General features: G+C 35.2%; 4 protein-coding genes and 2 long non-coding RNA genes across 9 annotated transcripts; 2 read left to right on the forward strand and 4 right to left on the reverse strand.

Moving 5' to 3' along the window:
- Positions 1-2,326: 2,326 nt before the first annotated feature.
- LOC131647824 (defensin Lc-def-like) lies at positions 2,327-3,547 on the reverse strand. 2 transcript variants are annotated; one of them, XM_058917650.1, is made up of 2 exons: positions 3,389-3,547; positions 2,327-2,690 (listed from the first exon to the last, which is right to left on the reverse strand). In XM_058917650.1, the coding sequence occupies exons 1-2, from the start codon at positions 3,444-3,446 to the stop codon at positions 2,524-2,526; spliced, it is 225 nt and encodes a 74-aa protein (XP_058773633.1). In that variant the 5' UTR covers positions 3,447-3,547; the 3' UTR covers positions 2,327-2,523. The 2 variants fall into 2 exon arrangements, with proteins under 2 accessions (XP_058773633.1, XP_058773632.1); XM_058917649.1 differs by having other exon boundaries at positions 3,317-3,455.
- Positions 3,548-4,807: 1,260 nt separating this feature from the next.
- LOC131647825 (uncharacterized) lies at positions 4,808-7,271 on the forward strand. 3 transcript variants are annotated; one of them, XR_009297978.1, is made up of 5 exons: positions 4,808-5,199; positions 5,381-5,482; positions 5,695-5,784; positions 5,870-6,005; positions 6,313-7,271. It is a non-coding gene; the product is annotated as an uncharacterized LOC131647825 (long non-coding RNA). The 3 variants fall into 3 exon arrangements; XR_009297976.1 differs by having other exon boundaries at positions 5,870-7,271; XR_009297977.1 differs by having other exon boundaries at positions 5,384-5,482; positions 5,870-7,271.
- Positions 7,272-25,846: 18,575 nt separating this feature from the next.
- Positions 25,847-28,784, reverse strand: LOC131653454 (uncharacterized). Its single transcript, XR_009299085.1, has 3 exons — positions 27,396-28,784; positions 27,077-27,144; positions 25,847-26,113 (listed from the first exon to the last, which is right to left on the reverse strand). It is a non-coding gene; the product is annotated as an uncharacterized LOC131653454 (long non-coding RNA).
- Positions 28,785-38,682: 9,898 nt separating this feature from the next.
- On the forward strand, positions 38,683-39,536 carry LOC131647826 (uncharacterized). Its single transcript, XM_058917651.1, has 2 exons — positions 38,683-39,058; positions 39,154-39,536. Exons 1-2 carry the CDS (start codon positions 38,915-38,917, stop codon positions 39,367-39,369), a joined length of 360 nt encoding a protein of 119 aa, XP_058773634.1. The 5' UTR covers positions 38,683-38,914; the 3' UTR covers positions 39,370-39,536.
- A 1,688-nt stretch (positions 39,537-41,224) lies between these two features.
- Positions 41,225-43,799, reverse strand: LOC131651009 (uncharacterized). The gene is made up of 5 exons (XM_058920698.1): positions 43,795-43,799; positions 42,473-43,679; positions 42,113-42,385; positions 41,715-42,013; positions 41,225-41,621 (listed from the first exon to the last, which is right to left on the reverse strand). Exons 1-5 carry the CDS (start codon positions 43,797-43,799, stop codon positions 41,225-41,227), a joined length of 2,181 nt encoding a protein of 726 aa, XP_058776681.1.
- Positions 43,800-48,286: 4,487 nt separating this feature from the next.
- On the reverse strand, positions 48,287-48,932 carry LOC131647827 (defensin Lc-def). The gene is made up of 2 exons (XM_058917652.1): positions 48,772-48,932; positions 48,287-48,689 (listed from the first exon to the last, which is right to left on the reverse strand). Exons 1-2 carry the CDS (start codon positions 48,827-48,829, stop codon positions 48,523-48,525), a joined length of 225 nt encoding a protein of 74 aa, XP_058773635.1. The 5' UTR covers positions 48,830-48,932; the 3' UTR covers positions 48,287-48,522.
- Positions 48,933-72,089: the final 23,157 nt, after the last annotated feature.

The raw sequence follows: 72,089 nt of genomic DNA on the forward strand, positions 1-72,089 counted from the left end.
TTTTTCTTAATATTTTTTTATTGCAGTTGGATCATTTGATTTCATTAAATATATATTTTTAATTGAAAATAAATAAGAATATATTTTATACAAATTTTTAAAAATTAATAACATTCAACTAAATATTGCTATCATCTTAAAAATAGATTTGTTTTCATTGAATATAAAATTTTAATTAAATATAACTAAGAATATTTGTTTATATTAATTAAACATAATTAAGAATATTTGTTTATATTAATTAAATATGACTAATAATATTTGTTTATATTAATTAAATATAACTAAGAATAATTTATAACAATTTTAAAATTAATGATATTCAAATAAATATTGTAATCATCTTAAAAATAATTTTTTTAATTATAATATATTATATCAATGATAATAATAATAATAATAATAATAATAATAATAACAACAACAATAATAATAATAAGTAGAATTTCTAAGGTTGTTAGTCAAGCAGCCTTTATTCCTGATCAGCAAATTCAAAATAATATCCTGTTGGCTTTTGAGTTGATAAAAGGTTATAGTAGAAATAGTGGCCCTTCAAGATGTATGGTTCAGCTTGACATGCAGAAAGCTTATGACATGGTCTCTTGAGAAGCTTTAAGGAGTATAATGCAAGAAATCGGTTTACCTTCTAGATTTACTCATTGGATTATGAAGCTTGTTACCATTGTTTCTTACAAATTCAATGTTAATGGCAGTATTACCAAAGTTATGCAGGCTAAGCGAGGTATTAGGCAAGGATACCCCATTTCTCCTTACCTCTTTGTCCTAATTATGAAATATCTTCAAAGATCCTTACACCAAATGCAACTCAATCTCGATTTTAATCATCATTCCAATGTGCCAAACTTCAGTTGACTAATTTGATGTTCGCTGATGATGTGCTTCTTTTTGCTATAGGGGACTTCACTTCCATGGATCTCATGCTTCAAGCTTTCTCAAAGTTTGCTAAATCCACAGGTATGAAAGTTAATAATTCTAAAAGTAGGATGTTCTTTGGTAATGTAGTGACAGATACAAAGCTTCTTATCCTGCAAAAATATGGCTTTTTTGAAGGTTACTTTCCGTTTAGGTATCTTGGGATACCTCTCTCTAGTAAAAAGCTTTCCATTAGCCATTATATGCTTTTAATTGATAAGATTCTTGTTGGGATCAAACATTGGTCAGCTAAATTACTGAGTTATGCAGGGAGGGTTCATTTGGTTAAGAGCATATCTTTTGCAATTGCCAATTATTAGCTCATGGTTGTTCTTCTTCTGAAAATGGTAATTAGGAAAATCAATGTTATTTGTAGAACTTATGTCAGGACATGTGTTGATATGGGTAGCAGGAAAAGTCCTGTGGCCTGGGAGAGTGTTTGAAAACCTTCTAAGCAAGGATGCCTTGGGCTTGTGGACCTAGAGACTTGGAATAAGTGTGCTATGATTAAACTTCTCTGGAATTTATGTAACAAAAGAGATAACCTATGGATTAAATGGGTGAATTCTTACTACTTAAAGGATGGAGACATTAAGGATGCCAAGATCAAAATTGATAGCACTTGGATCCTTATAAAAAATTATGGAGCAGAGGGATTACATTGATTCTCACTATAGTACCTGGGACGATATGATTACAAAAGGGGAATTTAAGATGCATGAGGTCTATTTGTCTTTGAGTCATTCTCCCATTGTTAATTGGCATAAGCTTCTGCTGAGAAATCTAGCTAGACCAAGGGCCCTGTTCATGCTTCGACTTGTTTGTTATGAGCGTCTTCCTACTAAAAATAGGCTCTTTAAATTTGGTATGATTAATAACTCTAATTGTATCTTTTGTAGACAGGAAGAGACTAATGGCCATGTTTTGTTTGACTGCGAGGAGTTGCAGTTCATTTGGATAGCAATTTTGAATTGGATCAATGTTGTTCATGTCCCAATGAGTTGGCAGCAAGAGATCGTTTGGTGTATCACTCATAGCACTAAAAAAGGTTGGAGAGCAACTCTCTTGAAACTTGCTTTAGCAGAGACAGTATACGGCATTTGGTCCTATAGAAAATTGTTTCCAAGCGGATCGTAATGTAATCATTCAAGAGATAAAAAACAAGATTGTGTATCGGGGATGAGGATGTAGATCTATTAAGCCTAATCTAATTAGTCTTATGTTAGATTAGCTTACCTTCTTGTTGCTTTGTTTTGTTGGCTAGCTGGATCCTAGGATTGCTTTGTTTTTGTTTAATAAAGTCTTTTATATTCAAAAATAATAATAATAATAAGTAGGATTTTAAATTTTTAAGCAAATCATAAATAGTAAACAAAATAGACAAAAAGAAAAGTCAAAACGAACTTATGATTACTAGTGTTTTTATTTCGTATAACAAAGTGCATAACTAACACGTTATGCACGATGTTGAGTACACATAATTCACAACGACGCAGTACAACATAGAGATGCAGTGAAGCTGGGTATACTGCATATTATTTATTTATTTATTTATACATATAATGTCGTTGTGTGTTGGAGAAGAGAGATTTAACAGTTTTTAGTGCACCAACAGCGAAAATCATCCCTGCACCTCCCACTAAGTAAGTGCTCTTTCTGCTTACAATGCTTGTTACAGTTACCATCTGGGATGCATGGTCCCTTGAATGTGTCAGACAAATTCTCACAAGTTTTTGCATCAGTCACCGCAATTTCTTCTGCATCAAGATACCAATACAACAAATATTAATTATAAAGTAGTACTGCCCCGTCTCAAAATAAATTTCGTTTGAGGTTGTCATACACAGATTAAGAAAAATAATGATTGAGTCAATAAAGATAACATTTTTACAAAATTACCCTTAATTACTATTGATTGTTATATATTGTCATGACTTGAAAAACATGTAGGTAAGGGGTAAAGTTGGTAAAAGTTAGTTAATGTTACATTGGGAAAGTAAAGAGACTATTATTTTAAGACAATTTTTTATGGCTAAAAAGACACTTATTTTGGGACAGAGAGAGTAATTATGAATATTGAACTAAGACCATCTCCAATGATAGTTTCTTCTATTGAGTTCTCCACATGTACCATTAATTTAATAATTAAATATTTAAAAATTTTGCCATGTTATAATAGAGTTGTATTGCAATGCAACAACTAAAAAATTGTAGTACCCAATCAAATCAAGTTATGAGGTAAAGTTGTGGGATCCATATCAGATTTTTATTAAAGTTAAAATTAAATGAATTCTTTTCATATAATGTGGCTTAGTGGGTCCAATAAAGAACTCAAATGTAAGTTGTATCATTGGAGATGCTCTAAGCAATAATAATTACTTACGTGCAACAAAGAGAACGAGAAAGAGGAAGGACAAGGCAGCTACTGCTTTCTTCTCCATGGCTAATTACTTACGTGCAACAAAGAGAACGAGAAAGAGGAAGGACAAGGCAGCTACTGCTTTCTTCTCCATGGCTTAAGTAGTGATAGGAATATATAAACTTAATATATATAACTCACTTTACTTAATGTGTTATAAGTGTGTTTGATATATATGTGAAGATCGTAAGACATATATATAGCCCCATGGAGCTTGACTAGTAAGAGTTTTTACAATATATATCTTGAAAATAAATTCGAAGATTGAAGAAACGGCAAGAAGCAGATACGTGGCAACATATTTTATCACCGAGTTTGAATTTTCATGGTGAAGAGTCAACAATGTGGGGCGTTTTCCAGCGAAGCTTATCAACTCAAAATAAATGACAACATGAGACACAATTACAACATAGTAGTTTTTATTTTATTTTAGACCAAAAAAAAAAAGGTTTAATATCATGCAAAATTACAACATATATATCAAGACCATGTTTGGAAGGAAATAAAGTATTCTACTCTACCTTTAGAAATTTTAGTGGTTTCAGATTGGTCGAATGATGACATATACCACTATTGTTAAAAATATAATTGATAACATTTACATAATATATTTACATAACATGCTATCTAATAATTTTATGGTGGATCAATTTAATATGATATTATTACTCACAATATTTATACATATATAAAACATATATCTCATATCCATGATTGGTAAAATATATTTATCAGTCTACACCCATAATCTATAATCTTTATAATTAAGTTTATTTGACATTAAACCTTTCATAAAAATACTTAAAATATAAATTTTTTAGGTTTAATGAAGTCTTAAATCAGATTTAATATTTTATTCAACATATTCATTATTCTAAAGATTTTATTATGTCATATACAAATAATACGATGAATAAAATATTTTATATATATTAATTGTATTATATATATATATATATATATATATATATATATATATATATATATATATATATATATATATATATATATATATATATAATCGATAATAATTAGGATTTACTCAAATAATTATACGGCCATCATAGGTTCGTTAGGAGTGAGGTTCTTGCCTTTATAAATACTTTAACTCCGATGATATTTCCATTTTAGGATTGTTTGGAAGTTTAAGAAATATGAGCTATGCTATACATAGCGACAACTAGTACAAAAATTCCTTTATAGCAGATGTTCTTAAGTCAGTTCGCCTGCCACCTGACTTAATAAGTGATGCGGTGGCAATTCTGTAATTAAATTAAACTTTGCTAGGTCGGTTAAGTTTTCAACCGACTTAATAGATATTACAAAAATATTATAAAATTCAAATACAATTTCTTAAGACACCAAACCTTTATGTTAAGTCAGACGTCACTTAACTGACTTAGGAAACCTTGTTTTGTTAATTCGGGTGTCATTTGACTGACTTAAGGAACCCTTTTGATTATGTTAGGCTTCGTCCATGTGACCTAAGAAGTCGTTTATTTTATTCAAATTAAATTGTAATATGAGGTATGGGAGAATCGAATCCATGACCCTTAATATGAAAAAATAACAATTGAAAGCATAAGTGTTTTTCACGTAAAACCCACAAACCTTTTCAACCCTTCAAACCCTCTCACTGTCGCCCTTCAATTCGTTCACCGTAGTTACCAAGTACTCAAACCCTTCAATTCCCAATACTCAAACCCTTCCAACCCCAAACTCAAACCCTTCAATTCCTTCATTGTCGCAACGATCTTTTTCTTCACCATAACAATCTTCTCTTTCACTGCAAACAATCTTCTTCTTTTCTGTTTGATTGCAAATTTGGAGGATACTCGGTCATATATGTAAGTAAACTTTAAACCCTAACTTTTTATTTTTATTTGTTGTGAAATTTCAATTTCGATTTCTGTTGTTATTGTTGTTATTTCTGTGTCTCTTATATTCTCTTTTGTCTCTCACTCTCTCTAATCTCAATCTCGCTCTCACCGGTCATCTTGCTACGCTGTCGGCTTTGGTTCTCTCTAGCAGTCCTAGCTTCTCACCTCGCTGCATCACCAGCTCTTCTCTATCGAGTCTCACCTTGCTCTGTCGCACTCAGTCACCTAATCTCTTTGATTTCAATAACAGGTTAGGTTCGATAACAGTCGAGGTTCTTCATTCTTGATTTGATTTATTCATTTTATTGTGAGGTTATTGATTTCTGAATTGTGATATATGTTGATTGACTGTGAGGGTTTGAATTTGATTTGATTTACTTTTACTGTCATGTTTGATATATTTTCTTTGCTTTGGTTCATAAGTTTAGGAGAAATTTAATAGCTTTGGTTAATACTTTATAGGTCAATCTCAATCCCATTATTTCTTATCTAATAAATCATTGTGGTATTGATTATAAAAGAGGAACGAAATGCTTTTCTTGGAGATGACAGGTATAGCGCCAACACAATTTTTTCTTCCGATATAAATATTTGTCACCTATTTAGAGCTTATATAAATTCTTTCACTTTTCCATAGTTGGAAGCGTATGCCTAAAAGAATGAATAATTGGCTTTTGGAAATTAATGGAAGTGAAGAATCTACTGTAAGATGGTATGTGAAGAGTGCAAAAAATGCGGAAGTAATTGGCCCATCAACGTTTTTCCTTTGCAAGGTTAGTACGAATCTGATCACACATATGTATTGTTCTATTAATTTTGACAATATTGATTTGGTTGATGTTTTAATCATGATAAATGCTAAGTGACATAAAATTAAACCCTATGTAATTTGTCTGTCCAAAACTGAGTGGTTCTTGTCCAATAGAAAACATAGAGGTAGCCAGCCAGCTTACAACCATACTAACACACATGGAGAATTGCTAGGATACTATGCAAGTAATAAGTAAAGATAGTTGATTTGAGCTTATTTGTGACTATGCGGCAGTTTATTTTGTCTATAATGGTATACATATTGTTCAGAAACATGTTGACAAGAGAGATTATGCTATGGCTGTCAAGTATGTTTTTGAAGTTATCTTGCTAGGAAGAATGCTACCGACGTAGCGAGATTCGGTCCAGCTCGACATGTTATCAACGTGGAGAGATTGTGTTCTCACAATATCGACCGTTCATTCAAATATCGCTGCTGACTCGATGATAAAATCGTCAAGTATTGAGGGCGGCATGATTTCCGATCTTGAAACCGGCTCCACTGCCGCCTTAGTCTCCTCAAAGCTTTGGCGTTCTTCTCAACTATGGCGAGCTTGACATCTTAATCAACATTGATTATGACGGTAAAGACGGCAAAGGAGAAGATCTCCCACTGAATAACACAGTGACAAATATACCTAGGAAAGACGAAAAGTTCTTCAGGGTGGAAACGCGATGTTGTTCCTTGTTCCTTGTTTCTTTGTTTAATATAACTTTGAACCATTTTAAGTTTTCTTGAAAGTTGCAATATTTTTTACATTGGGCAGATATGCTTGAACCATGTTATATATGTAGGTACCATTATGATAATTAGAAGAATGTTATTATAAGACACAATTTCATGAACCAAAATGTGTGAGAGTGTAGGCATGGTGTCCTATTTGGCATTCAAGAATGTAACAAGCTTGTAAATATTCAGAGGAGATATTGTGTAATTGTTCAAAGGAGATATTGTAGCTGAGTCTTAGTACCCTGTGAGATATATCTCTTTTCATGAAACATATCATATTTAGATCAGTGTTGGAAATGAGACTTTAATTAAAAAGACTTTCATCTTTTCATGTTAAACATATTGTATATAGATCATTATAGTGTAAGCATTATAAACACTGTAAGATTATGGATGTATTATTGTTTATCGATGTATGTTAAAAAAATAAAAAAATCTCAGGTTTGGTCTGCATAATAATATAGAATGCAATTAGAGAATATGTAGAGGAATATTTGGTTTGGTGAAAAAATAAAATACTTTTGTTTTAAAAATAGAATCAGACTTTTTAGGTCAGTTAGGTACATAACCGACTTAAGATATATATTTGTTAAGTCGGGTCAAAAACCGACTTAACAAGTAGTTACTTGTTACATCGCCAACTTTTAAGTCGGGTTCGGAACCGACTTAAAAAGTCATTTCTACCCGACTTAACAAGTGTTTTTTGTACTAGTAACTTTCGCGAATTTATCACGAATGTTATGTATATCTTTTTTCAATAAAAAATGCAGCGTGTGATACAACAACTTTCTATTATATCTTGTGTCTTTAACCCTTAAGCTATATCATTCTATATTATATGAATCTAATTTAACCCATTTACCCTTGACTCATGCAATATTGTAAGCCTTCTAAAGTCTAATGATAAGAGGTAGATTTAGCGGTGGTTGATGTTGAAGCTCTAGAGAAGGAGCCATATCATCGACAATCTTGACTGAGTTCACCCTGACAGGATTGATCGATTTAATTTCTTAAATATAAGTTTGCTTGAAGGTTACAACGTGCTTGTGTTGGTGGCTTTGGCAATCACCGTGCATTAAGAACTTGTTCCGAGCGCGAGTTTCAGTCTTGGATAAAAAGAGAGCATATGGCATCCAAATGAAATTGAGATGTTTGAATCCTAATGTTGCCACTGTCGCACCCCAATTTTTGACCTAGTCTTTTTTTCATATCATCATGTCGCATTCGTTTGCACATCGCTGCATATTTCATTTGCACATAAGTCAAGTTCAATTTTATGTTTTATTTTTTGTACATCCTTTATTTTTTAACTTTGATATATTAATCTCTCACCTTTTGTTTAATCTTATTTGCATTTTTATACTTTTAATTCTCTTTTAATTTATTTAATTTAAATTAATATTCTTGATTTATCAAAATTAAGATTTGAATTAAATAATTAAATAAAAATAAAAGCATGCTATTATTACTATAAATATTCAATTACAAAAATATAGAAATTTATAATGTACACTTTTTTTTATGTTACATTTTGGCATATACTACAAGTCAAACAAAAAAGGGGTATTGGTTTAGTCTTTCACGTTTTTTCTGCACATCACCATGCTCTATCACTATCCAAGCCTGCTGTCCCTGCATCAACCATGCCATTACACTCCAAAATTCTGCTCCACCTGCTTCATGACAGTCTGAAAGCTTGCACAAAAATGGTTAAACCAAAACCTGCATACAAAAGTAACAAGCAGCTTACCAAAAATGTTCAAATCTCATCAAATTTTCCCCCCAATTTTCATCCAAACCCTAATCTTCTATTCTATATAAACAGACATTCAGCAACATAAGAAAGGGGGGCGAAAAACGATTCATAGGGGGCAGCCACGATTCCTATAGCAAAAACCTATACACAAAAAGCCACCCTCAAACTTCCTTTCACACTGAACCTGCAAAAGAAGTTCACAGAAAACTTATCAGAACTTCTGCTAAAAACCTTCAACATCTTCAAATCTCAACCTCATCTTCACACTTCAACCACATATCAACCCCACCCTAACCTCTTCATCAACTCAAAATCTCACCTTCACTCAAAATCATCTTCAACCCATCACCCTTCACTAACCTTCAACTCAGAGACAACCAACAGTCCTTACAATAACAAAACCGCAACCTCACTCAACAGATACCATACATACAAACCTCTACCAACAACAACTCAGTTCAAACCTTCAACAACCTTGATACCTTAGCCAAATACACTCACGACACATCTGTCACCTCACAAACTCAAACCCCACTTATTCAACTCGGCCTCACCTTCATTCAACCTCACAGACGCAAAAGCAAAACGCACAACACACAAACCAGAAGCATTAACAAGCAGAGGAATCGCAGGAGAAAGAAGAAGATTCGAGCAGAGTAAAGTACTTACTTTTATTTACTCGTTTTATGCTCTCAACACCATGTAATCTCTCTGTAATCTTCGAATCTTAATGGATTGGGGTCGATTTTGGGTTAAATCGGGGCTAAGGGTTTGATGCTCACTGATTTCTTGATTTCATATGTTTTCTTGTGTGGTCTGCTGTTCACGATATGGCGGATGAGAGTTATCGAGAGGAAGAGAGAATTGTTTTTTTGTTCTTCCATTGTTTTTCTTCAAGAAAGAAATCGAGAGAGAGGGAGCCGTTGTTTCTTCGTTTTTTGTTAGGGTTTTTTCAATCCATTAACATCTTAAGAGGAGGCGAATCCGGGTTATGTTAACCCGACCCGGTCCGGCCCAGGCCCCTCTATTTTGTTTTATTTTTTTTATTTCATTGGTGGGCTTTTACACCCCCTTATCCTTTTAACACCTACTGACCCAATGGTTTCTTCTTTTTAGTTTTTATAAATGGTTTTTTTTTATTTAAGAAAATAAATGATTTTTTTTAAGTCTTATTTATATAGTATAAAAACTACAAAAATCATTTATTATTTATTTTATTTACTAAAATTTTATAAATAGACAAAAAATATCTTCTTTAGAATTTGTCAAAAAATATTTTAAAATGATACAAAAATAGTTTTTTAATCGAATCGAGTTTTGAGTTTTAATGGATAAGGAGGGTTCGTACGTACTTGTACGAGTTGTCCTAAAAGTATTTGGGTGATGGCCGTTAAGCTTTTATTCGAATACTTGGATTCCATTAAAGGCGCCATAAAACTCGATCTAATTCACTTTTTTTTACAAAAACACTTTCTTTTAATCAAATCAAATTTAGTCAATAATGGATAATGAAGAAGGGTTTGTACGTACTTGTACAAGTTGTTCTTTAAGCAACTAGGCGATGGCCGTTAAGCCATTGTTTAAGTGCGTTGACTCCATTAAAGACTTCTAAAAACCCGATTTAGCAAATACTCTTTCAAGTATTTTAAGCGATGGCCGTTAAGCTTTTGTTTAAATACTTGGATCCAACTAAAGATATTTCAACTTGTCTTCTCACCCAAGTGCGAATCCTTTTCATCACCTACGAGGGGGTTGTACGTACTTGTACAATTTTCTCTTTCAAGCATTTAGGCGATGGCCGTTAAGCATTTGTTTAAATGTTTGATTTCTCTTAACAATAAACTTCAATTTAATTCACACCTTTTAATTTTAAAACCCTTTTTATTAATGAGACACTTAGTCAAAATTCAAATGCAATTATACTTCCACATGTGAAGAACGAATGTTTTCCACTCGAATGCGATGATGGCCAAAATCCTGTTTTAACTGCGATTTAGTCATCCATTCTTGTAGTGATGCAAACAATCTATTATCCATGTGCGCATAGTATTGTTTGAATGCGATCGAGTACCCCTCGCTAAAATCAACCAACAAATTCGGCGTTTTATCCCGAACTACGATTGCTCTGACTTTTCCATTGCACTAGGGAATACGTAGGCACAAGATACAAATGTCTTGGCGAGCACAATAATAATTTTTTTTTGTTTCTTCCTTCTTTCCAACCTAATAAATAACGCAAGTAGATATAAGCTAACAATTAATCACAAGATTAACTAAATGGGTCCCATCGAGTACGATGGAGGTGAGGGGTGCTAATACCTTCCCCTTGCTTAACCGACTCCCGAACCTGAATTTGGTTGCGACGACCATCTTATCCTGTTTTCTTTTTCTTCGTGGGTTTTATCGATATTTTCCCTTTCCTTCTTGGAATAAATAAAGTTCGGTGGCGACTCTGTTGTACTTCGAGCGCGCGAAAACGCTCGAGTCACATTTTTTGCCGCTACAGCCACGTCATTCGTTATGTTGTCGGGATGATAATTCTCGTGACATTAAGCATTTCTCAAGAAATATTACTCTATCATCATGCTTGTAAAAGAAGATGTTCATACTTAATTTAAAAGAGAAAGCATAAGACAAAATTTGGGTTCCAAAAGTAAAATAAAGTAGGGTTGAATATAAACAAAAATAATCTATAGAACTCACATTTTTTCGCTCGGGAAACCACCTTCTTGTCGTATTTTGTCTCCATTCCTTTTTCTTGTCACAATCTTTTGACCCACCTATATTGGTTTTGATTTGTCTCATACATACTCCAGGTTGACACTTGTGTGAATGGTTTCCTTTTAAATTGTTCTTCCATAATGCTCTTGTCTTCAAGTAGTAAGGGTCATTTTCCCTTGTTGTCAACCTTCTCTTGGTAGAGCTTGAGGGACGTTGAGAAACAAGCTTTGTACGCTTTCAAATTTGCATCCAACGTGGCCACTACGTCATCTTCAAATTGATGATTCAGCTTTATATAACTGTAAATTAACTTGAAGTCAATTACCAAGAATTGCGTCATAACTGTGTTTAACATGAATTTAACATACCCCTCAAGTCTTGCTATTAACCCATTAAATCCTTGAAGGTTTCTCCCTTTGCATGGGTGAGGTTTTCATGAGTTAGACGTAGAATTTCCAAGAGCTTTGCGTATCGCATGAGCTTCCTTTATCAATCAAGACCCTTTTGACTTAGTAATTGGCCATTATGACCCTTACTAGTAACATAACACAGGAATTGAGTATCCAATTGATTAATTCTCTGTCACAAAAAGATATAAGTGGTGGACACTTCTTACATGATTTCTAATTTGGAATTTTCTCTTGTAGCATCATCTCATTTATACCTTCTTCTAAACCAAGTTTCAGAAGGGACCTCAAATTGGGTGAAGCCTCCTAAAACCATCAAGGTGATTCTTAATGAGTTCCATTTTGGTGATGTTATGTCATATTTGACTCAGTTTCTCTTGAGACATGTTATGCTTTCATTATTTATTCCAGTGTTGATGAGAATGTCCTCCCATGGTTAAAATACATCTCTTTCAATATTCATATGAATGGGAAGGTTCTCTCATTCGTTGAAAGTTCCTCTAGCGATGATATATGCCACTAGCAGATCCTTTGCCTCCTCCTCAATAGATTGATTCTTTCTTTCTTTTTTTGCCACTTGGGCCACCTAACTCTCTTCCTATTTGTGCTACCTTCTTCTCACCTTTTTTTTAATTTTCTTTTGCCTTGGTTGGATAAATTTGATATTCTCCATTTATGTATCAAGTTCTTCATGGGTACACACACTCCTCGGTATTGAAGTGGTTACTTCTGTGAAATTGACAGTACCAGAATCTATCAATAACTGGACACATATGGATTTATTTAGCAATATCTACTTGTTCCTCCTAAAACTCATCGTTGATGCATTCCTGCAGAATGCGTTCTCTTGAAGTGTTTAAAGTTGTGGATTCTCGGTTCTTGGAATGGGATAAGCCTATGTTTTTTCGACCTTATCGATTATCCTTATTTCCTTTGTTTATCTAATTCATGTTGTGCCTTAATTCTTCAACTATTATTTTACGTATATTAACCTTCTTGTAATTTACTCTATAGACACTATGCCAAATTTGGCTTTTAGCAGCACATCTACGAAAGTGCTTTTAGGCAAAAGCGCTGCTATAGATTTCGCTAAAAACAAAACTAAAAAACAAGGGAAAAGGCGCTGCTATAGGGGATCCTACGAAAGCGCTTTTTAAAAGCGCTTTCTAAGGCTACCTTAAGAAAGCGCTTTATACAAGCGCTGCTATAGGGTAAGATATGAAAGCGCTTTTAAAAGTGCTGCTATAGGGGTAGGCTACGAAAGCGTTTTTTTCCTAGAAAGCGCTGGTTTAGGGCTAGTTACGAAGGCCCTTTTAAAAACGTTGTCGTAGCTTATTTAAAATTAAAATTTATTATTAACTTATTTAAACGTAAATTTATTGAAAAATTATTAAAATTTATTATTAATATCTATAATATCTCTATATTTATTTAAAAATATTTTAAAAAAAATGCATAAAAATTAAACAAAAATTTTGTGCAATAAAATGAGATATCTTTTTTGGACACGTTAATAAAATAATATTTTGCGAATAAAAATATTTACATTACTAATGCATAAGAGTTAATCTTACATAAAACTAATAATATTGTATTTAATTTAATTAAAATTTACTTTTAATAACTATTTTTTAAAAATAATTCTGTTAAAATAATTTTTAAGAAAACATTAATGATGTTAAAATGTGTTTTTTTTAATTTATAACAAATAAACTAAAAATAAATTTTACTTTTATAGTAAACTTTCATTAAAAAGGGATTTAAAACATATAATATTAACTAGTATTTTAGAAAAAATCATAAAAGATTTATATAAGTTAAATATTTAGAAAAAGAGGGACAACTTCACTACCCATCACAAAAAGTTGGGTAGTGTACCTTCAACCAATCACATGATGCCATATAAGTTTAACACATTTAATTATTTATTGAATACTATAATTGTTTGTTATTTTCAAAGCATTTTACATAGGATGTAACCTTACCCAACTTTTTGAGGTGGGTAAATAAGAATTCACCTTAGAAAAAATATAAATAATGAAAAAAAAGGCACAATCTTAGAATCAACTCTGTGAAACCCTTGTTCTCCCTCTCAGATCTACGCAGGCACCAAACCTTTTTTCTCTTCTTGATTCAAGTCCACTATACTTCGATTCTATTCATCGTTCTCTCTGAACTTCAAAAATTCTCCAACTCTTCATCTTCTTCATCTAGTCTCATGAATTTATTCTGTTTGCTTTTATTTTGAAGAGTCTCAAATTAGCGAGAAGTCCACAGAATCGAAGAAGAAGGACGAAATGATAGCTGAGAAAGAAGAAGAAGGATGGAATAATGGCAAGAAATAATAGTACCATCCAATCCTTGCAGAATGAGGTTGCTTCTCTTCAGGTGAGATTCCTTAAGATTATACATGACTGGAAAAAGTTCAAATATAGGGGGATTTTCCAATGTAATGAATAAGTGTTTATCTTCGCGGGCCATGGAGCTTAGTTATATTTCACTTTCCTTCTCTCTAGTTTTTGTAAAATGAGATGCTTATCAATAAGCAGATCTTGTCATGTTCGATGCTCATAACAGGAAGGGCATATTCCTCCTTGATTTATTAATGTATCTTTTCTTTTTCTCCTTGTCTTGGTGGTTTTTACATAAACCATTTTTATCAATAGCTAAAAAAATAGTGTTTTAGTTCATATTCTGGTACTCAACAATGTTAGTCCTGCAATTTGAGAATATTTTATATTGAATAGCGGATCGTAGAACAATAGCAGTTTGAATCGATGCAGAGTTGGAATTGATGAATGATTTTGCATCTTATTTGGCGACATGGCGTTGGAACCAATGACAGTAATTGGTCCACAATTTCAATTTTTGTTTTTCTTAGAACTATGTTTCTTTCACTTGTTTAGATGAACATCTAAGTTACTATTTTATAGGTTGCGGCATCAGTGGTGGTGGGGAAAACTCTATTTGAAACATTGAAAATGGGTTGGAATTTATGTGTGTGCCTTAATATAATAAGGTAAAAGAAATTGGCGTGGAAATGGACTATAATTTGGAGACATGATGCAGCTAAGCAAATGGAGACAAAGTTGAACAAGTTTATGGAGGTATGTGATGTTGTAAAAGCTCAGGTGAATGATCTTTTGTTTCTAAGGTAATGGCACTGTGATCTGACTTGATTGATCAACTTAGAAAACAACTAGAAATTTGTTTACTTGATTTTCCTTGTGAAGATTAAAAATAGGTTGTGCAACTTGCAAGTTTAATTTTTTTAAATGTTTGTGAAGTCTATGATTATTCTAAAGTCCTATAAATATCAAATACATGTGATTTGTTTGCAAATACAGTATGTAGGTGTATAACATTTTAAACAATAGGGAAGAATGCAACTCAAATGGTTGCTTCATTTACTAAGCTATATATTAGATAAATAACTTAATTAAACACTAAGATAATCATGCTTCTTTTATAAATTTATTGCTGTCTCTTCTCTTTACCTTTTATTGTTTAGTCTTGATATATTTATTACTAGTCTTTTCTTAAATTATAGTCAAATGGATATGGATGAAGTTATCTTTGGTTTTCCTTGCATTGAAACAGTTGGAAAAGAGGACTTGGACCAGATTTTTAAGCATGATCAATTAGGCGTCAGTGTTATATACACTCATACATTTTATAATCCGATCAATATATTATTTAATTAGTCGAACAATTTAAATCCGCATTTCAATGAAAATATGCTAACTTTTATTATGAAAATATTTGTGTATATTTATATATTTAATTATTTCTGTGAGATTGTTCTAAATATATGTTTTTACGGACTAAATCAAAGAGATGCACGAGTATCACGGACTAAATCAAACAACATTACTTGCATCAAACTGCAAGTACATTAATTTTCACAATTTTGCTTATAATAGTTATGCTACTTGATAAACAAGACAACTATAAAATCTTATTCGTTTTTCTATGTAGTGTCCGCAACAGCGAATCAGTACAGATTGCAGATACTTTGTTTTGAGGTTTTTGAAAGAAATCCTTCAAATGAATTAATTAGAGATTCCAATCACGGTATGGATTTATAACTTAAGATAATTTCTTATAATTTATTACATTTAACTAAATCATGCATATTATGTTTTTGTTATGTAGTACTTTGATAAATTCTATTCTGCTTATTACACGAAACTTAAGTTGGAAGAAATCAAAGAGGAATTGTGTCAATATTATATTCAACAAAGACTCATATAGGTATGAATACATTATTGTGTGAAAAGTGTTATGAATACATATTGTGTGAATACATTATTGACCATGTTATTATGTTCATACTTAGCAGGACCAGGACCGGTTTAGTTGATTTAGTTGTTTAGGGATGATTTTCTTATTATTATAATGTAATGTGAATTGGTTTAGTTGTTTTGGTCATGTTAAAAATATGTGAATCGGTGTATATATATTTTGGATTAATTACAATGGTATATAATGTAATGGTATAATTATAATGCCTTTTTTGTATATAATCGAAAATCGCTTCTTTGTTGAAATAATGAGATTACTGAAATAATGGGATTACGATTGTAAATTATAGGTTTATGGGATAACAACGGTAAATTACAGGTTCATGAAATAATGCTGCAAAAAATGCAGGTTTAGAAATTATAAAAATAATAGGTTTATTAAAAACACCAACGAAAGCGCTTTTTCATCAAAAGTCCTGCATTAGGCTATCTATAAAAGCGCTTTTTAAGAAAAAGCGCTGCCTTAAGCCTATCTATGAAAGCACTTTTAAAAGCGCTGTCGTAGGTAGGCCTAATGCAGCGCTTTTTCTTAAAAAGCGCTTTCATAGATAGGCCTAAGGCAGCTCTTTTACTTAAAAAGTGCTTTCTTAAGCCTACTTTAGAAAGCATAAAAGGCATTCTAAAGTAGGCTTAAAAAAGCGCTTTTCAAGAAAAAAGTGCTGCCTTAGGCCTATATATGAAAGCGCTTTTTAAGAAAAAGCGCTGCCTTAGGCCTACCAACGACAGGGCTTTTGCCTAAACAAAAAGAGCTACTAAGACCTATAGCAGCGCCACTTACAACAGCGCTTTTAAAGCCCAAAAAAAAGCGCTGTTGTAGGTCTTTTTTGGCATAGTGAGAATTCCATGCTAGCAATCAGTTTCTCTTTATATAGTATTTTTTTTAGCTCTTGTCAATTGTTAAGAAATGTGGTTGAGCCTAACTCATCCTTACAAAATCGGCTTTTAGGATGAGGATTTCCCCCCACTTATAAGCACATGTTCAGACCATATATTGTCCGATGTGGAACTCTTAACACCAATAGTTTGTCGAAAGTTTTAGGGCTCTGATTTTCGATGTTTATTTGTGAGCTTGGATCCTAGTTGGATTCTAAGGCTTAACCTATACTTTTTCATTTTATCGTTCTTGCTTTTGAATAGAATGACCTATTTGTTAAATCTCTCAATGTAAAACTGTAAGGATCCATCCATTTCTTTGTTTTTATGATGATAATGATGTTGATGACAGTGCCTTAGAAGATAGCCTTAAGACTCAGATTTAAAGGGGGGATATATCTGTGGAGCTGAAGAAGGTGTTTTAGACTTCTTATGGCCTCGTGCTCGACGGTCTCATGATAATTCTCCATGATATTTATTGTAGCTTGTTACTATTTTGTTGTTGCTCTGAGTCTGACCTCTTGCAAATATATGTGGTAGGTTGTTAGATATTTTCTATATGTAAGTATACACAGAAATAATTTGTAGCAATTGTTAAAATTATAATTATTAATCCCAAAAATATTGAACTAACTTAAATTGATTTTCAATCCAAGAAATTATGAAAAGAACATGAGCAAAGATAAATAATAATTGATGGTTGTCACTTGGTCAGAAACAAAAAATTATAGCTAGCAATTAAAGTTTTTTTAACCGAGTAGAATAACATGTTGCTATTTTGTTGCTGCTCCGAGTCTGACCTCTTGCAAATATATGTGGTAGGTTGTTAGATATTTTCTATATGTAAGTATACACAGAAATAATTTGTAGCAATTGTTAAAATTATAATTATTGATCCCAAAAAGATTGAACTAACTTAAATTGATTTTCAATCCAAGAAATTGTGAAAAGAACTCGAGCAAAGATAAATAATAATTGATGGTTGTCACTTGGTCAGAAACAAAAAAATATAGCTAGTAATTAAAGTTTTTTAACCGAGTAGAATAACATATGGGTTTCTCCACTCTATTAACCCTCCCACATGTCACTTTATATATTGATTTTGATTCTTCATTGATATTTAGAAAAAATTATACCCGTTCATATAACTTTTTTAACTAACAACTTATTAGCATGTAATGCATTGTTGTATTTTAATTTTTTTTTAGAACATGAAGGGACTAAGCCCAAGAAAAAAAAATCTAAACAACAACTACTCTAGAGTGGAGAAACCCACTACTATCTTTCTCAAAAAATTCCACAAGCCAGCTTGGAATGCCATGAAAAATCTTGCATCCTCCATTACTATCCTTCCCATGCTTAGCTAACATGTTTGCACAACCATTAGCCTCTCTATAGATGTGATAAATCTCCACATTATCCAACATGCCCATGAATATATGGAATTGAAACACTAAATTGCAATCATCCAACTTATGCTTCTTCACTCTGTTAACGATTTCTACTACATCCTTTGAGTCGGATTCCATAATAACATTCATGAAGCCACTCTCCACAACCATCTTAAAACCATCATGAATACCCCAAAGCTCCGCCATAAGAGGACTACTCTTACTCACGCACCTGGAAAACCCACCACACCAATTGCCAGCCTCATTACGAATTATCCCTCCACACCCAGACAATCCTTTAGCATCATGTGCTCCATCGATACTAACTTTCACAAAGTCGTGCTTCAGACAACTCCAACGAACCATCTTCTCCACTCTGCTGCACTCCATAACCTTCTTAGTAACCATAGCTGCCTCTTTATACTCCTGCAACTTATTAGAAATAGTCTCATAACTGTTATATGGCCGCACAAAGTTTTCATCATGAAACTCTCTATTCCTTCATTCCCAAATCGCATAACAGCCTATTGCCTAATACAAGCACCAGTCTGTCCCTCCATGAATATCTTCCATAAGGTTAATAAAAATCCATTTATGCAAATCATCAGTAAAAAACTCATGCACAATCTTAAGCGGAACCCGATTCTCCCACACCACTTTCGCATACTTACAATCATGCAAAGCATGCAAAATTGACTCATTATTGTTGCCACACAAATTACAACTAGCATCACCAAAACCATGCATGCTTATTCTATGACCAGTGAGTAATCTTCCGTGCTTTAAAATCCAAATAAAACACCTCACTCTCTCTGGTACATTCAACGGCCAAATAGTTCTCCAACCTTTGCTCACTTCAGGATTATTCTTCTCCCTCAAGTATCTATACATACCTCCAATAGTAAATGTGGCATCCTCCTCTGTGGCTACAACTTTCTTATCAGTGATACTATCCCTTAGAGGCGAATAAATAGTTGCAATCTGCAACTTAATATCGTTAGGAATCCAATCAATCAAATCCCAATTCCAGTCTCATTCATCACCCACCAAGTCACAAACTCGCGCATTGCTTAAGCCATTTGGAATTGTCACGTTCTCGTCTATGATGCTTTTTCCTTTAACCACCCAGTTGTCACTCCAAGCTTTAATCTCCTTCCTATCTCCTATATTCCACCTACTAGCTTCCAATAAGGTAGGGTTTTTATTAACGATTGCCTTCCAAAACTTAGAATCATAACTCTTTGCCTGAATAATGCTACCACTCTCATCAACATTGTACTTGCCTCTCAAGACTCTACACCAGAAATCATCATCTTCATTAATTATATTACAACCTAGCTTCATCATACAAGCTTGGTTCATGATATCAATGTCCCTTAGCCCTAGGCCTTCATCACCTTTGCTCGATACTACTTTCTTCCAACCCACCGCATAATACTTTTTCCTCAACTTCGTGTTACCCTAAATAAAGTTATGTTGAATTTTTTTAATCTCCTTAATACACTTATTAGGAAGCATATTAGTCATCATTGGATAGACCGAAATTTCTTCCATCACACTTTTAGAAAGAGTTACTCTTCTTGCGAACGATAAATTCCTAGCTTTCCAACTCGAAAGCTTATAAGTAATTTGCTCTATCACATAAGTAACATCATCCTTCCTTAGAGCTTTCCCGGTCAACGGAACCCCAAGATACTTTCCAAAACTGTTAGTTTCTTTAAAACTAGAAGTTCCAACCATCTCGGCTCTAATGCTTCTGTTAACATTCCTCGAGAACATGATGCTAGATTTCTCCTTGCTGATTTCTTGTCCTGACATCTGACAAAACACATCAATAATATCCTTAACAATATCCATTTGCTCTTCCGTAGCTTCCCCAAATATGAGAAAATCGTCTGCAAACATTAAATGAGTAATGTTCACGCCACTTCTTCCCACACGAAAAGGATTCCACTTCCTATCATTCACCGCCTGTTCAATTAAATGAGAAAGCTTATCCATGAAAAGGGAAAACAAATAAGGGGAACTTGGGTCCCCTTGCCGAATCCCTCTTTGCAGACAGAAAAACTCATTCCTTCTACCATCCCAATTCACATTAGTGTCCATACTTGTTACACCATGCATAATAAGGTTTATCAATTTACCAGACAATTATATTTCCTCTAAAACTCTCTAGATAAACTCCCAATTAAGTTTATCATAAGCTTTAGATAAATCTATCTTTACAGCAAAAAAACCCTTCATTCCTTTCTTTTTACTCATGCTATGGATAACTTCATTCTCAATGATGATATTTTCATGGATTGATTTACCTGGCACAAACCCCGTTTGATACGGAGACACAAGGTAAGACATATGAGGTTTCAGTCTCCCAACTATAACCTTTTTAATAACTTTATATATTGTATTACACAAGGAAATAGAGAGAAATTCAGTAATCTTTTGAGGATGATCAATCTCCAGGATAAGACAAATGTCCGTTTTGTTAATATCAGCAATGATGCTCGGATTTTCCCAAGCATTTTTCACAAAATCGCTAAGCCCACCCCCAACAACCTCCCATGACTATTGATAGAATCCGATAGGAAAATCGTTAGGCCTGGGGGCTTTCCACGATTTCATAGAGAACAAAGCACACTTAACTTCCTCCATGCAAAAATCCGCATTCAGAAGACCCAATGAATCATTTTGAATCTTAGGAAAGCTTATGCTAGTCTGCTCCCACCTGCTCCAAACATTAGGACGCTCAAACACGCTCTTAGAGAAATCTGTCACATGAGTCCTCAATGCTTCATGACCCATAATCCAATCTCCCATATTATTTTTAAGCATGACTATCATGTTTCTCTTCCTTCTAGCAGTAGTTTGCATATGGTAGAATTTTGTATTACGATCTCCATCTACTAGCCACCTAGTTCTAAAACACTGAAACCACATTAACTCCTCTTGGTTCAAAATCCTACTAAGCTCCTTTTGAAGTTTGAATTCCAGACTCCTCATACCCATAACATTATTCTGTATTTGAAACTTCCTTTGAACCCCTTCTAGCCTCTTAATTAACTCCTTTTTTACTCTTTTAACTTTATCAAAAGTATTAAATTTCCACTTGTTTATCCCTTCCACCACCTTATTCAAATTCAAATAATAGTGTCCTCAGCTTTCCACAAATCCAGCAGCATGTTGTTGTAGGACTCATTTGTCAACCAAGCATTTTCAAACCTAAAAGGTTTTTCATGATACACAAAAGCTTCTTCCTTCAGATTGATAAGAATAGGTGATGGTCTGAGAATTCAACCCTCAACAACACTTTCACGTAAGCATCATGAAACATTATTCTCTAATCATCATTACTCAGTGCTCTATCCAGTCTCTCGTAAATTCTCTGACCTCCATGAAACACTGGCCCTCTCCAAGTAAACATCGGCCCCTACCTTCAACATCACTTAAATTGCACATATACATTCTCTCATACATTCTTTCATAGCTATTCAAGGATGTAGGAACTCTACCTCTTTTCTCCCCCACATGAGCAATATCATTGAAATCCCCTACAACCATCCAAGGAACTTTCATGTTAATAGCAATGTCTTTCAAATCCTCCCACAACTTTTTCTTTAAAATATCATGAGGACTTGCATAAATAGCAGTAAAGTTCCAATGCTTCTCATTCTCAACCTTAATTATTGTATGGATGAATTGATATTCCTTCCTAAGCAAGTTATACAACCAGCAAAACCTCTATTAGCACCACTCTCCATAGAGTCAAAACCAAGTCTTTTTAAGGGCTTGAAAATTTTGTTGGGATCACATCTAGTTTCTACCACAACCATCATAGTAGGCTTATAATTATCAACATAATTCTTACAATACCTATAGAAGGCACTACTAGCAGCTCCTCTACATTTCCAAACCAAAAGCTTTTTAGTTGTACACGTCACCAAAACTATTCAGGAAAGAAAGAACACTTCAACCATTCAAGGGAGTTTCACAAACTTCCTCTACTAAACTCTCCACTATTAATTCATCGTCTAGAACTTCGTTCTCTTCTTTGTTTAACATTTCCAGAATATGATTTTTGTCCCCAAACAAAAATATACTCGTTTGGTGTTTCCGTATACTAAGGTCTAGAGGTTCATCTATTTCAATAATACCTTCTTTATTTGCATGCGCCTTACCCAATGATCTAATGCCATCTGTATTTCCACTCCTATCTCCATTATGAACCATGTCCCCCACTTTACTAACACTATCCTTCTTTTTTAAATTAAGAAAATCATTGTGTCCCTACTCTAGAGTTATCTGGTTTAAAATTCTCCAATAAGCCTTCAACACCTTTCGAACTCATCCCACTTTCCATGTCTTTGGTTTCAATACCTCCCTGTGTTTCCATTGCATTCATTTTAGTCTTGTGATTATCCTGAATATGTCGCCTGCCCCCACTTCCAGTAATAAATACTGCCGCCTTTTTCTGAAATACTTTCTCTTTATGCGCCTCCACATTCTCATACCACCTCATCATATCACTAATGTCATCATGTTGACTCTTTCGAGCTTCACCTGAAATCTCCTCCAATCTAGTGCCATCTGTCTCATCCGAATTAACGCTTTTATTATTAATTCCAATATCCATGCTGCTCCCAATATCAAAATTTTTAATACCAATTAATTCTTTCCTTTTCTCTACATTAACTATTCCATCATTATCATTTAATTCATTATCCTCAATTTCTAAAGATAGAAATCGCGATCCACCATTTCCGCTCTTCTCATTTATTTTCACCGGACCATTATTCTTCCGACCGACTGCCACCTTCCTACCTCCCTTTTGCTTCTGAACAACTTTCCAGGGGCCATCCTCATCATGCATATCTTCAATATAACCTGTATCTGCAGCTTTCCTCCATTCATATTTTCATCCATCCCCTTCCCTTTCTCTTTTTCTTTCAACATGCATCCCTCCTTGTAGTGACCATATCTTCCACACCAAGACAAAGAAGATGTAACCCTTCGCATTCTATTTTGTAACTGCTACCTCTTACTTTGATCATCCCAAGCAATGGCTTTGACAAATTCAATGCAACACAGATGCGAGCATACTTTCCTCTTTCCTGCTTAATCGCTGTCTTGTCCACCTTAATGGTAATACCTATCCTGTTTCCAAAATTCTTCAAGGCCCTCGAATCATAATATTCAATTAGAAGTCTCGTGATACACACCCAAACCGCAACCTCGTCAATAGTGTAACTCTCCGGTTTAAAATTTGGCCGCCAGTCCTTCACAGTGAGATAGTGGTCATATATAAACCACAGTACATTTTCCATAGTTGCCTTCTTATCATCCTCATTAGAAAAGGCTACTAAAAAGTAGTCATTACTCAAATCAATGATACTACTACCACCTTTGCGCACCCACATTTGGTTCAATCTATTTTCAAGAGCCTTGTACCCTATCCTTCTGCCCAGCAACTTCACAATGACACTTCTTCTCCATGGTTTCTATATTCTCTTTTCCTCCTCAGAGAAAATGAAGTTCGGGCATTCATATCCTCCAATCATTTCCTCCTCTACCTTAATCTCTCCAAATTCCTTCTCCAGACTATCATCCTCTTCATGATATGAGCTTTCCTCATCCTCCATATCATTGGAACCCCCTAGTGATAATATCTCTGAAGGAGATGGACCTTCCAGCAACATTTGGATCTTCCCCTTCTTTAGATTTCATCGCAACATCCTTGACCTTCCTCGTACTTCTCTCCTGGAGAACAATCTCTGCAATACTTTTTCCAAGTTCATCATAAGTTTTCTCAAACCCTAGCCGAGGATTTGTCGTCGCCACTATTTTTAGGTATTTTCTTGCGATAAAATGTATTTTACTTTTCAATTGGCTACCAAAGAATCTATTTTTAAATTTAAATTTGCGAATGTTATAGTTCATATCATTATATGACAAATTTAACATGTTTATATAGAATTTTGTCTGCTTAATTATTTAAAATGATAAATAAATATGAAAACTTAGAGCAATATCCAAGAAATAAAAAAATAAATGATGAAATGGATAGGACAAAGTGTCATTTTATTACTATCAGATCCATAAATGTTGCTTTAAAAATTTATTGAAGTACACTTCAAAAGTGATTTTTCCGATTTTTCTTTTTTACAAAACTAAGGTGTAACTAATTTATATATGAATTTGATGTATTTGAGGTTGGTTCGGAGATGTGTCTTTAAATTTAAAAGATATTTTTGATTTTTTTTAAGTGTGATAGTAATCCATAAGATACATTAAAAAATTCTCTTATAAAAAATGTTGAACTCATTTTACTAGTGCGATTTATACCTCGAAGCTTTAGTTACAATTGAAAATTTCCTTATCTATAAAGAGAGATGCTAAACTTACACTTATAGTTGACACTACACTGTATTTTCATACCATTTCATGTACTTTTTATTTTTTTATTATTTTTTCCTTGCTTTGATTTTTGTGCCACTCTTAAAAGTTTTGAAACAACTAAGGTGTACATGAACAATGTAGGTATTCTAGTATCAAAATAACAATCCTCATGTATAAATTATTTGTCATTAGAAAAAATGTTAAAAATGTTTTTAGTCCCTATAAATATGTGACCTTGCAATTTTAGTTCATCTAACGAAAACTGACGTGGAATGTCACGTGGAAGACGGCTTGACAAAAATCTGAAAACATTTAAAATTACAGGGGTTTCAAACCTCTTTTAAACTAATTCAAAAAAAAAAAAATATTGGTTTTGGACTTTTCTTAAACACCTTGCAATTGAAGAAACTATGCAAGTCAGAAATAATACCCATTGATAAATGTCGATAAATACAAGTACACCTGAAAACTTCACTTATGCCATTGACAAGAAGACCTGAGTACAACAATGTCATGTCTTTATTTCTTCCACTTTGCAACCTAAAATACAACCATTCATTGGCATTAACTCGCCTTGTTTTTGAGACTTTTCTACAATTGGTTTTTCAGATCTTCTACTTTCCTAAGAACTAACTTTTATGTCAAACTAACAAAATTCACATCATAAAATAATATAGCCATGAATTTTCTGTTTTTCATTCAAAGTACAAATTGGTAGTGTTTTTTTGAAACCTTGGCATTTGATTTTTTTTGTTTCATTCAAGTTATGACATGTGTTTTTCATTCTATTTATTGTTTAGGGTGGAAAATTTACATAATGGTGCTGGATCAAAATCACGTATTCCACCATCATCTGAACCACTAGGCTTTAGTCGAAGACATGATTTTTAAAATATGCTTAGCAGCTGGTGTGCCCGTTGATGATAAGAATTGGCCTCCATTTTTTCCATTGATTCACCATGATATTGCTAATGAGATTCCAGTCCATGCTCAGAGGCTGCAATCCTCGGCCTTTGCAAGATGGTTGGGTATGGTCACTTAATTATGGTATCTATTTATTCATTATTTTGGTTTTTTTGAGAAGTAAAACTTTTTACCATGCATTTTCTTAGTTAAGTAGTAACTGTCACTACTAGAAATACTCGAATTACCTGCGGATTTTAGTAAAATTTCCGCAGCTAAATTTTAATAAACTTTTGATCCATTATAAATTATATATTAAAATAACTTATATATATTTACATTGGAACCAACCTAATCAGAAATCTAAAAGTTCAGATAACACTAGTAATACATTGACTATTTCAGACCCCTTGTCCAGAATTAAATTCTGCCATTGATTGTGTTTTTGCTGCATTGAAGAATTCTCAAATTCATTGTTCAATATTTCTAAATTGCAGCTTGTACTACAAAATGCTTGGGAATCCATATACCTCAATAGAGCTGAAGCAAGACGGTTGTACAAAGGGTATGGTGGAACTCCTCCAAAGAAGATTCTGCAAAACAGAACAATTATTTATTGGCACATCTAATATTGTAAACTTCCAAATGATTTAACCATCTCAAAAAAAAATTCTTTTCCAACATCTACCATTCAATTTAATTGTTAAAGCATGGAAGAAATTGCCTCATACACAGAACACCACTTCTGTATTACCAACACATAATAGGAATACAAAGCATAGATACGTATATATATTTTTCTTCATAGAACTTATAAACTATATGCGGTTATCTTATACTTTGATTGATACAACGATTATGTGATGAATGACTGTCTCTATAGAGACAAATCAAGCTTTTGAAAATGAATTAATCAACTTGTTACTAAAATCCCAAAGTTTTCTTCCCAAGAATCCATTTGAAGCAAATGCACTTGGTTGAAACTCATTACAATCCAAAAAGTACTTCCCAGTTGCCCCTTTCAAACTTGGATGCAGTGCAACATAGCATGTTGGTACTTCCACAACCACAACTTCACAGATCCTCTTCCCTCTGTATTATGTTTTGTGTGAAAGCATCGCATCATAATGACCTAAACTGACTTATAGTAGACGGAAATTAGGGGTGGATTACTTGCTAAACTGAAAATAGAGGTGTTTGTGTAAATTTTGTTCTATTTTAAAACCGCAATGGATTAGTTTGTGCATTGCTGTAATCAATTCAGTGCTTTATAATGTCTTACTTTTTAATTCCCACTTATGGTAATTGTGTAAGGTGGTTAAAGAAAACCAGATACTACAAAAAGGTGATACAAGTTCAATCAAACAACCGAATGAATGATATATATTCCACTTCTAAAACACCTGGCAGCACCACCTCAATAAGTGATACTTGGAGGAGAATAACACTAGTAACATCACTATCCAGCAGACATTACATGATGAAACCAAAGTATTGAATTTAAAGAACACAGAAGCAAAGTATTGGGTTACTTACAAGTTATAAACTGAAAGTACCTGATAAAAGGGCCGAAGAGAGAAATTTGAGACAGCGTCAATAACTCCTAAAGAAATTTGATCTCAATCTGAAACAGTAGCCACAATTTCCAGAGATGAGTGAGCTCATTTGAAACAGCCATTAATCACATGAAAATGTAAATGTAAAACAGAAAATGTAACATTTCAACATATACATATAAACATTTATTAGCTTTAGTCTAACATTGCATTGTGTTGATTTGCTTCGAAAAAGACATGAAAATGTAAATGTAAAACAGAAATATACATAGAATAAAAAGCATGCAATCATGGGAGAACTCTACACAGAAGACTTCACCTGAAATTTCATCCTTACGCTTTTACTTCCCAATTGAAATTGCTCCACAAGATCTCCAAATTATACCTGCAAGATCGATTAAAACACCCTTCCACTGCCTAGGCGGAACCTGTACACAAATTTCACGGTAAACTGCAATTAGCTCAATGAATCGACTCTTAGAAGCAGGGATAACTGAACCTGCAAAACTCATGATTGTGTAAGATAATAATGCTATTTCCAATTTTAAAACATCTTCTCATATAAATGCTAGTTACAAGAAGTCAGTCAAACAATCCAACTGAATAGCTTCAGAGATGACTGTCTTTTACTACATCCAATGATTATCTTGATGGATCTTTGGTTCCATGGATAAGTTGGTTGTTGTTTTCCCCTAACAATGGTTCTCTTATTATTTTCTGCTTATCACCTTCAACATCCTCTTTGGTTCCATGTTCGATGTCGAGGAATTTCCAAATCCATTGCAGCTCCTATATAAGTTACTGCCAGCTAATTGATCAAGTTAAAGGAGCTTATATTCAAGCAAATCTAAATAAATAGTATCACCATGAGATGAATACATTATACGTGCAGTTGTCCACGACTATAAGTCCATTATAATACCAACAATTTAAATAAATAAATAAATAAATAGTAGTAAATAGTTTCCTAAAAAAAATAAACATATCTCGTGAGCTCTTTGTATGATAGTTAACCATAGATCATCTCTAGAACATAGATATTCAAATGACATGGAACTCCACAATCTTCCCATGTTGAAGTATTTTCATCTGATTATTGCTTTTCATATATTGTTGAATGTCTAAACAAAAATCTAATTTGTAATGTTTAACAAACCGGAAGCTCAAATGGTAGCTAACAGAGTATCAATTTTACTATTTTAACTTGATGACTCCTATATTCTGACTTATGGCTTAACAAAAATCTAATTTCACATGGGAATTTACTAACAGTAATAAAGTGATGAAGTACTAAATTAATTTATAATTAAAGGGTCAAAGGAAGAATATAGTAGATATCACACGGGTAACTGATGTAGTTATTTGCTGTTTGGATTTGATTAGATATCATCACCACTCTAATGATACTGAATTTGGAATAACCTTAATGTTTCGGATCAGGAGGAAACAGTCCTTTTGGTGCTTACCTTTGGCACCTTTTGGCTTCGGTCCTCCATAATGTTACAGATGCCATGCAAGCCCAGCTCCAATGATAGCAACTTTTGGCTCCGGTCCTCCATAATGTGAGGTTTTCGGGTATGGTATTATTAATCAACAACTAATCATCACATTGAAATTATGACAACATGTAATGAATGCATTATTATTGTGATTGGATTTGAATTTTTCTTAGGAAAGGTATTATTAATCAACAACTTATAGGCTTTGTCAAAACTGAAGGTAACAGATCAAACTACTCTCTTCTGATATATATTGACTTGCAAAGGATTTGTTGCAAAAGTAAAAATTAGGTTACAAAGAGAGGGTCTTTATATAGAGACCAGGGAAACATAAATAGACATAACATTTAATGATTAACTATTTCCTATGAAAGTTTGTCTGCCCTAGAGAATCTGTCTTTTGGCTTTCCAAGACTGCATTTAAATTTATCCAACAAAACTCCCCCATAAATTAAATGCTCCTTCGATCAATTAATCCCAGCATTATCTTGCCTCTGTCGAATATCTCCTTCGACAATGGTTTTGTGAAAATATCTGCAGCTTGATCCTTGCTTGCCACATGCTTCAGTTCGACGCTTCCATTTTTCACATGTTCTCGAATGAAATGAAAACGTACGTCGATGTGTTTACTTCTTTCATGATTCACTGGATTCTTCGCCAGTTCGATTGCTGATTTGTTGTCGACTTGTACTATGGTTGCATTTTCCTGCTTCTGCTCTAACTCACATAACAATCTTCTAAGCCATTTAGCATGGCATACACACCATGATGCAGCCACGTATTCTGCTTCGCATGTTGACAGTGTTACAATTGGTTGCTTCCTTGAGAGCCATGTGAAAGCAGTGTTTCCCATAAAGAATACATATCCTGATGTACTTTTCCGATCGTCTATATCTCCACACCAATCGCTGTCGGAGTAACCTGTTAGCTTGTAATCTTCTGCTTTTGAGTAAAACATTCCAAGTGACACAGTTCCTTGGATATAACGAAGAATTCTCTTCAAAGCTTTCCAGTGTGAGTGAACTGGTTCTTCCATAAATCGACTCAAGATTCCGACACTTAGAGAAAGATCTGGTCTAGTACATGTGAGATATCGAAGACTTCCGACCAAGCTTCGAAATTTGTTTGCTTCGACACGTTCCCCCCCATCAAATTTTGAAAGCTTGGCTCCTGGCTCCATTGGTGTCGAGATTGGATTGCAACCTTCCATTTTGAACCTCTTCAGAATGTCCTTTGCATATTTTTCTTGTGAGACAAAAATTCCAGTTTCTTCTTGTCGAACTTCCAGACCAAGAAAGAAGCTCATTCGATCTAAGTCCGTCATTTCAAATTCTCGTGTCATTCGACCTTTGAATTCTTCGATCATTTGATCACTGTTGCCCAGGAAAATCAAGTCGTCGACATAGAGTGCAACGAGCAGTATATCTCCTTTATACTTCTTTACATATAGGGCATGTTCGTAAGGACATTGTTGGAAACCATTCCTTTTGAAGTAAGTATCAATACGTGTATTCCATGCACGAGGTGCCTGCTTTAATCCATAAAGTGCTTTCTTGAGTCTTAACACTTTTCCTTCGCTTCCGTCTTTCATGTATCCTGGTGGTTGTTCGACATAGACTTCTTCTTCGAGCACACCATTCAAAAATGCTGATTTGACATCCATTTGAAATATTGGCCATTTGAGCTGAGCAGCTTGAGAAATCAGCAGTCGAACTGTCTCCATTCTTGCAACTGGTGCGAATACTTCGTCATAATCTATTCCTTCCTTCTGCCTGTATCCTTTTGCCACAAGTCGCGCCTTGTACCTTTCGACTTTTCCTTGAGCATTCATCTTTTTCTTAAACACCCACTTCACACTAATGGTTCGACTTCCTTTTGGTAACTCTGCTAGTTCCCAAGTTTTGTTGTGTTCGATAGCTTTAATTTCTTCGTCCATGGCATTCTTCCACTTCTCATCTCTCCATGCTTCTTCGAAACTAATGTTTTCAGAATCTGCCAGTAGACACACAAGATGTACTTCTTCTGTATTATCATACAACTCTTGCAAGCTTCTCATTCTGGGCTGTGAGGATTCGTCTTCACTGTCAGAGTATTCAAACCTTGGTAATTGATTTTGGGTTGTTGGTATACCGACTGAGGGTTCTTCAGTTTCGACTATGTCTTCTGTCGAATTGTTCCAGTCCCACCTACTTGCTTCATTCACTCGAACATCTCTACTTACTACCACCTTTTTGTTTATGGGGTCGAATAACCTGTATCCTTTTGTTTTCTCATCATACCCAATTAATATATATTTCTGACTCTTGTCTTCAAGCTTCGTTCTTCGTTGATCTGGTACATGTGCATAAGCAACACTACCAAATACTTTAAAATGAGATACAGTCGGTTTCTGTCCACTCCACGCTTCTTGCGGTGTTCGATCTCCCAATTTTGAATGCGGACATCTATTTTGAACATAGATTGAACATTGCACATCTTCTGCCCAAAATTCCTTCGTCATGTTCTTACTTTTGAGCATTGAACGAACCATGTCAAGGACTGTTCGATTTTTCCTTTCAGCAACCCCATTTTGTTGAGGTGAGTATGCTGCAGTTAGAAATCTCCTTATACCCTGCTCCTCGCAATACTTCATGAAAGCTGTCGAAGTATGTTCTCCTCCTCTGTCAGAACGGAGTGCTTTGATGTGTCGATCAGTCGATTTTTCAACCATTACCTTGAACCTTTTGAATGCTTCGAATGCTTCAGATTTTTCTCTCAGGAAGTAGACCCAAGTCTTTCTTGAGAAATCATCGATGAAGGAAATGAAATACTTCTTGCCACTAAAGGATTTTGGAGTGATTGGTCCACAGATATCAGTGTGAATTAATTCAAGGATGTGCTAAGCATGATATTCTGCCTTCTTTTGAAAAGAAGTTCTCGTCTGCTTGCCAAAAACACAATTTTCACAGAATTTTCCTTCAAACTCCATGTTAGGCAATCCATGTACCATGTTTCTTCCCGCTAATCTCTTTAACCCAGCATGATGTAAGTGACCAAAACGTAGATGCCACAGAGTTGCTTGGTCTTCAGTGTCGATTTTCAAACATTTTCCTCGAACGCTTCTCAGATTCAGCTTGTACATTCGATTCCTTCCCATCTCAACTTGAGCAATTTGGTGCCCTGATTTGTCGTTCAAATGCAGTATTCGATCCTTCATAATATCGAATATCCCTTCTCTGTAAGTTTCCCCAGACTTAGAATATTTGCTTTTAAATCTGGTACATAATAAACATCTTGTATTTTTCCAGGTACGTTGTCTTTCTGCAAATAACAAATTGTTCCTTTGCCTTCGACCTTTACCTTCGACGCATCTCCAAAAGATACATGACCATCTTCAATTTTCTTTATTTCTTTGAATAGATGTTTGTGACCACACATATGATTACTTGCTCCTGAGTCAAGGTACCATATAGTGTCATCTTCTGTGTTTGTCTTCTTTTGGGTCATTAATAGGAATCCTTCGTTTGATTCTGTTTCTGGTGCGAAATTTGTTGTCTCTTCGACTTTCCTCCTGAATCGACAGTCTTTTGCAAGGTGTCCCCCTTTTCCACAATTGTAGCAACTGTATGAGTTGCAATCCTTCGCAAAATGTCCATGTTTATTGCATTTGTAGCATTCGATGTTGGAGTTCGACCTGCCACCTCTATGACCACGTCCTCGACCACGCCAATTTTGTTGACTTGCCTGTCCTCTTTCGAAATTGTTGTTCTAATAGCTTCGACCACCATCTCGACCTCCACGACCACGTCCTCGACCACGCCAGTTTTGAGATAAAAGTGCCCTTTCATCTCTAGTGGATTCCTTTGTCTGTTCTGCATTATCAAGTGTCTCCTCCTTCTTTTGTATTTTGCGTTGTTCGTGTGCCTCAAGTGAACCAGCTACTTCTTCGACAGTGATTGTCGCAAGGTCCTTCGACTCCTCTATTGCACATACTATATTTTCGAATTTTTCAGTCAAAGATCTTAAAATCTTTTCGACAACTCGAGCATCGGTCATTGCTTCTCCATTTCGTTTCAGTTGATTTACAACTGTTTGCACACGCGTGATGTAGTCCGACACGGACTCCGTCTCCTTCATCTTCATCCTTTCTAATTCTCCTCGAAGAGTTTGCAAACGAACTTGCTTGACTCTATTTGCTCCTCTGAACGCCGTCTCTAATGTATCCCACGCTTGCTTCGAAGTAGTTGAACCAACAATCTTCTCAAAACCAGATTCGTCTACTGCTCTAAACAACATGTATAATGCCATTTTGTCTTTCGACCGCGTCTCTTTCAACGCCTTGTTCTGGGCTGCTGTATTTCCCGTCGTGGTTTCTGGTTCTTCAAACCCTTCTTCTACAACCTCCCACACATCTAACGATCCAAGTAGCGCCTTCATCTGGATGCTCCAGTTCTCATAGTTTGATTTTGACAGTTGCGGCAATGGCATCTGGTTCATCATGTTTGCCATGCGCTCTGATACTAATTTGAAGGTAACAGATCAAACTACTCTCTTCTGATATATATTGACTTGCAAAGGATTTGTTGCAAAAGTAAAAATTAGGTTACAAAGAGAGGGTCTTTATATAGAGACCAGGGAAACATAAATAGACATAACATTTAATGATTAACTATTTCCTATGAAAGTTTGTCTGCCCTAGAGAATCTGTCTTTTGGCTTTCCAAGACTGCATTTAAATTTATCCAACAAAAACATACTCTCTGCATAAATTAGTTAGTGGGTTATACTCTATAAAGTTGTTGATTCTCCTTATTTTGCATTACATCGTGTCTCTCTTAATCTATTTATTAAAATTATAAAACAAATTGTGTCATAATTTGTACAACAATGATAAAAGGCCAAATAAGCTATCAAAACACAATTAAAAAAATAACTCAACCTCCATGATGCTGAAGGAACATGAAGGCCCAAATTAATAAAAGAAGGTTAAGTATTTCATTGTGAGAAGTTCATTTTTGCAACCCAGAACAATATCATTAGAGTTAATGCATCATGTAATTTACAGTATCTAGGACCTAACTAACAACTCTTAAGAAAATGAAGTACTTGACCACCAGGAAAATGCTGCATTTCTTTCTACTAAACCACCAGAGTTCTAGCATACAACTATACCGAAGAGGACCCAAACTAGGATTAGACGAATGTAGAAGCAATGAACATCAGTAGGAGGAAACAACAGAAATCGTTTCTTGCCAGAAACAACAGCATAGAAAACAAACTGTGTCTGAGGTGTTAGCTTATGCTGGAAACAAACTGAATCTAAGCAAAAAACATCATAACCCCACAACTGAAAATTGAATCCCCAAGCACACTTACAAGCCTTGATTTCATAAACTAATAAAAAATTCAATTTGGAACTTCAAATCAACTAATCAAATTCAAAACTCAAAACAGAAAAACACTCATAGTTGAAGAATGCAGTGTCAATTCTTGGTTTGATGTTTTTTATCTTGATGACTGGTGCAGTTTACCATATTTATGATATTTACATACTAAAGAAAGCAAAAAAAGAAATTATAGAACCACACCTTATGTTGTAATCAGCTAGTTAAAGATTTTAACGCAGGAGGAGTCTCGCGCCGACTCGGATCGTTCTCAGCCAGTTGCTGGATCAGACCCTCAAGCCCTGATCCAAAGAAATAATCCCCCGGATTCGCGTTGCCGGGAAACCAGAACTGACAAGCCGGAATTGTAGCTACATGAGTTTGGTCACACATTATGCAAATTAGTTTCAATGTTGCTTTTAATCAATCACAATGAAGGCCAAAAGAACAAACAGAAGGGAAGGAAATCGGAAACCTGTTTGGCCTCATTAGTTTGTAAGATAACATGCTCTTCTGTTGTTGCATATATCTCTCTGTTCTGGGAAACCAAAATAAACATACACACCATCACCTCCCTCGGTTATTCCATCAACCAATTTACTTCAAGCACATTTTCTTCTTCAAGTTTTTCAATTTTCCTCAGTTCTAGAAATAAAACCTGTCCATGACAAAGAAAAAAACTTATACTAAATAAATATAAATCTTTCATAAGCTCAGTTCATGAACCAAATCAATAACATATGATAGCAAGGTTACTTTTCTATGCTCAGTTATTCCTCTGTAACAAGTTCATGAACCGAACCTACTATAAATTATATCTAAAGGAAGCATAAAAACTAGTTTTTGAACAACAATTACAATGCCATCACGATTTCAACTGACCTAATTCAAATCTCCTACCTGCGATTCGACATAATAGATTAGGGTTCCTGCGAGAAAGTTCTCAGTGAAAATGAAGATGTGAAATCGTAGAACTGTGATGAGAAAATTGAACGAAATGATAATTCAAACCGTGACGAGAAAGGTGGACGGCAGTGAGAACGGTGGACGGCGGTGAGAACGCGAAGGCAACGGTCGATTGTGAAGAGACGAGAGTGGCATGAGAATGCTCCATAGGTAGGGGTGCTCGCTGTGCGGTTAGGGCGGTTTTGACGAAAAAAATCATCCGAACCGCAAGAGAAAAAATAGTGCGGTTTGGTTTGGTTCGGTTGGCTTTTGAAAAAAATTTGAACCAAACCAAACCAAACTAATGCGGTTTGGTTCGGTTCGGTTGGTTCGGTTTTTTACAAATATTTTATTGAGTCATACGTACACATATAGATGATAACATAATTTTGTATTTATACATTCATACACTATCAAATAACAACAAAACTCGTCTTGACAACAATTTTCCATTTAATATGTAAAAATTAAATTAGACAAAAGTAGAATATTAAACATAAAATAATAGCATAAAACAATATAAAAATTATTATAACGAAACAAAAAAATAGAAGAGGCGAAAGATTAGTGAAAGTGAAAAAGAAAAAAAGTGTTGAGAGATTAGAGAAGAAGATATGCGATAAAAACGAAACTGAAATACGGAACATTTACATAAAAATGAGAAGGTGGAAAAGAAAGAATATAAGAGAGTAGAGATTATAGAAGAAGAGGAAAGATGTATGTCGCAAAGAAGGTGCGATAATGTTATTAGAGATTTTAGAAGATCGGAACTAAAATTATATGTGTAAGGATGAAAAAATTGTTCGTAATCATAATGCTAATGAATAATAAGTTTAAATTTGGGTTGGATGTGAGTTAGTAAAATTTAGGTTGTAACATAGTGCGATTTGATTCGGTTTGGTTCGGTTTACAAAATACAAACCGCAAACCGAACCGAACCGTGCGATTTTGTAAAAACTGACCCAAACTAATCCGAACCAAATGCGGTTTTTTGCGGTTTCGGTTTGGTTTGATTTGCTTTGGTTTGCGGTTTTCTATTGGGTTGGTTTGGTTTTGATCACCCCTATCCATAGGGTTTCACTATTTTTCTAATTTTTTAGATTTATATGTTATTTAATATTTTTAAGTATAACTTTCATATAATTTCAAAAAATAAAAATGTATACAATCTAACATTACCATATAACAAGAATAGGGGTCTAAGTGGAAGGGAAAAAAACCAACCATACAAACTAAACCAAATCGAAAAAATCTAGATTATTTTTTATTTGATTCAAAACCTAAGAAAAAAATGAACACCAAATTGATATAATTGTTATATAATAATTATTAGTAAATAATTATTACATACTTTTTATATCAATTAAGTTTTGATAAAATTTAAATAAAATACTATTAATAATTTTAGTAAATATTTAAATCTTCTAATTTTTTATAAAAAATGTTTTATTTTAATAGAAAAACTTATATATTTTTTTATAATCAATAATTTAAAAGTTATTATCTTATTGGTAGATTCTTGACTCAATATTTAAGAATTAAAAATGCGGGTTCGATACACACAATTTAAATTCTGCAGAAAATTCCGCAGGTATTCCTGCAGAATTTTCTGCCAATTTATTTTATGATAAAATTTCCAGGAAAATCCGCAGGTATTCTTGCGGAATATTTTCCGCAGGTAAATCGAGTATTTCTAGTGTATCAAAGGGAAGGCTATGCATATTTTTTTTCTTTTCACTATATAGTTACAGGCTTTGGTAGGTGAAATCGAATGAAATGAGATGTTTTCTTGTCAATATTTTGATAGAAGCTGGTTCTTTATAAAATAGAATTGGGACAATTTCTTCAAGAAAAGTTTAGACTTTATGTGTTGCCAAATTTGTTTGTAAGATGTTTAAGAAAAGTTTAGAACCAATTTTTTTTCTGAGTTAGTTTAGAAGATGTTTAAAACTCCCGTAATTTCAAACGTTTTTAAATTTTTGTCAAGCAGTCTTCTACGTGGTGTGTCACGTCAGCCTCCATTAGTGGAAACTAACGGGAGAGACCAATATTGGAGATGAAAAAGTTTGCGAAACCATTTATTGAAAAAAAATTAAAAAAGACTAAAATTACAGGATCACATATTTATAGAAACTAAAAACTTATATAACTCTTAAAAAAATTGATTATTTGTCATTTATTCTATATGAAAATGCTGCTAATTGTTGTGGTTGACCGGTAGATGTGCTAATTAAAGTATCCAAATATGAGATATTTTTTTCAATTCTTGTACAGAAATACCGTAAATGACAAACGAAATAATCCAAGAAAGTAAGTACCGATGAAATATTGGAAAGGAAATTATTGATTAATGTTTATTCCATATGATAAAAGTGCATAACTAACATGTTATACACGATATTGAGTACACACATAGTTCAGAAACAACACAATAACATAGATGCAGTGTCGTTTATTTATTTATATAAATATGCATACGTGCTGGTGTTGGAGAAAAGGCATTTAGCAGTTTTTAGTGCACCAACAGCGAAAGTCATCCCTGCACCTTCCGCTAATCGCCCCCTCTTGTGTTTTACAGTGACCGTCACATCCACCGAAGCATACTCCCTTGTATTTACCAGCCAAATTCTCACAAGTTTTTGCTTCAGTCACCGCTATTTCTTCTGCATCCAGATACCAATACAACAAACAGAATATGAATTATAAAGTAATTATGAATTTATGAATATTGAACTAAGCACTAAAGATTACTTACGTGCAACAAACAGAATGAGGAAGAGGAGGGACAAGGCAGCTACTGCTTTCTTCTCCATGGCTTAAGTAGTGATATACGAATATATAAACTTAATATATATGACTCACTTTACTTAATATGTTATGTGTGTGTTTGATATGTATGTGAAGATCGTAAGACATATATATAGCCCCATGAGCCTTGACTAGTAAGAGTTTTTACAATATAAAATATCTTGAAAATGAAAATTCAGAAGGTTGATGAAACCGTAAGAAACAGATACGTGGCAACATATTTTATTACCGAGTTTGAATTTTCATGGTGAAGAGTCAACAATGTGGGGCGTTTTCCAGCAAAGCTTATCAACTCAAAATAAATGACAATATGAGACACAGTTACAACATAGTAGTTTTTATTTTATTTTAGACAAAAAAAAAAGTTTTTAATATCATAAAAAATTAAAACATATTCTTTTACATCTTCACATATTTTTTGGGTCCGTTCAAAGTTTTGAGTTCGAATCCTGTTAGTGCTATCAATAATTGTGTTAGGTCAGTCTATAAAGAGCTTCGTTTTGACTTTAAATGAGACCACGTTGATGGACAGTAAAATTTATCCCTCTTAAATTAGTCGGGCTTACCGGATAACAAGATTTAAAAAAAAAAAAACATATATATCAAGACCATGTTTGAAACGAGAATTGTTGATCATGTTAGGAGGACACTGTTTGAAAGGGAATAAATTATTATACTATACATTTAGGATTTTTAGTGGGTTTCAGAAAGAATGATCACATATACCACTATCATTAAGAAAATAATTGATAACATTTACATAACATATTATTTAATAGTTTTGGCTTAAAATGCAGTTTTGGTCCTTCTATTTTGTTTTTTTGAACTTTTAGTCCCTCTATTTTATTTCTCAGTTTTTTGGCCTCCCTATTAAACTTTGACTGGGTTTTTTTTAGTTCCTCCTCATTTTGGTCTATCTGGCTGTTGAGAAAGCTGATATGGCGCAAAATATTGCCTGCCATGTCACTTATTGAAATTAAAGACCATGAAAAACACTAATATTAATTTTTAATAAGTTAAATATTAAAAATTATTTTAAAGCAAATTAAAACGTGTTAAAAGAACTAAGAAACCCTATCATGTTCAGCTTCTCATCCCTTCACCTTTGTGTTCTCCGCCGTACTGTTCACCTTCAAATTTCCACGAAGAAAAAAGTTTGGAAAATTCCCAGTTCTTACATCCCAGCATTAGCGTCTCAAATCCAACCATATTTCTCAAACAATCATGTCCCGGTTTTTCCAAGGAAGCAATCGCAGAAAATCTCCGTTCATCCGTGACGAATGTAGATGTGGGTTGGAGGCACCGTTGATGACGGCATGGACCTATGCTAATCCGGGACGTCATTTCTATGGGTGTGGAATGTATAAGGTATTTAAGCTCTATTACTCACTTTATTCTACGGTTAACTCTATTTTTGTTTGATTTGGTGCTTTTTTTTTTTCATGCGTTCTTTGTTGAATCAGGGGCACACAATGTGTATCTATTTTGTTTGGTACGATGAAGAGATGTCTCCAACATCAAAAGAGTTAATTATAGAGAAGAATAAAGCCAATGAATTCAAGCTGAAAGAGAATGAATTGACGATGAATATGAAGTTTGTGAAAATGCAGTTCAAATTTATAATAGGGTTGAGCATTGTGTTGTTAATGGTACTAGTTGCATCAAGTGTAATGAAGTAGGAATTATCATTGTGGTTTAGGTTTTGAAACAACCATGTTGTCATGTAGTTGTTTAGTTGCTTAGGTTTTGGAAACAACCATGTTGTGGTGTTGTTGTTTAGTTGCTTAGGATTGTGAAACAACACTGATGAAAATCAGGTACTGATAAATTATGAATGAAGAAAATATTACAATGCACATCATATTAATCTGTTTCTGGTTACAATGCATACTTTGCCATTACAATACTGTTTCTATCATGGGTAGTTTCCATTACAAATCAAATTAATTTGTTTATGGTTTCAATGCATACTTTACTAGTACCCATTTTTTTATTCTTAGTGTAGTTGGCTGCTAACTATATGATCTTTAATAGTACCATATCTCCCACTTGGAAATTAGTAGAAACATTTGCCGTCAAAGCTAGTAACTATAACTTTACTAGTAGAAACAAAGTTATAAAGTTAACTTTATGTCTCCTGCTAGTGACTATAACTTTACTAGTACCATAACTTTACTAATAGACTATGCTAATGCCTTAGACCATTTACAATGGTTGAAAAACTCAACACCCACTTTTTCAACTCCCAACACTCCACATCATTTTCTCTTTCTTCCACCTAATAACTCAACACCCATTCAACTTTTACCCTCTCCAATGGTTTTTCATTCAACACCCTACCCCACCACTTTTTATTTTCATATTCTTATTTAAATTTTATTTTTATTTTTATGATTACATAAAATTACAATTATCAATTAAAATTAAATTAAAATAATAAATAATTAATAATTTATTTTTTAATTTTTTGTAATAAAAACAAAATTTATTTAAATAATTGGATACGATACAAATCATCTTAAATTAAAAAATGATTATTGGGATCCATTTCACTAAAATAAGACACTTAACTTAAAAAAAAAGCACTAATAGAAAGATAATAATAGAGAAAGATAGTGAAAAACTTGGTTTTTTTTCTGTGTCCAAATCAAATGAACCAAGTCTCTATTTATAGAGAAAAAAATCATGAATTTTGGTATAAAAAAAAAAATAAAAAAATTAATTTGCAACGAAATAATTGAGTTCAAAGTATTAAATGGATAAAAATCTGGCCAGCCAATCAGAAACAGCCAAGTGTCATTAATTATCTCTTTTTTCTTTCTCTCTCCGCGTGGGATAAAGCCCACTCTCACTGCTAGAGAGTGGCTCACACGCGCCAGATTTGGACCAGTGAGGCGCTGCCACGTCAGCCTCTGGGACAGATTAATTGGTGTTGAGTTTATTCAACATCTCTCTCCTCCAACACACACTCAACACCACTTTACACACACCACTACACACCATTTTCCCATGTTGACTTCAATTCAACTCCCCATTACACTTGGTCTTATACCATATCTTATGATTACTTAAAGTGAAGCATAGTCTATAAATTTACTAGTACCATAACTTTACTAATAGACTATGCTAATGCCTTACCAATAGACTATGATAATGCCTTACCACTGAGATAATAATGAACCGTGAAAAATTTGCAGTGCGTACTTTACATTACAATGAATTCTTTGCCGTTACAGTACGTACCGTTTCTGTCATGGGTAGTTGCAGCAATTCTTTGCAGAGTTGTTAAATACATAACAAAATGGCCATATAGTTGGCATTAAATTAATTTGTAACATAAAAATAACATCTTTTCTAACATCAAAATAACAACTTTTCCATTATCAAAATTTGCATATCAGTTTCCATTACAGCTTTTGCATATTAGTTTGCATATCAGCTTTTGTGTTACAACATTTCAAAATAAGATCAAAATAAACAGTCATGCTACAGTTGCCATACTATTGTCATAATATCAAAATAACATCAAAATAATTATGGTTGAGATGGTTGTGTGGGCTGAGGTGCTTGTGATGAGTTTCCAACTTCTGATGCATTTGTTGATGTACTCTTCTTCTTCGTCTTTCCACACTTTGCCTTCTTGTTATTTCCACCTTTTGGGATGGCCCTGTCAGCAGCCCTCTTTCCCTTACAAGTTCTCATATTGTGACCCATTGCTCCACACTTATGGCAAGTAACAGTTGGCAGCTTTCTTGGAAGAACATGTGGGTTTCTAGGCTCATCATTGATCTTATTTCGCATCTTTTTGGATCGTCCAATTGCCCTTCTCATAACTGGTGGGTTGATTGATACTTGGTCATCATGAGGCCACACTTGTGGCCCATTGGTAGGGAAGATTATGTGTGAGTATGTCTCCTTGAAAGTAGTTTTCCTACACAAAGAATGACAATAAACATATACTTGTTATGCATTGAATGACAAGAAAAAATGTTGAATACACATATAATATACATGTTATACAAACCTGTAATAGCCAGACACATATTCTTCTGGTTTTTTATTGTTTTGCAATATGCAAGTTATGGCATGACAACATGGGATTCCAGTTAAATCCCATTTCCTACACGCACATGTCTCTTGTTTTAGATTGACAACATATGTTTCGCTTCCATTTGTCACACCAAAAATGGCCAAATCATCATCACCATGCCATGTCGGTGTCCAATTTTCTGTAACCTTCTTGTTCTTTTCGAGCACCAATTGTATTCTAGGGCAAATATCACCATTATACTTGCTTAATGCATCCTTCTGGCTAGTGATCCTCTTAGTCAAATAATGCTTAATCCCTTATAACATAGTGATGATTGGTTTATCTCTATATTCTAAAATCGCCCTATTAAATGCCTCACACATGTTATTTACCTGTAGGTCACATTTAGAATAAGTCTTAAAGTGTGACCTACTCCAGTATTGTGCAGAGATATCCTTCATTTCCTTCCAAGCATCTTTATTCAAGCTTTTCATCCTTAGCATTGCCCTCTCCCACGCTGCAACTGTTGTAGCCCTTGTTGCACTCCACATAATCTCTTTCAATTCCAACCCAGGATATTTCTTCTTCCAATTCCCATATAGATGCTTCACACAAAGGCGTTGCTCGACATGAGCACTCACACTTTGCACTGCTGGTACTAGGCCCTGACATATAGCGATACCATAATGTTATTACCATATTTTGTAAAACTTATATAGTGATAGCAAAAGATTTTAGGATTGTGAGGTTACCTTTTGTTGGTCTGAAATGAAGGCATAAGCCCTATGGTTTAGGCTTTCCAGGTCTTCCATTAGAATATTGATGAACCACTCCCAAGAGTCTTTTGTCTCGGCCTCCACAACAGCATAAGCAATAGGATATATTTTTTTATTTCCATCTCTCCCTACAGCAGCCATCAACTGTCCACCGTAGTCGCCTTTCAAAAAACAAGCATCCAAACCTATGAGTGGCCTGCAATATTTTGAAAATCCAGACTTGCAAGCTTCTAAGCATACATAAATCCTCTCGAACACGGGACCTTCACTAGAATCAGCACATTGCAACACAACATTACTATTAGGGTTTGACTTTAGTAACTCTTGTGCATAACGCCTTAAATGGGTGAATTGGTCCATACCAGCACCTTGGATCAACTCCATAGCCCTTCTTTTGGCTCTATATGCCTTATCATGAGACAACTTCACTCCCCATCTATCAACAGCTTCGGCAATCAATCCCACAGGTTTCATGTCAGGGTTATGTCTCAAAATATGTGCAAATTTCTTGGCAAGCCATGTTGTCTTTGCCTGCCTATTATGTGCAGTTCGATAGCATGTATGTTCATCAATCAGACTTACAAATTGCCAAAATTGGTTCCCTATCCTTTTGGTAATTCTCATGTAGAACTTGCAACCATCCATGCATTTTACTACCATCCTCTTTCCATCATTTTTCTTCAGAGAAACATTTTTATTCATCTTCATTGCATACTCCTTCAAAGCATCCCTAACCATATCTTTGTTGTTAAACATCATACCTAATTGAAACTTGAATACCTCTCCACTTTTATAAGCAGGAAACTTTTCATGTTCCTCATCATCTTCACTAGCAGGAGGTGTAAGCAACACATCAGAGTCATCATCAACATCAGAATTGTTCACCTTATCAAATAAGTTCTCAGAAGGTAGGACTGTGGTCCAATCAAAATCAACAATATCATTGTTATGCTCATACTCAGTGTCACTGAAATTGTCCAATTCATCTTCACTTCCAACATAATCAGTATCATCATCGGCAACTACTTGCAGTTCACCCCCTAGTTGCACTTCATCCTTATTAATTTCAACTTCCATTTCCTCATCATCAGAATTTGGAGCAAACGCATCATTAAACTGTACTTCTTCATCATAATCATGTACTAATTCATCCTCGTCTACAATTTCAAGATTATGAGAAAGCCTAGAAAATATATTAAGAAATCACAATCATAAGAAAACACACAAACATCTAAACTGCTATAATATCAGAAACCATAAAATTGGAAAAATCGTGAAAACCATACAAATTTACATACCTCATCTTCCAAAACCGTGAAAACCGTTGCTTTGGATAAGGATTAAACGCGTAGAGAATGAAGTTGGAGAACGTGGTAAACAATATTGACGAACACAGAAGGTGAAAATGGGACGAAAACGGGGAGAGAACAAAGACGGAAATGCGACGACACGTGAAGAGCGTATACGAAAATGAAAGGGTGTTATGGTTAACACGATAGGGTTTCTCAGCTTTTCTATATGTTTTAATTTGTTTTAAAATAATTTATTTAATATTTAACTTATTAAAAAAATTGATGTAATTGTTTTTTAAGGTTTTTAATTTCTATAAGTGACATGGCAGGAGTTATTATGTTCCACATCAGCTTTCTCAACTGCCAGATAGGTCAAAATGAGGAGGGACCAAAAAAAATCCAGCCAAAGTTTAATAGGGGGACCAAAAAACTGAGAAATAAATTAGGGGGACTAAAAATTCCAAAAACACAAAATAGGGGGACTAAAACTGCATTTAAGCCAATAGTTTTATGGTGTATCAATCTAATAAAATATTATTCACAATGTATAGAGATATATGAATATTTGATATCTCATATTCTATCACTCGTGAGATAAGGTAAAATAAGTTTATCAGTCTACACACATAATCTATAATTTTTATGCTTTATTATTTTTTATGTGAGATTAAACCATGAATAAAAATACTTTATAAATAACATTCTTAGGCTCATGATATATCAAATTTAATATTTTATTTAACATGCATTGTGAATAATATATATATATATATATATATATATATATATATATATATAATGGCGAAGTCAGGAATTTCAGGTATGTTCCTGATTTGAAGAGAAATCTACTTTCTCTTGGTGAATTCGACAAGAAAGGATATGTTTTCCAAGGAGAGAAAAGTATCCTAAGAGTCATGAAGGGTTCGAAGGAAGTCTTGAGAGGCGTGAAGAAACAAGGCTTGTATACCCTTGAGGCTGAAGTTGTAAGTGGTTCGATAAAAGTTGCATCTACGAAACCTTTTTCGAAGACAGAAATCTGGCACATGAGATTGGGCCATGTCAGTGAAAGGGGTCTGGTCGAATTAGGGAAACAAAATCTGCTTGGTGGAGACAAAGTCGAAAAGCTGAAGTTTTGCAAACCATGTGTACTTGGAAAATCTTGCAGAGTGAAGTTCAACAAAGGCAAACAAAGAACACATGTATCCCTTGATTACATCCATGCTGGTCTTTGGGGGCCTGCAAGGTGTCCATCACATTCAGAAGCAAGGTATTTTCTATCCATAGTAGATGATTATTCCAGAAAATTATGGGTATTCATCCAGAAGACTAAGGATGAAACTTTTGAGAATTTCAAAAGTTGGAAGACTCTGGTTGAAAATTAGACTGGCAGAAAGGTCAAGAGGTTAAGAACCGACAATGGCCTTGAATTTTGCAATGAGGCATTCGACAGTTTTTGAGCTGCCTCTGGTATTGCAAGGCACATAACTACTGCAGGTACTCCACAGCAAAATGGTTTGGCTGAAAGGTTTAATCGAACTATTTTGGAGAGAGTCAGATGCATGTTAACTAGTGCTGGACTAAAGAATGTGTTCTGGGCTGAGGCTATTTTGACAGCAACATATCTGATAAACAGATGTCCTTCGACAGGGTTAGATATGAAGACACCTGAAGAAGTTTGGTCGGGACATCCACCAGATCTCGACAAACTGAGAGTATTTGGCTGCGTAGCCTATGCTCACATTAGGCAAGACAAGGTCGAACCTAGAGCTCTAAAATCCATGTTCATGGGATACCCTGAAGGAGTCAAAGCTTATAGGCTATGGTGCCTAGAGCCAGGTCACAGGAGGTGTATCACCAATCGAGATGTAGTTTTCAATGAAGCTGAAATGGCTTTTAAGAAAATTGATGATGTTGGTCGAAGTACAGAAACATCTGACGAAGAGCTGGAACAGGTAGAGATTCCTGTTGAGGTGGAGCATGTTGATGCTGAATTGCATATCCCTGATGAAGTCGAAGAAGAAGCAGAACATGCTGAGGAAGTTGAGGAAACTGACGATGACTACCTATTGTCAAGAGATAGGTCGAGAAGAGTCATCAAGGCACCTCAGAGACTTGGGTATGCAGATCTTATAGCTTATGCCTTAATCTCTGCAAGTGAGGTTCTATACGAAGAACCTAGAGACTACAAGGAAGTTATGAGGAGTCGAAATAAGACTGAATGGCTGAAGGCCATGAATGATGAGATGAAATCTCTTCATGATAATCATACTTGGGAACTGATCAAGAAACCTGTTGGGGCAAAATTAGTCAGCTGTAAATGGATTTTCAAAGTTAAGTAAGAAATTGAAGGAGTGACGTCGAAAAGATACAAGGCAAGGTTAGTTGCAAGGGGTTTCACTCAGAAATAAGGTGTCGACTTCAATGATGTGTTTTTTCCTGTTGTGAAGCATAGGTCCATTCGAATGCTGCTTGCCATGGTGGCACAGTTCGATCTTGAACTGGAACAGATGGATGTGAAGACTGCGCTCTTGTATGGTGATCTAGATGAAACGATCCTGATGAGGCAACCTGAAGGGTATGTCAAAAAGGGGAAGGAAGATTGTGTGTGCAAGTTAAAGAGATCTTTGTATGGGCTGAAACAATCTCCTCGACAATGGAATAGGAGATTCGACAAGTTCATGGCACGCATAAGTTTCATTAGAAGTCAGTTCGACCACTGCGTTTACTTCAGATTTCGACCTGGTAATTCATTTGTTATTTTGGTGCTTTATGTGGATGATATTCTCATAGCAAGCAACAATGTTGAAGATGTGACGAGGGTGAAGGTTGAACTCAATAAGGAGTTCGATATGAAGGATCTGGGAGCTGCTTCCAGGATTCTTGGAATTGACATTCGAAGAGATAGAAAGATGTCTAAGTTATGCTTATCTCAAGAGGCATACCTACGGAAGATTCTTAAAAAGTTTGGTATGTCGAATTCGAAGCCAGTTGTGACTCCAACAAACCCTCAATTCAAGCTGAGTATTGATCAGTGTCCCAGTACTGATGTCGAAAGAGCCTATATGAATAGCATCCCATATGCTAATATAGTTGGTTCGTTGATGTATGCTATGGTATGTACTAGACCCGACATAGCATACGCAGTAAGTCTTGTAAGCAGGTACATGACGAATCCTGGAAAGACTCACTGGCAAGCATTGAAGTGGATTTTAAGGTACATAAATGAGTCTCTGAAAAGAGTCCTAATTTATGGTGGAGCCTTGGGTGAAGATGGTAAAGCAGCAATTAGAGGATATGTCGACTCTGATTATGCAGGTTGTATGGATTCCAGAAAATCTATTTCTGGATATGTTTTCACTATGTTTGGCACAACAATTAGTTGGAAAGCAACACTTCAGAAGGTTGTTGCACTATCAACCACTGAAGCGGAGTATATTGCCTTAACTGAAGCTGTGAAAGAAGCATTGTGGCTCGAAGGTTTTGCGAAGGAGCTGGAACTTCAAGGTCGAGGTATCACTGTTAAATGTGATAGTCAAAGTGCAATACATCTGTCGAAGAATCCAGCCTATCATGAGCGGACTAAGCACATTGATGTGAGGCTGCATTTCGTCAGAGGAGTAATCGAGCGTGGAGAAGTCCAAGTGCTGAAGGTTTCGACTGAAGACAATGATGCTGATATGATCACCAAGACATTGTCGAGTTGCAAGTTTTTCCACTGTATGCAGTTGATAAAGCTGAATGAAGAAAGCTAGTTTGTTCCCTTGATGTTGTAGAGTTAGATCCAAGGTGGAGATTTGTGAGATATTGGATCGAACTATAGTATGGTCGAAGGGTTGCTTCTTGGTTCGACAGGTTTAAGCATGAAGTCGAAGGTTGTTCACATGCTTGTGTCGAAGATGCTAGGGTTGTTAGCATGTTAAATTAGGTTTTAGTGTTTAAACCCTAATTTGTTAAGTTAGCTTGTTTATTAAGTTGGCTTGTGTAACGGGCCTTGTGAAAAAAACCCATTAGTTAGTATGTTAGGTTTTATTATAAATAGCATACTAGTCTTTCATCATTGCTAAGCTGCAAATTCTAATTTAGGGTGAGAGAGGTTATTTGTTATTCTTGTAAACTTGTAATCTTGTTTTAAGAGAAACTAAAAGAATAACAGTTATAACCAATTCTTGTGTTCTTCTTATCTTCCCTAATTCCCATTATAGTTTGTTCTTGACATCGTTTTTCACAATAATTTTGATTAAATAATAATATTGTCATTTGTTAAATGACTGTGAAATTTATTTGTTTAATGCTTATCAAATTTATTTGTAATTTATTTTTATATTATAATGTATAATTTAACAAAAAAATTTGAATCTGAGAACAAATCACTCTAACAAATACTATTATAGCAATAATAATAATTATAATAATAATAATAAGTAGCAATAATAATAATTATAATAATAATAATAATAAGTAGGATTATAAATAGCAAACAAAATAGACAAAAAGAAAATTCTAAACTAACTTATGATTACTAGTGTTTTTATTGCATATAACAAAGTGCATAACTAACACGTTATGCACGATATTGAGTACACACATAATTCACATCGACGCAGGACAACATACCGATGCAGTCTTAGCTATGTATACTGCATATTATTTATTTATTTATTTATTTATTTATAAATTTATTTATTTATTTTTATTTATATATAATGTCCTTGCTGCGTGTTGGAGAAAGGGAATTTAACAGTTTTTAGTGCACCAACAGCGAAAATCATCCCTGCACCTGCCACTAAGTAAGTGCTCTTTCTCCTTGCAATGCTTGTTACAGTTACCATCTGGGATGCATGGTCCCTTGAATGTGTCAGACAGATTCTCACAAGTTTTTGCTTCAGTCACCGCTATTTCTTCTGCATCAATAAACCAACAAAACAAATATTAGTTATAAAGTAATAAATATGAATATTGAACTAAGCAATAAAGATTACTTACGTGCAACAAAGAGAACGAGGAAGAGGAAGGACAAGGCAGCTACTGCTTTCTTCTCCATGGCTTAAGTAGTGATAGGAATATATAAACTTGATATATATGATTCACTTTACTTAATATGTTATGTGTGTGTATGATATATGTGAAGATCGGAAGAGATATTTATAGCCCCATGGGGCTTGACTAGTAAGAGTTTTTAGAATATATATCTTGAAAATCAAAATCCAGAAGATTGAAGAAACCGCAAGAAACCGATATGTGGCAACATATTTTATCACCGAGTTTGTATTGTCAGGGTGAAGAGTCAACAATATGGGGCGTTTCCTGTGGAGCTTATCAACATAAAATAAATGACATGGGATACAAATAGTAGTTTTTGTTTTATTTATTAAGTACTACGTGATATAATTCAATATAATAAAATTTATTATAATCAAAAAACAAAATACGAATGAAATAAGTTTCTTTTTTTTATTTTTAAAATATATTTTGAAAAAATCTATCAAATATCTTTATATTTTCTTCTCTATAGCAGTTTTAAAAGTTAAATTATCAAACATATTTTATTTTTTGAATTTTAAAACAATTCTTTAAAAATTTTATAGAATAATTTTTGAAAACTAAAAGCTAATACTCATTCATATAAATTTTAATTTTTTGTATCACTTTTGATTTCTTAATACAAGGAGCAAACGATCTTTTACAGAAAATTCAAAAATCTTACGCATAATAATATCTTACGAATAATAACGTTGTATCTTTTAAATTTATGAATATAATTTTTAAGTGGATTGATTTGTAATAAAAAAACTAGTGTTTTCTTTTTATGACTAATAAATTTTATTGTGCTTGATTGATTGGATTAAAGTTTTGGATTGGTATCTTAACTTCCTTTTAATTTCTAATCTCTCAAAGCTTTTTGATATCCATAGTTTATTAGTCGTAATTATTAGTGTTGTTGTTAATGTGGAGATCGGAATGTCCTAACACATTTTCTTTCTCTATATTTATGCTCTCTTTTTCATCTAAAGAATGAAATTGTTTTTTATATAAAAAATAATAGTAATATAATAATAATAATAATAATAATAATAATAATAATAATAATAATAATAATAATAATATTGCATCTAATTCGCTCTATTACACATTAATTATCTTTATACTCTAATTCACAATGTGATTATTTCACAAACACACCATATTTCTTATTACAAATGTTAAATAGATCCATTAAACTAAAATACATCCAATCCATCCACCATATAAAAAATAAGTCAATGAATGGATTAAATACATCCATTTATATACATGTATAGATTCAATCTATCCAACACATTTTGATAAACCAATGAATTATTTTTATTTTATACTTTAAATCCATTAAATCATTTTTTAAGAAATAATCAAAATAGTTTTTTTTTAAATAATAAAATTTGAAAATACAAAAAATTGAGTTTTTTCAGAATAATAAAAAATCGAGTTTCTTCAAAAAAAATGAAATATCGAGTTTTTTTTCAAAAAAAATGATTTTTTGTGGAAAAATAAAAATTGTATTTTTTTGGAAAAACGAAATAATCGGGTTTTTTTTTCGAAAAAACAAAAAAACGATGTTTTTCGGAAAAACGAAAAATCGAGGTATTTCAGAAGAAAAAAAATGGTTTTTTATTTAAAACGAAAAAAAATCGAGTTTTTTTGGAAAAACAAAAAATTGACTTTTTTCGAAAAATGAAAAATCGAGTTTTTTTCGGAAAAATGAAAAAATTGAGGTTTTCGAAAAATCAAGTTTTTTCGATAAAGCAAAAAATCGAGTTTTTTCCAAAAAAACATAAATCGAGTTTTTTTGTAAAAACCAAAAAGTCAAATTTTTTTCAGAAAAATGAAAAACCCGAGTTTTTTCGGAAAAACGAAAAAGTTGGGTTTTTTTTTAGAAAAACGAAAAATCGAGTTTTTTTGAAAAAAATGAAAAGTCGAATTTTTTTTAGAAAAATGAAAAAGTCGAGGTTTTTTCGGAAAAATGAAAATTTCAGTTTTTTTCGGAAGGTGTAATTGGGGCGTCGAAGCACTGTATTCAGGCCATTATTGGCCATAATCCTTTCGATCATGGTAGTTAGATTATTTTCCGCCACCATGTTATCTTGTCTAACCCTGTGAATTATTTCATCTGCATTTTGTTCCCTATTAACCATGACTCCTAGGTTGTTCTTCAGGGATTTGCTGTCGAACTCCTTGTTGTTCTACCCCTGTCCCCATGTCTCTTTCGATAACATTTTGTCTGGGTGGCTGTATTTGGTTAATAGTTGGTTCCTCCTGGGTTTCGACACGATTTCGTCTACGTTGGCATGTCGATTGGGGAGCCCCAAAGAAATCTGCTATACGCGCCATTTGCGCTGATAATTGTTGGTAGGACTGGGTGTTGTCCTGATTAGTTCTATTTATGTTTTGGATTAAAGGAGAGAATATGTTCTTTATCTCTCTAGCAAGAACTCCAACCATGTCATGGTTGCTTGCATCCATTTGTTGCTTAAACGCTGCCTGATTGTTAGTAGTCAGTGTAGGCAATTGGTTTGATGGACCTTGGTTTTGTGCACTTCGACCCACAGAGCCAACGTTTTGGATTGATGAAAAAGTAGCCAAGTTAGGTTGTGTATATGTGGGCGCACCCGTGTGTAATTCTGCCATGTAAGAAGATGGCATTCCATATGGCTATTCCCTCCAGGGCCTGAAACTCTCAAAACCTGATGGCCTATGGGTTGCAGGTTGTGCCTGGTTTCCAAAATATGTCGAAAATGGATCACCCTGAGTACTTGATGGAATCTCTGTTGTACTCACAAAAGGGGGCGATGTGGTCGAACTAATTATGGGTATTGTCCCACTGGACATTGGTATAGAAACTTTTGTAGCCATAGATCCCGCAGACGTTGGAATGGCATGTGGACTATTTATGGCCATAGATCCTGTCGATGTAGGGTGGTCTGTGATTCCTGTAACACCCATAATTTCAGTTTATTAATTTAATTTGGATTTGAATTAAATAATTGGAATTTTAGTATTTTAATTGGATTTAATTGGAAAATGATGGAATAAAGGCTATTGGGCTTATGGTGTGATGTTAGTAAAAGAGGGGTGCTATATTGGTTAGGCCTTTTACTAAGTTGTGATATTTTACTTTTATTTTATTTTCATAAAATAAGAAAAAAAGGAACCATTTGGGGAGAAAGGAAGAACACGTGAAAAGAGCAAGAGAAGAGAAAGAGGCAAGAACGTGAAACCGGAAGGAGAGCATTCAAGAAATTCATCGAGGTAAGGGGGGGACTCTTCCTTTTAGTATCTCTTATGTGGTCTTAGGTGATAGGTAGATTGATGTATGGTTTGGTTCAATTAGATATTGGGATTGTTAGGTTAGGGTGTTATAATTGGATTGAATTGATGATAATTGTGTGAACTAATTGGTTAATAATGAGTTTGGATGATGTTTTATGGTGTATAATTGAATGTATGATGATTATATGCCTGTATGTGATGTCTGGAATCGTTTTTGGGTGAAAAGGATGTGAAATCGCAGGGTCTGTCGCAGACTTGGGGTTTGCTGAAATCGTAGGTCCGCTGAGCGGAGGGGGGTCCGCTGAGCGGAGGTCCCAACGTAGTTCGCTTCTGTTTGACGTCGCTTGAGGTCCGCTGAGCGGAGGTCTGAAGGATTTCGCTTCTGCCTTGCTCCGCTGAGCGAACCTTGCTGTGTGTGAATTTTTCCAAACTTTAAAATAACGTATCTTTTGATCCGTGAATCATTTCTTAGTGCCGTTTTGGGCGTTGTGCAAGTAATTAAATATTTTATATGATGAATGATGAATATTGGCAGTAGCCGACTTTATTTCTTTAAAACTCGATTTAATTACTTGATGAGAATTAAACATTGTGTGCATATGAGATAGGTGTGACAATGTGTTTGATGTGATGATGAATTGGTTGTAATTGTTATTATTATTGTGATGAATGCATGACTATTTGAATGATGTTGAAAACATGTACATACTTATTCGGTGATGTGGTGTTGAGATGAGTTGTTCATCGTGATTCGGTGTGTTTTTAGTATGTTATGTGTGTTTCATTCATTCATATGCATTTGATGATGGATCCAGTTGATGAGTGGATCGTTGGTGGACATATTTCCCATTGTGCGGAAATTGTGTCGGTGAGCCGTATCTCGATGAGGCGTAGATCGGTTAGGTGGATTGATTCCACTGTTTATTGGTACCACATGCATAGTGTTAGTTGTGTCATATGCATTTTGTCATAACATGATCGTACGGATTTCTGTGTTATGTGTTGTAATCTATTATTGTGTGAATTAATGAATAATAGATGGGAATCTGAATATGTATAATTGGGTGAACGGTATATTATGATGCTTGTTACTTATGAATTGCATAATATTTACTAATTGAGAATGAGACTCACCCTTACATGTTGTCATTTTCAGATTGAGGATTAGCGGCATTAGTGCTTGGCGAGGATGACTCGTAGAGTTTATCCGTTTATGTTGGGTCGTGTCGGTCATGCTCTGATCTGTAACACTGGGGAACGATAGTTATAGAGTTTTTATGAAATTAATCCATTTTATTTAGTGTTGGATTATGATTCCATTTGGTTGTATTTGATGATGTTTCGTATTCCGTTGTGATAAACATGATTATGTTTTGGTGAACCGTTTCCTAATGAAGCATGACTTTGACCTTAGTTGATTTAATTATTTTAAATAATTGTGGCACCCTTGTGCATATGTTTTTTTACTCTAATTAATTATTAAATTGCCGCGGGGTTTAGAAGGGTGTTACAATAGTGGTATCAGAGCATAGTCGGTCGTTTGAGTCAGAGTCTTGGTGTCAGTTAATCCCTCGTATGCGAATAGTGTAAGGTTGACACTATCGATACATCTTGTTCTAATGAATATTGTTTTATATTTAACAGAACAATGGTCGGATGAGGAGGAAGAAACGACGATGCAATTGCTGAGGCTCTGGGCATGATTGCTGGTGTACTGGGAGGGAATGCCAATGGAGCTGATATTGGTGCTAACAGGCAGCTGAACAGTTTTCAGCGGAACAATCCTCCGTTGTTCAAGGGCACACATGATCCTGAAGGTGCTCAGAAATGGCTTAAGGAGATCGAGAGGATTTTCAGAGTCATCGATTGTGCTGAGAACCTGAAAGTGAGGTATGGTACTCATATGTTGTCCGAAGAGGCTGATGACTGGTGGATGGCTACCAGGGCTGAATTGGATGCTGATGGTGTAGCTATTTCCTGGGCTGTGTTCAAGAGAGAGTTCCTGAGGAGGTATTTTCCTGAAGACGTTCGAGGCAGGAAAGAGATTGAATTTTTGGAGCTAACTCAGGGTAATATAACGGTACCAGAGTATGCTTCGAAATTTGTTGAGTTAGCGAAGTACTATGTTCACTACAACAATGATGAGGCTAGCGAATTCTCAAAGTGCATCAAGTTCGAGAATGGTCTTCGTGATGAGATCAAGCAAGGAATCAGGTACCAGAGAATTCGGCGATTTGTCGATTTGGTGGACTATAGTAGGATCTTCGAGGAGGATAACCTTAAGCTGAAGTCATCTCACTCTCGCGAGTTGGTTGACAAGAAAGGTAAGAAGCATATGAATAGAGGTAAGCCATATGGTAGAGGAAATCCTAGAGCTGGGGATTGGAAAAGGCCTAGTGGGGGAGATTCTGGTGCTCCCGTTAGGTGCTACAACTGTGGTGAGACTGGGCATAGAAGGAATGAGTGCAAGAGTGGAGAGAAGAAATGCTTCAAGTGTGGTAAGGCGGGTCATATTGCTTCTGATTGTAGGATGAAGATTGTGACTTGCTACAATTGCGGCTAAGAGGATCACATCAGTCCACACTGCACTAAACCGAAGAAGGATCAGGCTGGTGGAAAGGTCTTTGCCTTGTCTGGGTCAGAGCTACTCCAGAAGATCGTCTGATTAAACGTACGTGTTTTATCCATGACACACCTTTAGTTGCCATTATTGATACTTGAGCGACTCATTCGTTCATTTCATTGGATTGTGCTAAACGATTGGGATTAGAAATATCTGTTATTCATGGAAGTATGTGAAGGATAGAAAAACACTTAGAAATGGGGAGTTTGAATAAGTGTAGCTTTAAAAACTTGACCGATAAAAATAAATTGCACAGTTATTTTTATCCTGGTTCGTTGTTAACTAAACTACTCCAGTCCACCCCCGCTGAGATGATTTACCTCAACTGAGGATTTAATCCACTAATCGCACGGATTACAATGGTTCTCCACTTAGTCAGCAACTAAGTCTTCCAGAGTCTTATGATCACACACTGATCACTCCAGGAACAACTGCTTAGATACCCTCTAAGACTTTCTAGAGTATTCTGATCCACACGATCACTCTAGTTACAACCTGCTTAGATAACCTCTAAGACTTCCTAGAGTATTCTGATCCACACGATCACTCTAGTTCCTTACAACTTAATGTAATCAATTCTAAGAGTATTACAATTGCTTCTTAAAAGCTATAATCACAAACTGTGATATTTCTCTTAACGTTTAAGCTTAATCTCACTAATATATTACAACAGCAATGTAGTGAGCTTTGATGAAGATGAAGATTCTGAGCTTTGAATAGAACAGAGTTTCAGCAAGTTAATATGAGTTGTTTTGTTCAGAATCGTTAACCTTGCTTCTCATCAGAACTTCATATTTATAGGCGTTGGAGAAGATGACCGTTGAGTGCATTTAATGCTTTGCGTGTTCCGTACAACATCGCATTTAATGTTATACGCTTTTGTCAACTACCTCGAGCCTTGTTCACGCTGTGTCTACTGACGTTACCTTTAATAGCTTCTAACGTTCCTTTTGTCAGTCAGCGTAGCCTGCCACATGTACTTCCTTCTGATCTGATGTTTGTGAATACAACGTTTGAATATCATCAGAGTCAAACAGCTTGGTGCAAAGCATCTTCTGATCTTCTGACCTTGAAGTGCTTCTGAGCGTGATACCATCAGAACTTCAGTGCTTCTAATCTCATGTTCTTCTGATGCTTCCATAGACCCATGTTCTGATTCTGCTTCGACCATCTTCTGATGTCTTGCCAGACCATGTTCTGATGTTGCATGCTGAACCCTTTGAGACAAAGCTTCTGAGCGCTGAATTATGCATACTCTTTATATATTTCCTGAAAAGGAAATTGCATTGGATTAGAGTACCATATTATCTTAAGCAAAATTCATATTATTGTTATCATCAAAACTAAGATAATTGATCAGAACAAATCTTGTTCTAACAATCTCCCCCTTTTTGATGATGACAAAAACATATATAAATGATATGAATTTGCGATCAGAAAGAGCAGACGGCAAAAGACAAATTACACAGCTATAGCATAAGCATGTGAATATGTCTCCCCCTGAGATTAACAATCTCCCCCTGAGATAAATAATCTCCCCCTGAAATAAATACTCGAAGAACTTTAATAAAAGACTTCCCTGATTATTTCGGTAGAGACGATCACATAAGCTTCTGTCTTCAGAGAATTCATAGCTTCTGACTTCTGCTTCCATTGGACAGCTTCAGAACTTGAATTTCTTTAGATCCCTAGAACACTCATATCTTCTGATTCCTGCTTCCATTTAGGACAGCTTCAGAACTTGAATTTCTTTGATCTTCAGAACATTCACAGCTTCTGATTTCTGCTTCCATTTAGGACAGCTTCAGAACTTGAATTTCTTTGATCTTCAGAACATTCACAGCTTCTGATTTCTGCTTCCATTTAGGACAGCTTCAGAACTTGAGTTTTCTGGATCTTTAGAACATTCACAGCTTCTGATTTCTGCTTCCCTCGGATAGCTTCAGAGCTTTGAATTTCTACCAACATCACTTCATGCTAGATTTGTATCAGAACATTGTTGAATGTACCAGAGCATCATCAGAGCATCTCTACATCCTAAAATGTTACAGAACAAAAACTAAACGACAAAATTCAGCATGAACGAGTCAGAACATAAAATGTATATTAGAACACATGATATGTATCAGAGCCATATAGGCTAAAATAATGTATCAGAGCAAATAGACAAATATGGATCAAATTCTATTATCAGTGCTTCTGATTCTGAAGCTTGACAGCACTCAGCTTGCTTCAGTTTCCATAAGCTTATTCTTTTTACAGAATAACGCTTCTTATGGTTTTGCTTCTTGTGTGCTTTGAAGATTCTCTTCACTTCTTTATACCTGCAAAACACTTAAACCATATAGAACTTGCAGTTCTTGTTAGTGAAAGCAACTGATTAAATCAAATCATTTATCACATATTTCTCCCCCTTTTTGTCATATCATCAAAAAACAGATAAGATTCAGAGACAAACAAAAAGAAACACACGGAGGAAGAAGATGATTTCATTGAAGTTCAAACATCAGGTATAGAAGTACATGAAGATAAGTAAGATCAGATGCACAAAAACAGATGCCACGAAAAGAAAGAAACAACACAGACTCAATCTAAGATGGCCCTAGCCTTGACAGGATCTTGGCCAGCATCTCTTGAACCTCATTGTTGTGTCCAACTTGCCTCACCATGAAAGCTCTAAACTCAGCATTGAGTGAGCTTTGCTCATCCTGTCTCTTCTGAATTTCTTCCAGAGTCCTTGCAAGACGAGAAGATTCATCAGAAGAAGCTTCACCGCTTTCAACCACAGGAATAGCAACTTGATCTGTAGCTTCCATGGATAGATCATTTGCAGGGATTTCCTCAACAGGATCTGATTCAGCAACATGATCTTCAACATCTGCCTCTTGCATAGAAGCATCTCCATATTTTGCAGCAGGAATTTCCGAGTCTCTATTCTCAAGTGCCTGAAGAATGGCAGCTAGATTCCTGGGAGCAGAAGGACCTTCAACTTCTGGTGGGTCAACAACTTCTGGAATGACCAAGCTTGGGTCTTTCTCAGAAGGGTTTTCCCTCAGATAGTTAAAGAGAGTCTTGAAGTCTCCGAGCAGAACAGGATAATCAGGAATAAAGATAACAATATCCCTGCATGGATTTGCTTCCATTTCAGCAGCCAGTCTTAATTGTTCCATCTCATCCAAGAAGGGCTTCTCTTCCAACAGATGTCTTCCTTTGAGACTAGCAAACCAAAAGTCTTCATAATTCCTCAGAATTCCACGAGGCCGTGGGGCAGCAGCCACTAGTCTTTTCTGTACTCCCATTGCTTCTTCTTGAAACACCTTGCGAAATCTTTTCCAGATATTTCTTGTAGAAACATCATTCAGACCATTTAGGAAGGCTTCCTTCAGAAGGTCTAAGCCATTGATTACCTCATATCTGAAAAGTTCCAGGTAGGTAGAGAGTTCAGGTTCAGAAGGATTGAGGGTGAATTTGTAGTCCGGGTAGAGAGGACAAAAGGGTTTTGATTTTATGGTAGGTAAGGGATGGGATACAGAAGGTGGAGGTGCGGTGGATGAGGAGGAGGGAATAACTAAGAGAATGATTGATGAGGATGGATTATTTGTAAAGGGAATTGGTGAGAAAGTCCTATCAGAAGGAGTTGGGGGAAGAATATTTAGAGGAGTGGGATTTAGAATGGGAGAGGAGGAGGTTGATGGAGAAGGATTTGGTAAGGTGAAGTTTATTTTTGGTTCAGATGGAGGTGATTGGAAGGATGGTTTAGGGACAGAGGGAGGTGGAGTAAAAACCTGCCTGGAGATTTGCACAGAAGAAGAAGATCTGGTTCTGCGAAAGGAATCTCTAATCCTTTTCTCCCTTCGTTCTTCAGAGTCCACCTTGTCAGGATCAAAGGTGACTCTCAACTTCTTGGCTTCCTTAGCCTCATCTTCTCGGGCTTTTCTTTTAAACCTAGCCTTTTGTTCCTTCTGATCCTTCTTCAAAAGGTCAGCCTTGGACGGAAGTACTCTGCCACGGATCCAAGCAGGATCAATATCTGATTGCTTCCTAACACAATCTTCCAGGTAAGACTTGACAACCTGATGCAGTTCTTCTTGAAACAAGGAGGCAAAACCTTCAACAGCAACTCTTCTTGAGAGAATGTCAGGAAAGCTTGAGCACACAGAAGGTACATTTTGAATGAGTTCTAATCTGAACAAATCCACACCATTGAAAATGGGACCTTGAACTACTCCAAGCAAATGGGATGCATTGAGTTTTCTGATGGAGTCCAGCACTTTGCTTTCAATAAGAATGTCTGAAATCATTCTTCCAAACGGAATAGTCGTTCTTGAAAGATGAGGGTACTTCGCCCTTTCCTCTTCTCTTGACTCAAAGATTGAAGTCTTCAGATTCTCAAACAGAATATGAGAAATGTTGATCTCAGTCTTTTTGCCAATGCAGAAAAGAGTGTGCTTGTGATCTGGACTGATGTAAGAAGAGGAGAGCATCCTTTTTCTGTGGTGAAGAGAACCCAAAATAATCTCAGCCCATACTCTATAAAATGGCCTCAAGGTGCCTGTGTTATTCGAGTCAATCCCAGAAGACTGAGAGATTTGTTTTTCAACTATCGACCAATCAACAGATGCATGTCGAAAACCAGACCAACCTTCTTCATCATTCAGATTGTATAGCTTCCTGATCAGTTTTTCAGAGATAACCACTTCATGCCCTAGCACGAATGAAATGATGGCCGTTGGGGTAACCGTTGCATGTACCCAGAAATCCTTCACAAGATCAGGATAAATTGGACCAACCAATCTATTAAGGTACTTGGACCATCCTTGCTCAAGGATTCTTGCATCACACTTAAAGCCAATCGCTTTAAGATTGTTTAAGTCCACAGCAGTTTCACATAAAACCTCCAAGTCCTTCGTGGGTATCAAGCAAGTTTTCAAAGGAGCATATTCATAATTTCGTAGAAGGATTTGTGAAGAAGTAAGTTTTTCTTTTGAGGAAGATGAACAAGAGGAAGAGTTCATGATGATTATGCCGTAAGATCAGAACAAAGACTAGGGTTTGTAAAAAAAACAGATGCAGCAAAAAAAATGTAGCACAAAAAAGAGAGAAGGAGAAAAGAATGAAGTTGAAGCGGGCTATTTAAAAGATTTGAAAATAATTAAATCATTTTGCATTAAATGAGAAATGACATTAGGAGAGATAGCATGGTAAATGAAATGATTTAATACAGTTACCTAGGTCGGCGTCTTTTCAACTGCACGCTTCGTACTGACCGTAGAGACACGTGTTCATCATCAGATAATGGATGACAGGTGTGAAATATTCAATAGGCTTTACGCCTTCTGATTCCGATCACTGCTTCTGAATTGATCAAGTTTCTCTTCTGGAAACACTCCTTCTGAAGTATGCTGATGTAAATCTGAATGATCTTCTGATCCATTACTTCTGATATACACAGCTTCTGGAGATTTACTTCTTTGTTCTGCAGCTTCTGATAAGACAAAACTGTATCTGCAGAAATTCTTAAGCTGCTTTGTTTCATCAGAAACAAGTTTATCATCAAACCAGATATTTATTGATTCGTCCACAATCAATGTTTCAATATTGTATATTCTGTAGCATTTAGAGCATTCAGAATAATCAAGAACGAAACACCATTGCTTTAGAAACAAACAAAACAGATGGTTCCAAGACTAATAAACTTTCTTTTCTGATCTCCTACAAACATAGTTTCTTCAACAGATTTAAGTACCAGAACTTGGAAGACAGTCCTTCTTCCCTTCAAGTGTTGAGACCAACTTGAGTCCAGGTGACATGACATGTTGACTTTTATCTTCTTTGTCGCCAAGAGAATCTGCAAAAGATATAGTCTTTTTCTTTGGTACCCACATCTTCTTGGGTCCTTTCTTGTTAGTTCTCCTCAAGTTCTGATTGAACTTAGGTTTAACATTGTAAGCAGAAGGAGGAACAGCATGATAATTCTTAATATGAGTTTCATCATATTTCCTAGGTTGTGTCACATGCTTTTTGGTGTGTGTTATGTGAAAACTTTGAGCATGTGAAGTGTGCCTAATATCATGGGAGTGGCCATACTTGAACTGATCATACAATGGCTTGTATGTGATTATCATTTCATCAACAGGTTCAAGTTTGTATGGGGTTTCACCCTCAAAACCAATGCCGACTCTTTTGTTTCCAGACACAGCATATATCATAGAAGCTAGCTGACTTCTGCCAATACTTCTAGATAAGAACTTCCTGAAACTTAAATCATATTCTTTCAGAATATGGTTTAGACTAGGAGTGGATTTTTCTGAATTGGAAGGAGATCCAACATTATTGGATAATTTTAAAACTTTTTCTTTTAATTCAGAATTTTCCAACTCAAGCTTCTTCGTTTCAAATTCAAATAGCTTTTTCAGCTTTTTGTATTTGAGACTGATCTGAGACTTGAATTCCAGAAGTTCTGTTAGACTGGAAACTAACTCATCTCTAGTAAGTTCAGAAAATACCTCTTCAGAATCTGATTCTGATGTAGATTCTGATCCGTCATCTTCTGTTGCCATCAGCGCACAGTTAGCCTGCTCATCTTCAGAGTCTGAATCATCTTCTGACTCATCCCAGGTTGCCATAAGACCTTTCTTCTTATGAAACTTCTTCTTGGGATTTTCCTTCTGAAGTTTTGGACATTCATTCTTGAAGTGTCCAGGCTCATTGCATTCATAGCACATGACCTTCTTCTTGTCAAATCTTCTGTCATCAGAAGATTCTCCACGTTCAAATTTCTTTGAACTTCTGACGCCTCTGAACTTCCTTTGCTTGTTCTTCCAGAGTTGATTTAGCCTTCTGGAGATCAAGGACAGTTCATCTTCTTCTTCAGATTCTGATTCTTCAGGATCTTCTTCTCTAGCCTGAAAAGCGTTAGTGCATTTCTTGATATTGGATTTTAATGCAATAGACTTACCTTTCTTTTGAGGCTCGTTTGCATCCAGTTCAATTTCATGACTCCTCAGGGCACTGATCAGCTCTTCCAAAGAGACTTCATTTAGATTCTTCGCAATCTTAAATGCAGTCACCATAGGACCCCATCTTCTGGGTAAGCTTCTGATGATCTTCTTTACGTGATCAGCCTTGGTGTATCCCTTGTCAAGAACTCTCAATCCAGCAGTAAGAGTTTGAAATCTTGAAAACATCTTTTCAATGTCTTCATCATCCTCCATCTTGAAGGCTTCATATTTCTGGATTAGAGCAAGAGCTTTAGTCTCCTTGACTTGAGCATTTCCTTCATGAGTCATTTTCAAGGACTCATATATGTCATAGGCCGTTTCCCTGTTAGATATCTTCTCATACTCAGCATGAGAGATAGCATTCAGCAAAACAGTTCTGCATTTATGATGATTCCTGAAAAGCTTCTTCTGATCATCGCTCATTTCTTGCCTTGTCAGCTTTACGCCACTGGCATTTATCGGATGTTTGTAACCATCCATCAGAAGATCCCATAGATCACCATCTAGACCAAGAAAGTAACTTTCCAGTTTATCTTTCCAGTATTCAAAGTTTTCACCATCAAATACCGGCGGTCTAGTATAACCATTGTTACCGTTGTGTTGCTCAGCAGAGCCAGATGTAGATGTAGACTTTGCAGTTTCATCAGCCATCTTTTACTGAAGCGTTTTTCTCTTCCTGAATCTTTTCTAAACACGGTTAAGTGCTTGCACCTTAGAACCGGCGCTCTGATGCCAATTGAAGGATAGAAAAACACTTAGAAAGGGGGGGTTTGAATAAGTGTAGCTTTAAAAACTTGACCGATAAAAATAAATTGCACAGTTATTTTTATCCTGGTTCGTTGTTAACTAAACTACTCCAGTCCACCCCCGCAGAGATGATTTACCTCAACTGAGGATTTAATCCACTAATCGCACGGATTACAATGGTTCTCCACTTAGTCAGCAACTAAGTCTTCCAGAGTCTTCTGATCACACACTGATCACTCCAGGAACAACTGCTTAGATACCCTCTAAGACTTTCTAGAGTATTCTGATCCACACGATCACTCTAGTTACAACCTGCTTAGATAACCTCTAAGACTTCCTAGAGTATTCTGATCCACACGATCACTCTAGTTCCTTACAACTTAATGTAATCAATTCTAAGAGTATTACAATTGCTTCTTAAAAGCTATAATCACAAACTGTGATATTTCTCTTAACGTTTAAGCTTAATCTCACTAATATATTACAACAGCAATGTAGTGAGCTTTGATGAAGATGAAGATTCTGAGCTTTGAATAGAACAGAGTTTCAGCAAGTTAATATGAGTTGTTTTGTTCAGAATCGTTAACCTTGCTTCTCATCAGAACTTCATATTTATAGGCGTTGGAGAAGATGACCGTTGAGTGCATTTAATGCTTTGCATGTTCCGTACAGCATCTTATTTAATGTTATACGCTTTTGTCAACTACCTCGAGCCTTGTTCACGCTGTGTCTACTGACGTTGCCTTTAATAGCTTCTAACGTTCATTTTGTCAGTCAGCGTAGCCTGCCACATGTACTTCCTTCTGATCTGATGTTTGTGAATACAACGTTTGAATATCATCAGAGTCAAACAGCTTGGTGCAAAGCATCTTCTGATCTTCTGACCTTGAAGTGCTTCTGAGCGTGATACCATCAGAACTTCAGTGCTTCTGATCTCATGTTCTTCTGATGCTTCCATAGACCCATGTTCTGATTCTGCTTCGACCATCTTCTGATGTCTTGCCAGACCATGTTTTGATGTTGCATGCTGAACCCTTTGAGACAAAGCTTCTGAGCGCTGAATTATGCATACTCTTTATATATTTCCTGAAAAGGAAATTGCATTGGATTAGAGTACCATATTATCTTAAGCAAAATTCATATTATTGTTATCATCAAAACTAAGATAATTGATCAGAACAAATCTTGTTCTAACAGTATGGTTATTGACACTCCTGCGTCGGGTTCAGTAACTACTTCTTCTGCTTGTTTGAACTTTCCTGTTGACATATTTGGTAGAAAGTTTGGAATGAATTTAGTATGCCTTCCTCTTGAACAACTTGACGTCATTTTGGGGATGAACTGGTTGCAATTTAATCGAGTTCATATCAATTGTTTTACGAAGACGGTTATCTTTCCTGAAGAGGTTAGTATTGAGGATTTGACTATGTCAGTCAAACAGATGAATTTGGCTGTCAATGATGGAGCGGTGGTATTTATGTTGTGCTCCTCGATGGAAGTGAAAGGGGGCGATAGCACTGGTGAGCTACGGGTAGTGAATGAGTATCCGGAAGTGTTTCCAGAAGATGTTAGTGAGTTTCCACCTGAAAGAGAAGTGGAGTTCGCTATAGAATTGATTCCTGGAACTAGTCATGTGTCAATGGCACCATGTCGCATGTCGCAATCGGAATTGGCTGAACTGAAGAAACAGTTAGAGGAATTGTTGGAGAAGAAGTTTATTCGTCCTAGTGTGTCACCGCGGGGTGCGCCGGTACTGTTGGTTAAGAAGAAAGAAGGTTCAATGAGGCTATGTGTTGATTATAGACAACTGAACAAGGTGACAATCAAGAATCGATACCCTTTGCCGAGGATTGACGACTTGATGGACCAGTTGGTTGGAGCTTGTGTGTTTAGCAAGATTGATCTGAGGTCTGGATATCACCAAATTCGTGTGAAGGCGGAAGATATTCAGAAGACGGCATTCTGAACGGGGTATGGACACTATGAATATTCTGTTATGCCATTTGGTGTTACTAATGCACCTGGTGTTTTCATGGAGTATATGAACAGGATATTTCACCCGTATCTTGACAAGTTTGTGGTAGTGTTCATTGACGACATTCTGATTTACTCGAAGAGTGATGAAGAACATGCAGATCATTTGAGAGTGGTATTGGAGTTATTGAAGGAGAAGAAGTTGTATGCAAAATTGTCTAAATGTGAATTCTGGTTGAAGGAAGTAAGTTTTCTTGGCCATGTAATTTCGAAGAACGGTATCGCAGTGGATCCTATGAAGGTAGAAGCAGTATCTCAGTGGGAGACGTCGAAGAATGCTTCAGAGATTCGTAGTTTTCTTGGTCTGGCAGGTTACTATAGAAAGTTCATTGAAGGATTTTCGAAGTTGGCGTTACCAATGACTAAGTTAACAAGAAAAGGACAAGTATTTGTATGGGATTCTGAATGTGAAAAAGGTTTTCAAAAATTGAAGAAAAGATTGACAAGTGCTCTGATATTAATTTTGCCTAATCCAGAGAAGTCTTTCAATGTGTACTGTGATGCTTCACTGATGGGTTTAGGTGGTGTTTTGATGCAAGATAAGCAGGTAGTGGCCTATGCTTCAAGACAGTTGAAAATTCATGAAAGGAATTATCCGACTCATGATTTGGAATTGGCGGCTGTGGTGTTTGTGTTGAAGTTGTGGAGACATTATCTCTATGGTTCTCGATTTGAGGTATTCAGCGATCATAAGAGTCTGAAGTATCTCTTTGATCAGAAGGAGCTTAATATGAGGCAGAGAAGATGGTTAGAATTTCTGAAGGACTATGATTTCGGTTTGAATTACCATCCTGGTAAAGCAAATGTTGTTGCTGATGCATTGAGCAGGAAGTCATTGCATATGTCTATGCTAATGGTGCGAGAATTGGATTTAATTGAGCAATTCCGAGATTTGAGTTTAGTATGCGAAAGTACTTCTAATAGCGTTAAGTTGGGGATGTTAAAGTTAACTAATAGTATCCTTGAAGAAATTAGAAACTGACAGAAATCTGACGTTGGTTTGGTAGATAAGTTGACATTGATTAACCAAGGTCGAGGAGGTGAATTCCGAATTGACGAGAATGGGGTTATAAGGTTTGGAGACCGAGTGTGTGTACCCGATGTTGCTGAGATCAGAAAGAGTATTCTGGAAGAAGGACGCCGGAGTGGATTGAGCATTCATCCTGGTGCTACCAAGATGTATCATGATTTGAAGAAGTTATTTTGGTGGCCTGGAATGAAGAAGGAAATTTCTGAGTTTGTTTATGCTTGCTTAATTTGTCAGAAGTCGAAAATTGAGCATCAGAAACCGTCTGGATTGATGGAACCGTTGTTTGTTTCGGATTGGAAGTGGGATGGAATTTCTATGGACTTTGTATTTGGTTTACCTAGAACGAGCAAGAATTGTGATTCTATATGGGTTATTGTAGACCGGTTGACGAAATCTGCTCACTTTATTTCAATAAGAATGGATTATCCGATGGAGAAGTTGGCTCAGTTGTATGTTGAGAAGATAGTGAGTTTGCATGGTGTTCCGGCTAGTATTGTGTCGGATAGAGATCCGAGATTTACTTCTAAGTTCTGGACAGGATTGCAGGAAGCCTTAGGTACTAAGTTGAGGTTGAGTTCTGCTTATCATCCGCAGACAGATGGTCAGACGGAGAGAACGATTCAATCGTTAGAGGATTTGTTACGAGCTTGTGTATTGGAGAAAGGTGGTGCTTGGGATAGTTATTTACCTTTGGTTGAGTTTACCTACAACAATAGTTATCATTCGAGTATTGGTATGGCTCCGTTTGAAGCATTGTATGGTAGGAGATGTAGAACACCTTTGTGTTGGTACGAATCTGGAGAAAATACGGTGGTTGGACCGGAGATTGTGCAACAAACTACAGAAAAGATCAAGATGGTCAGACGGAGAGAACGATTCAATCGTTAGAGGATTTGTTACGAGCTTGTGTATTGGAGAAAGGTGGTGCTTGGGATAGTTATTTACCTTTGGTTGAGTTTACCTACAACAATAGTTATCGTTCGAGTATTGGTATGGCTCCGTTTGAAGCATTGTATGGTAGGAGATGTAGAACACCTTTGTGTTGGTACGAATCTGGAGAAAATACGGTGGTTGGACCGGAGATTGTGCAACAAACTACAGAAAAGATCAAGATGATTCAGGAAAAGATTAGAGCTTCTCAGAGTCGTCAGAAGAGTTACCATGACAAAAGAAGGAAGGATATTAAATTTAAGGAAGGAGATCATGTATTCATGCGAGTTACTCCGATGACTGGCATTGGGAGAGCCTTGAAGTCGAAGAAGTTAACTCCGCATTTCATTGGTCCATTTCAGATTACTAAGAAGATTGGGAAGGTTGCTTATCAGATTGCTTTACCGCCTGCACTCGCTAATTTGCATGATGCGTTCCATGTATCCCAGTTGAGGAAATACATTGCGGATCCGTCTCATGAGATTCAGGTAGATGATATACAAGTGCGAGATAATCTGACTGTAGAGACATTACCTATGAGGATTGAAGATCGTAAAGTGAAGTAGTTGCGAGGTAAAGATATAGCAACGGTGAAAGTGGTTTGGGGAGGACCAGCCGGTGGAAATGTTACATGGGAGTTAGAGAGCCAGATGAAGGACTCTTACCCGGAACTTTTCGTCTAAGGTATGTTTTCGAGGACGAAAACTCTTTTAGTGGGGGAGAGTTGTAACACCCATAATTTCAGTTTATTAATTTAATTTGGATTTGAATTAAATAATTGGAATTTTAGTATTTTAATTGGATTTAATTGGAAAATGATGGAATAAAGGCTATTGGGCTTATGGTGTGATGTTAGTAAAAGAGGGGTGCTATATTGGTTAGGCCTTTTACTAAGTTGTGATATTTTACTTTTATTTTATTTTCATAAAATAAGAAAAAAAAAGGAACCATTTGGGGAGAAAGGAAGAACACGTGAAAAGAGCAAGAGAAGAGAAAGAGGCAAGAACGTGAAACCGGAAGGAGAGCATTCAAGAAATTCATCGAGGTAAGGGGGGGACTCTTCCTTTTAGTATCTCTTATGTGGTCTTAGGTGATAGGTAGATTGATGTATGGTTTGGTTCAATTAGATATTGGGATTGTTAGGTTAGGGTGTTATAATTGGATTGAATTGATGATAATTGTGTGAACTAATTGGTTAATAATGAGTTTGGATGATGTTTTATGGTGTATAATTGAATGTATGATGATTATATGCCTGTATGTGATGTCTGGAATCGTTTTTGGGTGAAAAGGATGTGAAATCGCAGGGTCTGTCGCAGACTTGGGGTTTGCTGAAATCGCAGGTCCGCTGAGCGGAGGGGGGTCCGCTGAGCGGAGGTCCCAACGTAGTTCGCTTCTGTTTGACGTCGCTTGAGGTCCGCTGAGCGGAGGTCTGAAGGATTTCGCTTCTGCCTTGCTCCGTTGAGCGAACCTTGCTGTGTGTGAATTTTTCCAAACTTTAAAATAACGTATCTTTTGATCCGTGAATCATTTCTTAGTGCCGTTTTGGGCGTTGTGCAAGTAATTAAATGTTTTATATGATGAATATTGGCAGTAGCCGACTTTATTTCTTTAAAACTCGATTTAATTACTTGATGAGAATTGAACATTGTGTGCATATGAGATAGGTGTGACAATGTGTTTGATGTGATGATGAATTGGTTGTAATTGTTATTATGATTGTGATGAATGCATGACTATTTGAATGATGTTGAAAACATGTACATACTTATTCGGTGATTTGGTGTTGAGATGAGTTGTTCATCGTGATTCGGTGTGTTTTTAGTATGTTATGTATGTTTCATTCATTCATATGCATTTGATGATGGATCCAGTTGATGAGTGGATCGTTGGTGGACATATTTCCCATTATGCGGAAATTGTGTCGGTGAGCCGTATCTCGATGAGGCGTAGATCGGTTAGGTGGATTGGTTCCACGGTTTATTGGTACCACATGCATAGTGTTAGTTGTGTCATATGCATTTTGTCATAACATGATCGTATGGATTTCTGTGTTATGTGTTGTAATCTATTATTGTGTGAATTAATGAATAATAGATGGGATTCTAAATATGTATAATTGGGTGAACGGTATATTATGATGCTTGTTACTTATGAATTGTATAATATTTACTAATTGAGAATGAGACTCACCCTTACATGTTGTCATTTTCAGATTGAGGATTAGCGGCATTAGTGCTTGGTGAGGATGACTCGTAGAGTTTATCCGTTTATGTTGGGTCGTGTCGGTCATGCTCTGATATGTAACACTGGGGAACGATAGTTATAGAGTTTTTATGAAATTAATCCATTTTATTTAGTGTTGTATTATGATTCCATTTGGTTGTATTTGATGATGTTTCGTATTCCGCTGTGATAAACATGATTATGTTTTTGTGAACCGTTTCCTAATGAAGCATGACTTTGACCTTAGTTGATTTAATTATTTTAAATAATTGTGGCACCCTTGTGCATATGTTTTTTTTACTCTGATTAATTATTAAATTGCCGCGGGGTTTAGAAGGGTGTTACAATTCCGACATGGAAGTCGAAACATTGGTTGTACTTGCAATAACCGTGCCTGACCCTTGTGGAGGATTTTGTCTTCCGTGATTATTGGTTGAATTAACCATTTTTCTATTATATTTTCGTTTAGGAATTGATTGTAAACTATTTGTAGATTTACCACTCCTAAGGTTCATACAAGGTTTTGGTATTCTCTAAACCTAGAAGACACTTCTTCTAAATCTAAAAGACAATTTTTCGACACGGTCCCACTGGGCGTGCCAATTTGTTTACAGTGATTTCTGGTAAACAACCGGTAGTCTTCCAAATTATTAAATATATTTTGGTTACTCGCAGGATCGACTAGATTGATCCTAGGACATGTGTCGAAGTGTGTCTTTCATGATGATTGAATTCATATCCCTGAGTTTTACTTCTACAAGAAATACTTTAATCTATGGTTTGATGTAAAAGAAAAATATAAAGTGCAATGCAACGAAAGAAATTGCAGAAAGGAATTTGAAAGTAACTTGACTGTAAATGGAAATGACTTAAACTGGAAATGTAAATGTATTTAAATGACTTGTGTTTATAAAATAATGACAATTATTAGAAATACAAATGGTGTTACACATACATTCTCAGCGAAACTCTTTCTCTTACGCTTGGTACTTGAGTGACTTGTGAGTAATTTGTACAAAATGAACACACCTGGATCTTACCACTAAGACCCTTATTTATACTAATTCGACCCTAACGGTCTTACTCTAATGAGATGTCACGTCGCTTGTTTGCATGTGTTTCGAATCCTGGAGTTTCCACGCGTCCTTCTGACTCAAACGAAATACTTTGAAATTCAAATATTCTCGCTCGGAACTCTTCAACGCAAAACAGCGTTCCTTTACCAGTAATCGAAAATATATCAGAATATTCTAAGTCTTTTATCCCTTAGATTTCGAAGATAATCCATTTATGCCTTGTTTCGACTTAGGAAATAACTCTGACATATAACAACTCTAAAAATATCCATTTTAAATCCATTTTTCTTCAAAACATATAACTTCGAAGAACATAACCATCTTGTCGAAATCTTCAGCTAACACAATCATATAACATATCCTCTGTTCACCAAACCACCACAAGTCAGTGGTAAGACTGACCCTGTTAATCAAAGTTATATACCTTTTCATCTTAACTCTCTCAGCCTCATAAAATGTCTCGCAATCAAACTTAACCTATTTCCTAGTAATCTTTTTGTACCATGGATAAGTCTCCTTAAGAAACTCATTAAATATAACACCTTCCATAACAAAAAAAAAGGAAATTCATGACCTAGAATCATATGTGCTGCAATTTCTCTAACCCTAGCATGATTATATGTCCAGGTTGCCGAACTTGGAGTATTATCACCTATGTTTAACCTATATTGTGCAACCTCTTTGTCATTATTACCTTTCAATCTCAACTTTCTCTGAATACAAGATTCTAAATGTTTCTTACCATTAAATGTACCTTTCACCTCCACTTCTTAATCCCATCAGGACCTTCAACAAGAACCATTTCAGTATGAACAACAGACTTTTGGGGACGAGGAGCTTTACCAAAAGTATTTCTCTGACTCTGAGAACTCTAATCTTGGTCAACTTGAGGGATTGACCCATCAGTGTTGGCAGTATTTTGAGTGGGGTATTTTGAGTAAAATTATTATCAGTGGGGGTGGTTTAAGTAGTGGTATCAATTGGAACTGGAAGCTCCAAATCAATCATCTCGCCAATCTTTAAGTTTCCTCCATCCATTGTCTCCTCTTCCCCAATGTCACCAAGCAACATATCAATATCAAGTAGATCCATGGTTGGACTTGGAGTCAATGAGGGATCTTGAAAAGACATGGAACAAAACACAATCAATCAAACAATAATCTAATATGAAATTAGAACAAAACTCAACTACACAAGCCCTCATAGTTTATTAACAGATGACAGTCAATTATTCAAAACCTTAGTCGATCCTTTATTTATGACCAAAACTCAGCAACAACAAACCCTAATCCTTTATTATTACTAATCAAGCATGAAACACAAATCTCAGGTCAAAATTGTAACATGCATTTACAAAGCCTCCCAAACAAACTTTATTATTTAGGTCAGAAAGTAAGAAAACAGTTTAGGACAAAAAAATTGTATTGGTAATAAAAGATTCACCAAATGATTCAACTCAAACATGCATATATGATAAAGATAAAGCAGACTATAACAAAAATAACAAATAAAAAAATTTGAATACATTACAAGTTTGTGGAAGCCTCTGAAACAGATACACTCAACAACAATCACGGACGACGAAGAAGAAGAAGAAGAACATGTACAGTACACTAAAGTGATTAGGTTGAACATCATCATCGGATAGATAGAGGGGGATAGGAGGTCATCAGAGGAAGGAGAGAGTGGGCGAGTGGGAAAAAGTGAAAAAAAATCTGAAAACAAAATTTATATTAACAGTCTCGGTTACCCATTGGATAAATGGTCCGGTTTTTCATTCGGGAAACGAATTAAATTTTTATCTATGACCGGTCCGTACTGATTATCAGTCGATCAAATGGGCCAAATCTACCGGTCCGGTTCTCGGTTCTGAGTTCTACTGTCGGTTACTCATTAAAGTTGATCGGCCATAGAAAAAAATAAAAAATTCTTATTCACCCTATACCAAAAATTGAATACAATTATCATAGATTAAAATCTATTAAGGCTTATAAAATTTAAATGATTAAATAAATAATTTTAAAAAATGATAAGTCAAATATAGCATTAACGTACTAAATAGTTGATTATAATATCCAATTTGTTATGTTAGGTAGAAAAATTACCACAACATAAATTTGTTTCTTTCTTTAACTATTATTGAGTAATATATATAATAGTAAAAGATAAACTATAATGTCTGTTTAATAGGTAGGCATACTTCTTAGTCAATCGCCGTTTATTTTTTATTACAGTTTAAAATTTCAATTTGGATTCTACATTTGAATAGTTTGGGATAATCGTCAAAAGGTTGCAAATAAATAAATAATTCTATGAAGCGGTGTCCACCA

This window comes from Vicia villosa, linkage group LG2, assembly GCF_029867415.1.
Source record: "Vicia villosa cultivar HV-30 ecotype Madison, WI linkage group LG2, Vvil1.0, whole genome shotgun sequence".
In the NCBI taxonomy this organism is placed as follows: Eukaryota; Viridiplantae; Streptophyta; class Magnoliopsida; order Fabales; family Fabaceae; genus Vicia; species Vicia villosa.

What these genes read in the sequence shown, in the direction of transcription:
- LOC131647827 (XM_058917652.1), bottom strand. Translation starts at nt 48,829, where the DNA reads ATGGAGAAGAAAGCAGTAGCTGCCTTGTCCTTCCTCTTCCTCGTTCTC. An exon ending in CCTCGTTCTCTTTGTTGCAC is followed by an intron (nt 48,690 to 48,771) that starts GTAAGTAATCTT and finishes TTATTGATGCAG; the next exon opens with AAGAAATAGCGGTGACTGAA.
- LOC131647824 (XM_058917650.1), bottom strand. Translation starts at nt 3,446, where the DNA reads ATGGAGAAGAAAGCAGTAGCTGCCTTGTCCTTCCTCTTTCTCGTTCTC. An exon ending in TCTCGTTCTCTTTGTTGCAC is followed by an intron (nt 2,691 to 3,388) that starts GTAAGTAATTAG and finishes ATCTTGATGCAG; the next exon opens with AAGAAATTGCGGTGACTGAT.
- LOC131647826 (XM_058917651.1), top strand. Translation starts at nt 38,915, where the DNA reads ATGTCCCGGTTTTTCCAAGGAAGCAATCGCAGAAAATCTCCGTTCATC. An exon ending in ATGGGTGTGGAATGTATAAG is followed by an intron (nt 39,059 to 39,153) that starts GTATTTAAGCTC and finishes TTGTTGAATCAG; the next exon opens with GGGCACACAATGTGTATCTA.
- LOC131651009 (XM_058920698.1), bottom strand. An exon ending in TCATTTCAGACCAACAAAAG is followed by an intron (nt 42,386 to 42,472) that starts GTAACCTCACAA and finishes GCTATATGTCAG; the next exon opens with GGCCTAGTACCAGCAGTGCA. An exon ending in TATGTGTCTGGCTATTACAG is followed by an intron (nt 41,622 to 41,714) that starts GTTTGTATAACA and finishes TTCTTTGTGTAG; the next exon opens with GAAAACTACTTTCAAGGAGA.